At 44.5% G+C, this 72,089-nt stretch overlaps 2 protein-coding genes across 2 annotated transcripts; one reads left to right on the forward strand and one right to left on the reverse strand.

Annotated features, from left to right (window-relative positions):
* Positions 1 to 33,166: 33,166 nt before the first annotated feature.
* Positions 33,167 to 38,608, reverse strand: LOC123099017 (uncharacterized). Its single transcript, XM_044521126.1, has 5 exons — positions 38,249 to 38,608; positions 35,911 to 37,688; positions 34,820 to 34,969; positions 34,564 to 34,732; positions 33,167 to 34,461 (listed from the first exon to the last, which is right to left on the reverse strand). Exons 1-5 carry the CDS (start codon positions 38,508 to 38,510, stop codon positions 33,464 to 33,466), a joined length of 3,357 nt encoding a protein of 1,118 aa, XP_044377061.1. The 5' UTR covers positions 38,511 to 38,608; the 3' UTR covers positions 33,167 to 33,463.
* Positions 38,609 to 46,349: 7,741 nt separating this feature from the next.
* Positions 46,350 to 47,974, forward strand: LOC123100582 (heavy metal-associated isoprenylated plant protein 30). Its single transcript, XM_044522490.1, has 2 exons — positions 46,350 to 46,766; positions 47,360 to 47,974. Exons 1-2 carry the CDS (start codon positions 46,572 to 46,574, stop codon positions 47,750 to 47,752), a joined length of 588 nt encoding a protein of 195 aa, XP_044378425.1. The 5' UTR covers positions 46,350 to 46,571; the 3' UTR covers positions 47,753 to 47,974.
* The last annotated feature ends 24,115 nt before the right edge of the window (positions 47,975 to 72,089 follow it).

A 72,089-nucleotide genomic window follows, 5' to 3' on the forward strand; every position in this document is an offset into this window, starting at 1 on the left:
CTTGGGGATTATCAAGCTCTTTTCTGGCGCTGTTGCCGGGGAGCAATAGCGTGGGGTTGATATTCTCGTGTGTGCTTGTTTGCTTTCTTTACTAAGTAGATTTTGTTCTTCTTTTTTGTTTCTGTTTAGTTGTGGGTGAAACATACAAAAAAAATTAAAAGAATGAAAATACAAAAAAATTACTTGCCTCTTATGCCTAAAAAGTTTTTCAAAAAGAGAAGTGATTGGAAAGTTATGCATTGAAGAAGTGAGGGTCAACCTTGAGCACTTGTGTTCATGCTCACGGAAACAATGTAGAATTTTTGGTAGAAATACTTTAACCTTTGCATGCCCACCAATCATGTAGTTTGAGAGGTAATCTTGAGTAAACTGCTTTGGCAACCACTGCAAAGGAAAAAGATTCAGACATTGTCATCTAACACAACTCATTATGGGCAGTAAAAAGAAGGCTGCAGAGTTCTTACTTACCATCATGCAGTTCGCTGTTGTCTTGGATAAAGTGTAAACAAATAGTTTAATTGCCATCTTTGCACCCATTTTACTAACAATCTTTACCAGCTTCCTCACTTAATGTTGGTTCATCGATATCTCATTGCCCAATACTCAGAAAGGGTCGAAGCGCGGATCTTTACCGATGACATATGTACCTAAAAGCACCAAGTTAATATTAGAAGCTAAACAGCAATTGCACAATGATGTAGTACAACACTCTTTTATAATATCTTATAACATCCAATATACTCACATATTAGATGAATTAACATCTTATATTATGGGCCGGAAGGAGTTTACTGCATTCTTACAAACTATCGGCTGATTAACTACTGCTGTATCCATGGGTTACAGTTAGTTTGAGTTAGTTCAGGCTCAAATAGCGCTAAAGTATATCTAAACATGAGGGCTAGTTTGAGCTAGTTGCATCTATAACCCACCCAAAAAAACTATCCAACCTAAGAGGTGCTAATTGGAGCTAGTTCTCCAAGTGCATTTATTGTCAATCTAACCCTGCCATCCAAACAACTCTTTGGATGGAGTTAGTTCAGGGTTAGTCATGAGCTAGAAACTAACTCTAACCTCTAGCTAAGTTGAGTATCCAAACAGGGATGTGTTGTTGTTGTTGTTGCTGCTGCTCTTCTACGTATATCTAGACATCATCAAAACATTAATGTAACACTCTTCCTTGTTGCTATGTAGCCTAGGATTGCATATTTAGACATTAAGTATAGTGCATGTTGCTATGTAGCCTCAGATATATTACATATGGCCCTAGTTAACCTACCGATAAATGGGTTGCAGATATATTCAGTTAAAAGTCCGATTCACCGAGTAGTCCCTTATCAGCCCCCGACCTATATGGTACCAGCTACCGATATCCTGAACAGTGAGCATATATAAGCCATGGGATGAAACTAACCTCGATGGAAAACAGCAGTCATTTCGAAAATTGTCCTGTGTAGGTACATCGAGAAGCATGTTAAGCACAACAGGCTAAACATCAACCAAAATTATCCATGGCAGACAAAATAATCTCCAAAAGATAGCTTCAGTGTGCAGGTTTAAGCACGCTAGTAAAGCAAAACAAGTGGAAAGGTGTGTTAACTGCAACAGGCCTAACATTTAACAACAAGCAAACATAGTCATTCAAATTGGTATTGTGCCGGTCTAAGTACACTGGTTATTGTTAAATAAAAATGGAAAGGTGTGTTAACTACAAGATGCAGCAACCAAATGTAGTCATTCATAGTGGTATTGTTGAAACTGGTACTGATGAAATTGAATTGCACAGTTCATACTTGCACATATAGAACATCACGTTGTGAATAACTGGAATAAACAAGGCATACTACGAACAACCAAAGATAGCATTTGAAACTGGACATATGCTAACTACAAACAACCGAACAATCAAAAAACTTTAAAAGAGGCATATGCTAGCTATAACAGGCTTAACATCAAGCAAATATATGCATTCCTATCGGTATGTTTAAAACTGGATTGATGAAATGTACTGCACAGTAAATAATTGCACATATAGAGCATCACATTGTGAACAACTGAAATAAACAAGGCATACTGCAAACAACCAGATATAGCAATTAAAACTGGACATATTCTCACTACACTACAAAAGGGACTCAACAAAACAAATCATGGGTTTCCCCCCTGTGAAGAGGCACGACAAAACAAATCATGGGTTTCCTCACTTGTCACAGATGGGCTCGTTCCCGTGGGAAGAGCACGGGCCCTGGATGCGCTCCATGTTGTCACAGATGGGCTCCTTCCCCTTGGAAGAGCACGGCTGTAGGGTGCCCTTCCTGATGTCGCAGACATGCGCTTTCCCCTTGGAAGAGCAGATGCGCTTTTTCCCCTTGGAAGAGCCGGAGAGGGTGCCCTCCTCGTGGTCGCCATTGATGAGGTCTGACTTGGAAGCTGTGGATCCCAAGCCAGCGTCACAGAACGTGTCCTTCAGAAATGACAAAAGGGGCTCGATGGCGATGTAGGATGGCAAATTGTTGACAGCGAGCCAGAGGAGATTAGCGGCGGGGCCATGGATGAGATCGACGGCGGTTGAACCCGAAGGTTGGGGTTGGGCCACTTAACCTGTGACATAGCCCGCCTCAAGACGTCGCTGTCGATGACCTCGATGTCGTAGCCGCGGCTGAGACATGCCCGCATACTCTAGCCCGCTGCTTGAGTGCCTGCCGCTAGTAATGGTCGCCAGCTTCCTCGGCGACGTTGGGCAAAGAGACCGCGATACACCTCTTTTGGGCCAGTCGCTCCTCGAGCTCCACGAGAAGCATAGCCGGGCTTGGGCTGCGACGCTCTGGAGTGGGGGATGGGGATGGGGATCTGTGGGAAAGGGGCCGTTTGGCAGGCGTCATCTAAGAAACTCAGGGCGGCCTGGGTATGGAGATCGGTGGGTAAGCTGCACGGGCAAACCGGCAGATGTTGACAATGGAGGCCTTGCGGCGGCGGCAACGGTGGCGAGGACCTTGCTAGGGTATCGAGCGAGGGAGGGGGTGTGTGATTGCGCACGCCCGAGGAGGTTTTGGTGTGTGTGTGTGTGTGTGTGTGGAGGGGGCGGGGGGTGTTTGAGGAAATGACGCGGGTACTGAAAATTTTACTACGCGGGAGTGAAATGCCGGGGCTATTGAAAATTTTGATGATGGTGCATCGCACATGGTCCGGATATAACAACCGTGTGTTATGAAACAGAAAAACCCTCGAGCCGGGCAGATATTTTCGAGGGATGCAGGCGGGATTGGGAACAAGAAACATCACACACGGTCGAAACACAGTAACCGTGTGTTATCAAACAGAAAAAAGCTACAGGCGGGTAGATATTTTTGAGAGGGGAAGCGTCGTGGAGCCCAATGCCCACAGTTAGTTTGAGTGAACCGTGTCTGTTGCGTCATCCGAGTTGTCTAATGTTCATAAATTTGGCGAAAAATGACGCGAGAGAGGGTCAGAACATGAACACACTTGCATGTGGACCAAATTTATGTATGAAAAGGGTGGTTTGATTTTCAAATACCAAATGCAACTTCGATGTGGCACCTATCTCGCAAAGCGCACGGTATTGCTTGCCCCCACCACCCCCTCGCGTCGGCACGAAGGGAATCCTAAGCTATGAATGAATGCCTCCTCCCCCTCAACCGAGGTTCACCTAGCAAAGTGCGAAGTAGCTAGCAGCCCCCCTCCTCCCTCGCGCCGGCACGAAGGGAATCCTAAGCTATGAATGCATGCCCCCCCCCAACCGAGGTTCACCCTAGCAAAGTGCGAAGTAGCTAGCAGCCCCTCTCCCTCGTGTCGGCATGAAGGGAATCCTAAGCTATGAATGCATGCCCCCCCAACCGAGGTTCACCTAGCAAAGTGCGAAGTAGCTAGCAGCCCCCCCTCATGTCGCCACGAAGGGAATCCTAAGCTATGAATGCATGCCCCCCAACTGAGGTTCACCTAGCAAAGTGCGAAGTAGCAGCCCCCCCCCCCACACACACTTTCAGTCAGCGGGCCAGAGAGGCATATCTCACCAAGATGGATCGTAAAACGGACCAAGAATAATCCACCTTGGTCGTACAACCTCTCTCTTGTTGTTGGTCAAAGTGATGGCCGTCCATGCGACCCCGGAGATGGGCTAGCTCCCAATAATCACGCAAGTAGCTAGTCCCCGAAGACAACCACTGCATGCGTGTGGCACAAACATATGTATGGAGAGGTGTGTTTTTGAGTAACAATGGAACAACTTTGATGTGGCACTATGATTTCGAACTAGAAATCCCCACACTGAGTGAGGGTTAGGTTGACGATGCATATGTATGTTACACCACACTTCAAGCCAACGACGGGGATTCATGCATGCATGCATGCATAGTATATGCACTCAAACTTAATTAGGTCTGAATCTCACCATGACCTATACTACGATAACACGAACCAAATGAAGAATCCGCCATGGTAACCTATCTTGTTGTTGCTCAAGGTGATCATGGATGTCCAAGCGGGCCCACGAATATATAGGCTTGTCACCGATAACCACGCGAGGGAGTGTACCGTTCGAAGGCAACCACTACATGCATATGTATGGAGGTGATGCGTGCATGCATGTTTGAATACCATTTCACAACATTGATGTGGCACGTGCGTGAAAAATCGTACAGTAGCTCCCCACACAGAGCGAGATCGGTTCATGACGTGTCGTTGTACTAGCCACTTCGACTCGATGGGAGGGATTCATGCGTACACATGCATGTGTGTGCTCAAACTGTATCATACATGTCATCCCAGAGCATGACCTATATATATATATACCATATTACAAGCAAAAATAATAATCCTCTCCTAAGTCAAATTAACCTCTCTTGTTGTCAGGCAAAAAGTAGCGATGGACCAAGCGGGCCCACAGATGGAAAGCATCGATATCGCTGATAACCGCTTAAGTGGGTGCGAGAGGACAACCACCACCACTTTGCATGTGGGCCAAACATATATATGTTGAATACCCAAAATGCACAACTTTGATGTGCCACATGCCTCAAAAACCGTAAACCATGCACCCACACAGAGCAAGGTTCATGAAGTGTACTACATATGATGGTCCCCTTCCCCCCTCTTCACCGCATACTATATGCTCCTGCCATAATATGTACAACCCAAAAGAATCCTCATTGATGGTGAAATTAATTAACCTCTCCCGATGTAGGTCAAAGTGATGCATGCATGCACCGACGATGGCCTCGTGGGCCCACAGATGGAAGCGTCACACGTGAGTGTCCTAGCTAGGATAACCACCGCGTGCATGCATGTGGCCCAAAGAGGTGTTGTGTGATGCTTGAATAGCCAATTTCACAATTTTGATGTGGCACGTGCCTCGGAAACCGAAAAGTCCCGACACTGAGTGAGGTGTACTTGTTCACGGACGCGTATGTATAGTACATATGCTAGTCCCCTCCCACCTTTTCGACGCATACTATATACCACCATAACACAAACAAAAAAGATTCTACCTTGCTGTTCAAATTAACCTCACTGCCGGCTGTTCATGAAAGTGATGGACGATGACCTCGCAGGCCCACAGAAAGCGTCACACGCGAGTATCGAATGTCGTGTAGGACAACCATCGATTGCATGTGGCCAAAACATGCATGTATGAAAGGGTTGTGTAATGTTTTAAATAACGATTTCACGACTCTGATGTGCCACCGGCCTGCCTAATAAAAGGTCAACCCACATTGTGGCTCACAACTCGTAGTGTACTGCAAGCCACCCGCCACCCCCAGACACACACACACACACACACACACACACACACACACACACACACACCGTGAATCCACCGCAACTACGATGCATGTTAAATTAATTATCCCGCGGTGAACATATGTTACCAAAGGAGGGACGTTTTAATTTTGAAAAAATCACAGAGATCATTAAGACGTTTTAGTACATTAATTGATTGATTTTCTATGGGTATAATGTGCAAAAATCAAATTTGAGCTACATGCACACGTGACAGTGCACCTAAATGGATTGCAAAAACACATGTGTCTCACTGGGTGCATGTCTACTCCTCGTGCAACAAATTTCAAACATTGAGAATCTTGATTTTTAAATTCTAGTACATCCAAAACTTATTTGAAGTTCATGAAACTTATCGTGTTGTCATATGGACACCAATACAAAGTGGCATTGTACTTTTTTGTCAAATTTGAGACCAGATTTGATGTAATCTTTATCTAATTACAAATGGGAGATTATTAATAATTGAGAACCAATATCCCAAACGGATTATTTATTCAAACCGTGAGCGTTAGACCAACAATGGATACGTGCCATGCTTCGGTTAAGCAATAAAGTGGCAGCATTAATCATCCAAATAGAACAACAATATACGTGTCGCCGCGCGACCCGTGCGCCGTGCGAGCAGGCGTGAGTTGACGGGACGCATGCGAGCAGTCCGCCGCGCAGGCAGACTGGGAGGCGTGCGTGCAGGTGTGTGAATTGACGGAGGCGTGCTCGATGCGCAGTGTCATCGGGAGGCGTGCGAGTAGCTGTGTGAAACTTTGGTAGGCATGCCAGGATTCCGGTGCGTAGGCTCACCGGGAGGCGATCCATCGGTTTGACCGCCGCCCGCCTCTCTCCCACAACTCCCACTACTCCATATTAATGGTGCGCCCGAGCGGCCGCACCCCCATCCTCTCCACACACACAATCCCCTCTCTCCGCTTGCATCCTCGACGCCGCTCTCCATCCTCAAAGCCGTCAGTGTATGAGGATGCCGCCGAAGCACCCCATCGGAGGGAGTGGCGACGCCGAGGCTGCTAAAGCACCGGAGCACGGCGTGGAGATGGAGACAGAGGTTGCCGTCACCGCCGGCGAGTTATCGTTGCATCCTGACATCGTCGACGGCGTCGAGCTTCCACAGCTGGAGGCGGAGTTCCACACCGACTCTGGTGACGACCCCGGCGACGACTCCGACGACCACTCCGGCGACGACCCCGACGACGACGAACAGCTGGTTAGTCATCTATACCCATTTATGTGTCAAATAGATCATAGGGTTTCTCTGGTTACTCCTGCCTCCCCCTTTTTGGAATAGAAATCATATGGTTATTTTCTCCCAATCCATGAAATCTGAGTAAGTTTCGTTAGATCTGTGTAGTGTATTGATTGTTTGAATGGTACAAGTGATATGTGATTAGTTGTTTCATCTGTGCAAATGATTTCTGCTAGTAATCCGACTAGGGTTAGTGTTCGTGCTAATAATTCCTAGCCATGACTTGACAATTGATTTTGAATGACCTACATATGTTTGAGCCATTATTTTCTTCAAGATTGGTCTGTACATAGACGACTGTGCTTAAAAATTGAACCATAATCTCTGGATATGTATAAATAAATACCCATAAATTCCTAATCCTACTTCACGGCATGTAATCATTGATTTGATGCCAAATTTGTTTTACTATTTGTATAGGTGCTGTCTGACGATGTGGACATCGAGGATGAAGATGGCCAGAGGAGGTACAAGAGGCAAGTCCTAAGGGAGCTTTATGCGGCAATGCATAATAGGCGTATTAGGACCTGGAACGGCGGCTATCGATGCCCATTTTGCAACCACAAGCTTCATGACACATATCTAAGTGTTCTGACGCATGCAAGAGGACGGGCCATTGGCTCCTTCAAGCAGAAGTATTCTCACAGGGTGGCGCACGGCGTGTACGCCGAGTACCTAGAGCAGCTTCGGGATCGTGCCGACATGTGAGATGAGATGTGGGATGGATCGAACTATGTACGCTTGAGTATGCTTAATGACGGTTAAACTATGTACTTATGGTTGAGCTATGCTTGTGTACGTGTACGCTTATTATCTATGTCTGAGTATGTTTAATCTATGTTTACTTATTTCTAACCGTGGGATATGGATGCAACCAGTTCGGTTGATGGAATCTACCTCCATCTTGGTTTATTGGTCCCCTTTGTAATTTGTGTTAAATTTTGACCAAAGGTTTAACTGACAAAATGTTAGTGCAGGTCAGCAAAAATTATATCGTTGGATCGGTATTCGAGCATAGTGTTCAATGATATAATTTTTGGTGACATGCATAAACATTTCTTAGTTAAATATTTGGTCAAAATTTGGTAAATATTACAAAGGGGACCAATAAACCATGATGGAGGTAGTACGTCAATCACACACGGTTCCCAAAATTGGAACCGTGTGCAATGACTTCCATTTTGCCTGTTGCGTCAATCACACACGGTTGGCTCTAGCAAACCGTCGCCACCCAATTCAAAAAAGAAAAAAAAAGAAAACCCTCACCATCCCCACGTCACAAAAACCCTCACCCCGCCCGCCACCCTCTCTGGTCCCCATTCACACATGCACAAGCTCCTCCGCGTCTATGCATGGCACCGCCTACCGTGGCGGTAAACACTTAGCTCGATGCCTGCCGCCGCCAGGCTGCCGGCAAAGCCCACCGCATTTTGCCACTTCCGCTTGCCGCCGCCTATCACCATCGACTTTCTCGACGCTACTCGCGGTCGACCCAGCTCCGCTCGGTTGGGGAATCTGTCGTACTGACGGTTCTTTCTCATGGACAACAAGGTAACTAATTTAATGAGATATTATCTCATCTCTTATCCCAGTTCATCTGCCTCCTTTAATCACCCGGTCGAAATTGCCGTGAATTCATTCTTATTCAAGCTGATTTGAGGGTTTTCTTCCGTTCATAGAGTGCACAGTGCACGGACACATCAGGACCTTGCGGCCTCCGCCAGACATTCCATCTCACCATACCAGATGACTTGAGGATGTGCGTGGTATGTTCAATCTCACCCTCAATCGGCTGGCATGGCCTACTTTCCTGAACATATTCTAAATATTACTACATTTGGATAAAAGGCGCCACATGCACCATATATGTCAAAGGGGATTTTCCCCTCTTCTTTCTATATTAGGCAAATTAATGATGTATTGTTCTTTTGATTAATCTCATATTTCCATGACATCATGTTTACCCTATCTGTTGAATTATAAATTTGTGTCCTTCGATTTTGACTGTTGTACAGTTCTTTCAATTTGGGCCCATATTTGCATGTTACCATATTTTCTTTAACAATCCTACCATTTTCTGCAGCGCGTCCCTTGCTATGCAACAGAATCTGAAGTGCACAATCTTTCCCTTTACATAAATCAAGACTGCAGGGATGTCATACTGCATACAAACCATGGATTTACAATCGTTGCTACTGTAAGACTTGATGAACGTGGTGACTCCTATTTTGGCATTGGCTTTTGGAAAGAAATTTCGAAGTTTTATGAACTGAAAGCTGGCACTACAATTGCACTGCACATAAAAGGGCCTGGTCATGAGATATATGGTAACTTCCCCGAAGATATCATCCGTCCAGACTTTGTTCGAAGTAAGTTTTCTTTTCAACTATCTGCATGTTGACTTACCCAGTAATATCAAATGAATTGTGTAGTATTTAAGCAACCAACTGTTATTCCCTTTTCTTACTATATTCCTACCTAATAACTTCTAGTTACCAATACACTTTTCTATTGCCCTGTTTTTAACTAAATATTCCCTATACTCCCATTTCTTGCAGAAAGCGCCGCTGACAAGGAGACTCCGGAGGTGGAGAATGGGGCTGCCAACAAGCGGAGGCGGGGCGAGCTAGAACCGCAAGCGACTCCAGCAGGCCTAGACTTCATCAGCAACCTCCCCAATGATATGTTGACAATCATCATCTCCCTCCTCCCTATCAAATATGGGTGTGGACAACTGTCCTTTCCTGGCGGTGGCGCCCCCTATGGAACTCCAGCCCTCTCGACCTCATCGACACCCACGAGCTCTGCCATGGCTATTGCAAAAGCTTGGATGCGTTCTCCAAGATCCTCGGCAGTCACCTTGGCCCAACTAAAGGCCTTAGAATGGGCAAGTTCCGTTCCAACGGCAAGGACCGAGCCAAGCTTGACGACTGGTTCCGATCCCCCACCCTAGATCAGCTCGAGGAGCTCACTTTTGATGATGGGCATACGCGGTCGCTGCCAACGTCCGCACTCCACCTCGCGCCCATGCTGCGCGTCACCAAGTTCAGGAACTGCCATTCCCCCCTTAATGACGCGCCCGCTCTTATTCTACCACGACTGAAGCACCTCGAGCTCGTCGCCGTCTGCCTCTCAAACGGTGACATGGAGCACCTGCTCCGTGGCTGTACTGCACTCAAGTACCTTCGTCTTCAGGTGACCAATGGGTTGAGTACCTTCCACATCACCTCCATGACTCTCCGGACTATTTATGTGTGTTGCTGGTGCGACAGGAAGACATCAAAAGATGTGTACCACGGTATGGTCACTGAGGACACACCTGCACTTGAGAGATTACTTGTAGTTGATCAACAAGGTCCAACAAGAATCAATGTCATTTCTGCGCCGAAATTGACAGTGGTGGGCTACTCGTCTGACAAGTACTCCGAACTTGTTATTGGATCCACACCCGGTCAGGTACAATAGCCGCCTTCTACCTCTCCTTCTACAAATTAACATTATTTCTAATTTTTAATATTTTTGTTCGTCTGTCATTCAGAAAATGATTTCGACAAGCTTAACCCCGAAACTGCGCATAGTGAAGGTCTTGGCACTAGAATCTATCGGCCCCAACCTGGAGCAAGTTGTCAGTTTCCTGAGATGCTTTCCGTGCCTGGAGAAGCTATATATCGAGGTGATGTTCCTTTCGTGTTAAATGTTAACCATAAGGGAGTTCAATTTGTGACACCTTTTTCCAAGTTTACAATGACAATGTACTACGATTTCTGAAGGATTCTTTTGGGGGATTTCAGTACATACATGCCCCCCCATATTGGTTGCCTGATCCATATGGTTATGATCAATAAGCATTTCTCCTTTGGATTCATCTGTACTAGTTTTCTTAGGGAACTTTTCATCCACTCCAACCTCCTGTGAAGAAGGCTACATTTTTCTAGAATGTAATCAAATGCCCATGTTAATCATGTCAGATCGAAGATGGCATGTTAGTGCATTTTAGAAATCCTGCAAACCAAATAGGCATGTAGTAATGTTCAAAACTGCATGTAGGCACTAACACGTTTTCTTATTTTGCAGATAAGATTAGGCCCAGTGGTGGATAATGTGATACAATATAACAATCACGTCGAATGCCTAGATCTGCATCTCTCAAAAATTACTTTGAACTCCTACCGAGGGACCTTATCGGAGATTATATTCACTAGGTTCTTTGTTCTTAGAGAAAGGGTGCTGAAGGAAATCAGGTTTGCCCTACATTTATTTCACAAAAATGAATGGTTTGTTGATCAGCGCCGGCGCCTGCGGCAGAATGGAATAGGCTCCAAAAATGCTGAATTTCATTTTGGAACTTCAGACGACAGAATAATCGGAAGTCATCGTGTCAACCCCATACATGACTTCTCAGTGGCTGACCCCTTTGCAAAAATTGTGGGGTTTCGAAACCAGACTTAGAAGTGGTAATATTAGTTTGAACCTCTCTGATATCCATGTTCAGCGGATCAGCGCGAGCATTTGCAGCTGATGAGCTGAATTTCATTTCTAATATCTGTTTGAACCTTGTAATCTTCGAATTTCAGCCATATAACTCTGGAATTTGAAACTTGTAATATTTCGAGCTTTTGTGGTACAATCGTTGAAATGGCATTGTATGAGACTCGTATATTGGTAGCACTATTTTGACCTTAATGTGCAATGGTCTTAGATTTTATTAACCACTCTCAAATTTGTTTACCTTGTCGATCTCACAGCACACGATCTGTATAGCTAACTCGACTGCGGTCTTCGACATTATTGCACACAGTTTGTTTCTTCCACCGTGTGCCCTGTAGAGCGCAGAATTAATTATCGCACTCGAGTGTCCATCATCACCCTTCTGTCTAACTTTGACCTTATCACCCACGGGTAAACTTATGACCGAAATCATTTCACACACTTCGTTTTTACAAAGCTTTTTGCCAATAAACACCCATGATTTGTCCCTCTTCTAGCCGATGCGTGGCCAAACTAGCTGGGAGGGAAGCTTGTGCGGTAAACTGCGCGGTAGCGCGGGAACATTCTCATCGGTGATACATTTGGCGCCTCTTCGAGCCCACGCGTGCAGTGCGGTGTTGTCAAGCGTGCACTGGAATCCTCCGCTATGAACGTCGTGACAAGACGTGACGATTACAGGCCAGCCGACCCCCATTTATTACAGCGGCCAACCTTTCGATCGCGCCCCACCATTCCAAGAAGCACACCTACCACGAGAAATTCTTAGAGGGTATCCTGCGCGGCTCCAATGGCGCTCTGAGCGGCTACCGACAACGAGCAGCAGTTCACCATGCGTGCTGTGGTGGACACCCACAGAAGGTTCATGGACCTCTCAGTGGTCTACACCAACGACCCGGTCTGGGTGGAGCACTCCATCCACATCATGGAGTTGTTGCTTGCCGAGGAGAAGTACAAGGTGGTCGGGTTCGACCTCGAGTACACCCGCGCTCGTGCCGGGTCTCGTCCCAAGGTTGCCGTCGCCCAGATGTGTGTGCTCCACCACGTCCTCGTCTACTACTACTGCATGGCCACAAGGCCTTGCGAGCGTTTCGCTAGGTTTGTCAACAGCTCCCACTACATGTTCGCTGCGGTGGACATCACCAACGATGTAAAGGCGCTTGAGAATTCGGGCATCGCCTGCCAAAATCTTGCCAACATCCAGGGCCAATACAAGATCTGGGGCAGCAAGGAGCATGAGAAGGACTCGCTGGTTCACCTCGCCGAGGCCATCATTGACCCCTACTACAGAGACATGAAGGATTCGTGCAACAAGGACAAGCGTGCCTGGCACTCGGCCTGGATGGAGAAACTCGACAAAGCTCACGTCGTGTACGCAGCCAAGGAGGCGTACACGAGCTACGACATGTACAGGCGGATCGTTGACATGAGGAAGTGCCTCCTTCCCCAAAAAGGCCAGGGATTCAACCAGAAGTAGAGCAATGGCAAGCGTCGTCGCAACAATAAGTAGATGATTAGATCCTCATTTCTCCTACTTTAGTATGCATGTAATTGCTTACTTTGGTGTGTGGAAATGTTATGTGTGTAGTCACTTGTGTAATTGTATGCTTAATTTGGTTATGCAATGCTGTCTTTTTAAGTATATATGTTGATGCTCTGTAGACAGAGCGTAGATGTCGTGCGGACAAAGAAAATCACATCGCACACGGACTAAACATGGAACACGTCGGTGATGTTTTCATCAATCACTCACAATTGTATACCAGCAATCATTTGCTCACAACACACACGCCTTGTTAGCAGTAATCGGTTGTGCTGTTATCGGTCTTCGCACATGTTTCCGATTACAGACCTGTTTGCCATGTATCACACGCATCTTGTTAAGTTGAATCGTTTCTGTTCTCTTGTCTCAACGCAAACAGTTCATCCGAGTGAACCGCATGCCGTATATCGCACACACCTTGATATGGCTGACCGTTTCTTTTATGTTGCCTAATCACAAACAGTTCCCGCGTGAACCGTATGATGTATATCGCACACACCTTCAACTGGCTACCCGTTTGTTTTGTTCCTCCTCATCGCAAACAGTTAATTGAACTGAACCGTATGCCCTGCATCGCACACGCAACTAAAATCTGAACCGTGTTTGATGCATCCTCCATCGCAAATGTTTTGCACCTTTTTGACGGGTTTTTTACACCACCGTTTGTGATTATTGCATCGCACACAGTTTCGTCAAATGGTCTCTGGTCGTAGTGTCGCGTCAGCAGCATCCTATAGTAGTGGGGGCTTAATGTTTTGCCTCCCAACTTATTTATCATATAGATAATTGTCAACAATAATAATTCATGATCAAATATATTTGAATGGCCATATATGCTTAGATCTTTCCCCATCACATGATGCTTGCCAACTAAATAGTAGGTTGGAATGAGAAGGAATAGTACTGACTCTTGCATAAAAGTAAAAGATAGGCCCTTCGCAGAGGGAAGCAGGGATTTGCAGAGGTGCCAGAGCTTGAAGCTTTTAAAACAAAGATGAAAATAATTTTGAGAGGCATGCTTTCATTGTCAACATAACAACCAAGAGTTCCCAATATCTTCCATACTAGACACATTATAGGCGGTTCCCAAACAGAATGGTAAAGTTTTTACTCCCCCACCACCAACAAGCACATTCCACGGCTGGTCCAAAACAACGGGTACCGTACAACTATCAACAATCCTGGGGGAGTTTTTTTTTATTATTTGCGATTTCGTTTTTGATCTTTTGATCATAGGACTGGGCATCCCAATTATCAGCCACTCGCTCGTGAATGATAAGTGAATAAACACTCATCGTGAGAATAACCCACCTAGCATGGAAGATACTGACAGACCCTAGTCGCTATATGAGCGATTCAGGCATACAAAACAGATTATTATTTGAAGGTTTAGAGTTTGGCACATACAAATTTACTTGGAACGGCAGGTAAATACCGCATATAGGTAGATATGGTGGACACTCATGAAAGAAACTTAGTTTAAGGATTTTGGATGCACAAACAGTATTCCCGCTTAGTACAGAAATTTTGGCTAGCAAAGGATTCTAAATAGCAAGCACCACATGTTGGAGGATCCATAACAATATAACTTCTATACAAATATACCCAAGCATAACTCATTATGGTGTCTTCCTTGTCCAACTTCAACTAATTTACTCAGGTTTGAAAATAATTAATGGGGTCACAGTCATAGAAGATGTCCAAGATAGTATATTTATATGTGAAATCTCTCTTCCTTCAATATTCTTTCATGAATTGTTCAAGTGACCAATACTATGTTTGCTAACTCTCAATAAATTTACCACCTATACTTCTTATAAGTGAAGTCATTACTCCCCATCGGATAAGCATATGAAACATATATAATTTCAGATTTATGATATTCAATTCATTCAACCATTTATAGGATATAAGTGAAGCACACGAGTAAATGACAAACTACTCCAAAAAGATATAAGTGAAGATCAATGAGTAGTCAAATAATTATGTAGCTATGTGAAGACTCTCTCTCATAAGGAAAATTTAGATCTTAAGTACTTTATTCAAACATCAAGCAAACCAAAATAAAATGACATTCTAAGGATAGCACATATCATGTGAAGAAGAAAAAACTTAGGCTCCACCAAAACTGACCTATCATTGTTGAAGAAGAAAGATGGGATGCCAACCGGGGCATCCCCAAGCTTAGATGCTAGAGACTTCTTGAAATATTAAATAGGGATGCCTTGGGCAACCCCAAGCTTGAGCTTTTGTGTCTCCTTAATTCCTCTCATATCACAGTTTCCCCAAATCTTAAAAACTTCATCCACACAAAACTCAACAAGAAGTCGTGAGATAAGTTAGTATAAATCAATGCAAAACCTTATCATTCTCTACTGTAGCAAATCACTAAAATTATTATTTGATATTGCCTACTAAATGCCTCTGCATATTTAATACTCCTATCCTCAAATAGAATCATTAAACAGGCAAACATATGCAAACAATGCAAACATAACAGCAATCTGTCTAAACAGAACAATCTGTAAATAATGCAAGTGTAGTGACCCGACCTCAGACGGTCAAGTCTCTGTGCATAAGTGTCATCCCTGGATCGATAATGCTGACACACACAATACTCGAAGGATTTATAACAGAGTAGCAATCACACACTTATTACATCGGATGTCTCAAGAGAGAACTTATCACAATAAATATGGCTTAACGCCATCTAAATAAGATAACAGCGGAAGGCTTGGAAGATAAAGTGAGTCCATCAACTCCAACGGCATATCTGAGTGCACGACAACGACCTAGCGCACCTTACTCTTCGTCTGAAAAGTCTGCAACATGATATGTTGCAGCCTGAAAACGGGTCAGCACATGGAATATGCTGGCAAGATAACACAGTAGAGCAATGAACAAGTAAAAGCTATCACTACATGCATATATGGCTGGTGGAGGCTCTATGGTTATAATATTTTGCGAAAAGCCAATTTTTCCCTACAGCAAAGGAATATATTCTATTTAACTATCATGGTGGTTGAAACATTGAGAAGGTTCCTCCAACTCAATCCTAATTAAAAAGTAATTATCAACCCAACAAATTAATTTAGAGTGATGAGATCAAATCAATGATTCAAGTACCAGATACTCAAAGATGTCCATAACCGGGGACACGGCTAACCATGATTAGTTTATACACGCTGCAGAGGTTTGCGCAATTTTCCCCACAAGACTCGATCTCCTCCGTTGGATTTCTCGCACTACATGGTGTTTGAGAAACGAATGACCGAGACACAGTCTTTCAGAAGCATTAACTCTAACCCTGGGTTGACAGTACCAACCTACATCCCCTACATCTGCTAGCCTACCACTTGAAGAGGTCATGCAACATAATCAACTATGCTAGAGCCCATAATAGCTTGTGGCTGCACACGGAATTTTCTAGCATGAATAATCTTATGATCCCTTTGAGCCTGGGTGGCGAGCCGTAGGATGATCACACGGGTCCTCCGGGATATTCTAGGACAACACTGGATTCTCTAGGTGCCCGCAACCAATCCACCCAGATGTGTATTTAAGTAGCCACCTTAAGTAAACCATTAATTAACAATCTCACATCTGTCATGGATACACTCAAACCCAATCCACGTCTACGAGCATAGCATGGCAATATAAGCATAGCGTAGAAGTAACTCCCAAGGGTTTGGTAATAAAAGGGCAATAGGTTCTACCTCATCATCTAATTCCCAAAACCCACAAGTTAATCACATCCTAATCATGCAATGTTTGAGGATTGTATCTAATGCATAAAAACTGGGTATGAAAAGAGTATGATCAATGTGTTACTTGCCTTGCTGATGATCCGCAAACCCTAGAGACTCGTAGTAGCATGCTTCGCACTTCGGGAATTCTATCGCAGACAAACAATAGCATACATAAGCACTCAAGCAAAGATGCAAGGGGAAAAACTCAAAGAAAAGATCGAATCTGAAAATCCAACTGAAGAGATTCGATTTGCAAAAAGAATCAATCGAATCGGTGAAACGGAACGGAAACTATGGTCAAAAGAACTTCAAAAACAAATCTGCTTGAAACCAAATTTTAAATTGACGAAACCTTGCTCAAGCTGCTTAAACAGAAAGAGGGGCTCGAGACGAAGATTTTGGCGTTGGTTTCACTAGATTTGGACAAACGGTTGAAAAGTTACGAGGGTTTGAAGATCAGGGGCTAATCTGTGATAAAAATAATCGCGGATAGGTCCCTTGCCGAAAATAAAATAAAATGAAAAGACTAATGAACGAACGTTCGCTGTCTGAACTTAACCGGCGAACAACGTTCGTTAAAATGAATGATCGAACGAACGTCCGCTAAATAAAATAAACCGATGAGAAAACCGATCTAAGAAAATAAACCGGAAACTAAAAAACCGGGTGGTTAACCGGAAAAAAACTGACCGCTCAACGGTCAACGGCGGCGGCTCTGGCGGCAGCGGCGCGGGCGGCGGGCGGGAGCGGCGGCGGCGGCAGCGGGCGGCGCGGGCGGCGGGCGGCGCTAGGGTTTGGGGCGGCGGGGCGGCTGGGTGGGCTGGGCTGGCCTCGGCCTCGCCATATAAAGGCCTGGCGCGGCAGTGTCCGGGTCGGGCACGGCCCGTTAGTTCGGTGCGCGTTTTTTTTAACGGGCGGAGTAAAATAAGTAAAAGAAATACCAAACGAGGTCCAAAAATCCTGAAATAAATTTTCACGGTCCTCTAATAATATTTCGGACAAAGTGAACATTTATTTGGGCAAAAATGTAATTTAAAAAATGCATATTTTACAAGTCCAAATAAAATAGCAATAAAATCCAAATAAAATTATTTATTTGACTTTAAAATTTTCCTCCTATATTTCATTTATTTTGGAGAAGTCATATTATCTCCTCTCATATATTTTAATTAGAAATATTTCGAAGAGAAAAATAATTAAAATCAAAAATGATCCTTGTTTCGATATTTGAGAAAATTCAAATATGAAAATCGTGAAATCCCCAACTCTCTCCATGGGTCCTTGAGTTGCTTAGAATTTCTAGGATCGCAAAACAAAATGCAATAAAATATGATGTGCATGGATGACCTATGTATAACATTCCAAATCGAAAATTTGGGATATTACAAACCTACCCCCCTTAAGATGAATCTCGTCCTCGAGATTCGGGTTGGCTAGAAAATAGGTGTGGGTGGTCTTTCCGTAGATCTTCCTCTCATTCCTAGGTGGCTTCATCCTCGGTATGGTGGCTCCATCGAACCTTGCAAAACTTGATAACCTTGCTGCGTGTAACTCGGCTGGCAAACTCGAGAATCTTGACAGGCTTCTCCTCATAGGTCAAATCACTATCCAACTGAATTGCTTCCAGGGGCACTGTATCTCTCAGAGGAATATCGGCCATCTCAGCATTACACTTCTTTAACTGGGAAACGTGAAACACATCATGAACTCCTGACAGTCCTTCGGGTAACTCCAACTTGTAGGCCACTTCTCCCATATGTTCCAAGACTCGGTATGGTCCTACAAATCTTGGGGCTAACTTTCCCTTAACTCCAAAACGTTTAATTCCTCGCAGAGGTGACACACGAAGATATGCTATGTCTCTGACTTCATAGACTACCTCCTTGCGCTTTGAATTTGCATAACTCTTCTGCCTGGACTAAGCTACCTTCAGTCTATCCCGAATCAACTTAACCTTCTCTTCAGACTCTTTAATCAAATCCGGTCCAAACAACTGACGGTCTCCAACTTCATCCCACATCAACGGTGTTCTACATCTTCTTCCATACAAAGCTTCGAAAGGTGCCATCTTCAAACTGGCCTGGTAGCTATTGTTGTATGAGAACTCTGCATAGGGCAAGTTGTCATCCCAACTAGATCCATAATCTAGCGCACAAGTTCTCAACATGTCCTCCAGAATCTGATTGACTCTCTCGGTCTGTCCATCTGTCTGTGGATGAAAGGTTGTACTGAACTCTAGCCTGGTACCCAAAGTCTGGTGCAGCTGGTGCCAAAACTTTGAAGTAAACTGTGTTCCTCTATCTGATACGATGGTCCTCGGAACTCCGTTCAGACATACGATCCTGGTCATATATATCTTGGCCAACTTCGCACTTGTATAGGTGGTCTTCACTAGGATAAAGTGAGCCACTTTGGTCAAACGATCCACTACTACCCAGATAGAATCATATCCCGGTCGGGTCCTGGGTAATCCAGTGATAAAGTCCATGCCAAGCTTGTCCCACTTCCATTCGGGTATCGGCATAGGCTGCAGTAGTCCTGCTGGCTTCTGATGTTCTACCTTCACTCTCTGACATACATCACATACGACTACATACTCGGCAATATCCTTCTTCATACTAGTCCACCAGAAACGCTCCTTCAAATCCAAATACATCTTGGTGTTTCCGGGGTGTATCGAGTATGGCGAGTCATGAGCTTCCTGAAGTATCAAGTTCCTGATCTCTGCATTATTGGATACATATAGACGGTCCTCAAACCACAAGGTGTCGTGCTCATCTTCACGAAAACCTTTGGCCTTTCCTTTGCTCATTCTCTCCTTTATTTCGGCAATTTCCTTGTCATCCTTCTGAGCTTCTCGAATTTTTTCCAATAATGTTGACTGAACCTCCAATGCTGCAACAAAACCTCTGGGAACTATCTCCAAAAGAAGGTCCCTGAGATCTTCTACTAATTCCTTTGGCAATCCTCCGCTTACGAGGGTATTGGCATAACTCTTTCGGCTCAGAGCGTCTACTACGACATTGGCCTTGCCTGGATGATAGTGCAACTTCATATCATAATCCTATATAAGCTCCAACCATCTCCTCTACCTGAGATTTAGCTCCTTCTGCGTGAAAATGTACTTCAAACTCTTATGATCCGTGTACACATCACAACGGTTTCCAATAAGAAAATGTCTCCAGGTCTTGAGTGCATGCACTACGGCTGCTAACTCCAAATCATGCGTGGCATAATTCAACTCATGCGTTCAAAGTTGTCGTGAGGCATATGAAACAACTCTCCCGTCCTGCATAAGCACACCTCCAAGTCCTAAGCGAGAAGCATCGCAATACACTTGGAAATCCTTGCATATATCCGGCAGAATCAGCACTGGGGCCGTAACCAAACGGTTCTTCAACTCCTGGAAACTTGCCTCACATTCATCAGTCCATTTGAATTTGGTGTCCTTCTTCAACAACTCCGTCATAGGCTTCGCAATCTTGGAAAAATTCTCAATGAATCTCTGATAGTATCTCTCGAGTCCTAGAAAACTGCGGATCTCTCCTACTGAGGTGGGTGCCAACCACTCAGTGACTGACTGAACCTTGGTGGGTTCTACTGCTATACCTTCTCCTGATATAAAATGTCCAATGAATCCAACTTCCTTCAACCAAAACTCACATTTGCTGAACTTGGCATATAACTGATGTTCCCTAAGCTTCTCGAGAACTAAACGCAAATGCTCCTCGTGTTCCTCTTCATTCTTCGAGTATACCAAGATATCATCAATGAACACCACGACAAACTTATCCAAGAATTCCATGAACACCTTATTCATCATGCTCATAAAATAGGCAGGGGCGTTTGTCAATCCAAATGACATAACTGTATACTCATATAACCCGTACCTCGTGGTGAAAGCTGTCTTAGGTATATCCTGTTCTCGAATCTTCAGCTGGTGGTATCCTGATCGCAGGTCGATCTTTGAAAACACTTTTGCTCCTTGCAGCTGGTCAAACAAGTCATTGATCATTGGCAGTGGGTACTTGTTCTTGATCGTCACTTCATTCAAGGCACGATAATCAACGATCCATCCTTCTTCTCAACCAAGAGCACTGGGGCTCCCCATGGTGACGAACTTCGTCGAATGTAACCTTTCTCCAACAACTCCTTAATCTGCTTCTTGATCTCCTCCAGATCATTTGCGGGCATCCGGTATGGTCTCTTCGATATCGGTCCGGTGCCTGGCAATAACTCTATCAAAAACTCAATGTCTCGATCCGGCGGCATGCCTGGTAGCTCCTCTGGAAATACATCTGGGTAATCCTTCACTATAGGCACTTCCTCCTAAACAACTCCCGTGAGAGAATTTACTTGGGTCCTCCTTGGCGCATGTCTGGATACATACTTGATCCTTTTTCCCTCCGGGGTGGTGAGCAGAATTGACCTACTAGCACAGTCAATGTTTCCTCCATACGTCGATAGCCAATCCATTCCTAGTATCACATCCAATCCTTGCGACTCCAAAATTATTAGATCGGAGGGGAAAACATGGCTACCAATGGTTAAGGGTATCCGATCGCACCATCGGCTAGCCATATACTCTGCACCTGGTGAGCTTACTAACAAGGGTGTCCTAAGGGCTAAGGTGGGTAACTTAAACTTGTCCACAAATCCCCTTGAAATGTAGGAATGCGATGCACCAGTATCGAAAAGAACGAGAGCGGTAAATGACTTAACCAAAAAATTACCGATAACTGCATCTGGCTGCCCTTCAACCTCCTCTACGTTCACGTGGTTCACTTGTCCCCTGTTGAAAGGGTTGGGCTTCTTCCCAGAGCTTCCATTGCCATTACCATTCTTTGCTTCAGAACATTCAGTGGCGTAATGTCCAGTCTTCCCGCACTTGAAACAAGTAATGTTACTTAGATCCTTCTTGGCGGGTGTTGCGGGGTTAGAGCGGTTCTGATTGCTGCCTGCTCCATTCCCATTTCCATTCTTGGGGCCGCTGTGGTTATGCGAGCTTCCTCCATTGTGGGTATGGCCTCCATGGTTATGGGTAAATCCTCCCAGGTTCGGGGTATAACGAGGCTTCTGTTGGGCTCCTGAATTGTACTTCCCTTGTCCATACTTCCTCTTGCGGCTCTCAATTTGCTGCTACTTCCCTTCAATCATAAGAGCCATGTCTACCAACTCCTGATAGTTAGCGAATGTCACTACCATCAACTGCATGCTCATCTCATCATTCAGCCCTTCCACAAACTTCTCCTGCTTCGCGGCATCGGTGGCCACATCATCCGGGGCATAGCGGGCTAACTTACTGAACTCATCCACGTACCGCCCCACCGTACGGTTTCCTTGGCGCAAGTTGCGAGACTCACGCTTCTTCATGCTCATAGCCCCAGTTGAGACATGTGCAGTGCGAAATGCTTGCTGAAACTGATCCCAAGTGATATTGGCTATAGGGAAAGTGGTTGTGTAATTCTCCCACCATGCGGCTGCGGGTCCATCCAATTGATGTGCAGCAAAACGCACCTTCTCAGCATCTGTTCAGCCTGCAGTGGTCAACTCCTTTCCAATCCTGCGTAGCCAGTCATCAGCAACTATTGGCTCGGTGCTACTGGAAAACACCGGTGGCTGCAACCTCAGAAAACGGGCTAAGTTGTCAACTGGAGGTGGTGGCGGTGGGTTGTTGTTGTTGTTGCCTTGATTCTGGACTAGTTGTTGTATCAAGGCATTCTGCTGCTGGATCAACTGAGTGATCTCCGGTGGGAAGAAAAATCCAATGTCACATCTCGGAGGCATCTGATGGGTTTAGAGGGAAGAGATTAGAATAGAATGAGGTCTAGTGAGAAAGCACTACCCATATGCACATGAGACAAAATCATATCACACCAAATTAATCAAGCAAGGGCATGAAATCGGTCTAGAACTACCGTTACAAAAGTGCTCGGACTACTACTATATACATGGGGGAATACTACTAATCATATGGTGGTCATCTAGAAATTTTGATCGATGGAAGACTCCATGATATCCGCTCCAGCTTCGTCTTCATAATCATCATCACTACTATCAGGGTCGGAGTCGGTGTCGTCGATGATGATGTAGTCCTCGGGATGGACGTCATCTCCTCCTGGTGCGGGGTCTCCCATGAATACTCCTAGCTTCCTTGTCAGGTCGTCATTCTTCTCCACTAGTATTGCGATTTCCTCCTCGTATCTGTCGCGTGTAGACTTGAGTTCCTCTTCTAGCTCAGTGTTCCTGGTCATCGCCTTCTTCAAGTCTATCATGCTCGCGCACATCTGATTCTCCTGTCGATGAATGTGCTGGTTTAGCTCCTGGATAAAGGCTGCAATGGACCTATCCCTCCTGGTGCTGATCATCTCCCATTGCTCATCTCGGCGCCCACATATCTGGTAGATGGTGTCCTTAAGATCCTTGTGATAAACTTTGCCGATGCGTCCCATGGCGATGTGGGCTGCCATGCTCTTACCTAGACTCCAGGTTGGTGCATCGAAACTCTATGGGCTCAGTAACTGGCGTGAATGTCCTTCCTGGAACTTGAACTTGAATCATCCAATGCTCCTCTTCTGGTAAAGTGGCGGTGTAGGTCCCGGTGAAGCTTGGTATTCCTATGTTTAGGTACCTAGTCGACTTCCTTCAAGTGTCGTCCAAATGGTGTGTCTTCATCCGGTTGTGCAAACTTGTTCCTTGAGTCCGCCATCCTAAAGAGTAGAAAATGGAGAGGAGTCAGAAATGAGTAGAGAAGAGTGACCTATGGCTCATCTTAGTGGTCGTGTCCTACATTCAGCGTGTGCTCTGATACCATCTTGTAGCGATCCGACCTCAGACGGTCAAATCTCTGTGCATAAGTCTCATCCCTGGATCGGTAATGCTGGCACACACAGTACTCGAAGGATTTATAACAGAGTAGCAATCACACACTTATTACATCGGATGTCTCAAGAGAGAACTTATTACAACAAATATGGCTTAAGGCCATCTAAATAAGATAACAGCGGAAGGCTTGGAAGATAAAGTGAGTCCATCAACTCCAACGGCATATCTGAGTGCACGACAACGACCTAGCGCACCTTACTCTTCATCTGAAAAGTCTGCAACATGATATGTTGCAGCCCGAAAACGGGCCAGCACATGGAATATGCTGGCAAGATAACACAGTAGAGCAATGAACAAGTAAAAGTTATCACTACATGCATATATGGCTGGTGGAGGCTCTATGGTTATAATATTTTGCGAAAAGCCAATTTTTCCCTATAGCAAAGGAATATATTCTATTTAATTATCATGGTGGTTGAAACATTGAGAAGGTTCCTCCAACTCAATCCCAATTAAAAAGTAATTATCAACCCACCAAATTAATTTAGAGTGATGAGATCAAATCAATAATTCAAGTACCAGATACTCAAAGATGTCCATAATCGGGGACACGACTAACCATGATTAGTTTATACACTCTGCAGAGGTTTGCGCACTTTTCCCCACAAGACTCGATCTCCTCCGTTGGATTTCTCGCACTACATGGTGTTTGAGAAACGGATGACCGAGACACAGTCTTTCAGAAGCATTAACTCTAACCCTGGGTAGACAGTACCAACCTACATCCCCTACATCTGCTAGCCTACCACTGGAAGAGGTCATGCAACATACTCAACTATGCTAGAGCCCATAATAGCTTGTGGCTGCACACGGAAGTTTCTAGCATGAATGATCTTATGATCCCTTTGAGCCTGGGTGGTGAACCGTAGGATGATCACACGGGTCCTCCGGGATATCCTAGGACAACACTGGATTCTCCAGGTGCCCGCAACCAATCCACCCAGATGTGTATTTAAGTAGCCACCTTAAGTAAACCATTAATTAGCAATCTCACATCTGTCATGGATACACTCAAACCCAATCCACGTCTACGAGCATAGCATGGCAATATAAGCATAGCGTAGAAGTAACTCCCAAGGGTTTGGTAATAAAAGGGCAATAGGTTCTACCTCATCATCTAATTCCCAAAACCCACAAGTTAATCACATCCTAATCATGCAATATTTGAGGATTGCATCTAATGCATAAAAACTGAGTATGAAAAGAGTATGATCAATGTGTTACTTGCCTTGCTGATGATCCGCAAACCCTAGAGACTCGTAGTAGCACGCTTCGCACTCCGGGAATTCTATCGCAAACAAACAATAGCATACATAAGCAATCAAGCAAAGATGCAAGGGGAAAAACTCAAAGAAAAGATCGAATCTGAAAATCCAACTGAAGAGATTCGATTTGCAAAAAGAATCAATCGAATCGGAGCTACGGAACGGAAACAACGGTCAAAAGAACATCGAAAACAAATCTGCTTGAAACCAAATTTTAAATTGTCAAAACCTTGTTCAAGTTGCTTAAACAGAAAGAGGGGCTCGAGACAAAGATTTTGGCGTTCGTTTCACTAGATTTGGACAAACGGTTGAAAAGTTACGAGGGTTTGAAGATCAGGGGCTAATCTGCGATAAAAATAATCGTGGATAGGTCCCTGGCTGAAAATAAAATAAAATAAATAGACTAACGAACGAACGTTCGTTGCCTGAACCTAACCGGCGAACAACATTCGTTAAAACGAACGATCGGGCGAACGTCCGCTAAATAAAATAAACTGACGAGAAAATCGGCTAAGAAAATAAACCGGAAACTAAAAAACCGGGTGGTTAATCGAAAAAAACCGTTCGGTCAACGGTCAACGGCGGCGGCAGTTGACATCGGCGGCGGCGGCGGGTGGCAGCGGCGGCGGCGGCGGCGGGCGGCGCGTGCGGCGGGCGACGCTAGGGTTTGGGGCGGCGGGGCGGTTTGGTGGGCTGGGGCGGCCTGGGCCTCGCCTTATAAAGGCCTGGCGTGGCAGTGTCCGGGTCGGGCACGGCCCGTTAGGTCGGTGCGCGTTTTTTTTAAACGGACGGAGTAAAATAAATAAAAGAAATACCAAACAAGGTCCAAAAATCCTGAAATAAATTTTGACGGTCCTCTAATAATATTTCAGACAAAGTGAACATTTATTTGGGCAAAAATGCAATTTAAAAAAATTGATATTTTTCAAGTCCAAATAAAATAGCAATAAAATCCAAATAAAATTATTTATTTGACTTTAACATTTTTCCTCCTATATTTCATTTATTTTGGTGAAGTCATATTATCTCCTCTCATATATTTTAATTAGAAATATTTTGAAGAGAAAAAGAATTAAAACCAAAAATGATCCTTGTTTCGATATTTGAGAAAATCCAAATATGAAAATCGTGAAATCCCCAACTCTCTCCGTGGGTCCTTGAGTTGCTTAGAATTTTAAGGATCGCAAAACAAAATGCAATAAAATATGATGTGCATAGATGACCTATGTATAACATTCCAAATTGAAAATTTGGGATGTTACAGCAAGAGGAATCATACTTCCCTAACTCCCAAAATTCTGACGAATTACCACACTGTAGAAAATTTGTTGTACCTTATTGTGTAAAAATTTCAAGATTTTATCATGTTCTGACTATTCACCAATATTCAAAACATAAGAGCAAACTTTCTGTTTTCAAACAGCAACATAAAGACTTGTAAAATAAGCATGGTAAAGGCTACTTGACCTTTTCGTTGAACTAAAAGATATAAAACATGTCTCTGAATAACAGCAAGCAAACATAAACAAAAGAAAATGATGCTCCAAGCAAAACACATATCATGTGGTGAATAAAAATATAGCCTCAAGTAATTTTACCGATAGATGAAGACAAAAGAGAGGATGCCATCCGGGGCATCCCCAAGCTTAGATGTTTGGTTGTCCTTGAATATTACCTTGGGGTGCCTTGGGCATCCCCAAGCTTAGGCTCTTGCCACTCCTTATTCCGTAGTCCACCAAAACTTTACCCAAAACTTTAAAACTTCACAACACAAAACTCAACAGAAAATCTTATGAGATCCGTTAGTATAAGAAAGAAAATCACCACTTAGGTACTGTTGTGGACTCATTCTAAATTCATATTGGTGTTATATCTAATGTATTGCAACTTCTCCATGGTTCATACCCTCCGATACTACTCATAGATTCATCAAAATAAGCAAACGACACATAACAGAATCTGTTTAAAACAGAACAGTCTGTAGCAATCTAGAAACTTCGTATACTTCTATAAGTCCAAAAATTCTGAAAAATTAGGACAACGTAGGAAATTGGTATGTCAATCATGTGTAAAAAATTCAGATCAAAAGCATGTTCCAGTGAATTTTCAAAATTCCTGGACTGAGAGCAAAAGTTTTTGTTTTTGCACAGAATCAAGCTAACTATCATCCACACTATCCCAAAGGCTTTACTTGGCACTTTATTGAAACAAAAGCAATAAAACATGATTACTACAGTAGCATAATCATGTGGACACACAAAAACAGTAGGGGTAAATATTGGGTTGTCTCCCAACAAGCGCTTTTCTTTAATGCCTTTCTAGCTAGGGATGATGATTTCAATTATGCTCACATGAAAGATAAGAATTGAAACATAACGGGAGCATCCTGAAGCATATGACTAGCACATTTAAGTCTAACCCACTTCCTATGCATAGGGATTTTGTGAGCAAACAATTTATGGGAACAAGAATCAACTAGCATAGGAAGGCAAAATAAGCATGACTTCAAGATTTTCAACACATAGAGAGGAAACTTGATATTATTGTAATATGTAAAAGCATATGTTCCCCTCTCATAGTAATTTTCAGTAGCACCATGAATGAATTCAACAATATAACTATCACATAAAGCATTCTTTTTATGAGCCACAAGCATAGAAATTTTATTACTCTTCACATAAGCAAATTTGTTCTCATGAATAGTAGTGGGAGCAAACTCAACAAAATAACTATCATGTGAGGCATAATCCAATTGAAAATTAAAAGCATGATCACAAGTTTCATGGTTATCATTATTTTTTATAGCATACATGTCATCACAATAATCATCATAGATAGCAACTTTATTCTCATAATCAATTGGAACCTCTTTCGAAATAGTGGATTCATCACTAAATAAAGTCATGACCTCTCCAAATCCACTTTCATAATTATCACAATAAGATTCAACACCCTCCAAAATAGTGGGATCATTACTTCCTAAAGTTGACACTCTTCCAAACCCACTTTCATCAATATAATCATCATAAATAGGAGGCATGCTTTCATCATAATAAATATTCTCATCAAAACTTGGGGGACTAAAAATATCATATTCGTCAAACATAGCGTCCCCAAGCTTGTAGCTTTGCATATCATTAGCATCATGGATATTCAAAGAATTCATACTAACAACATTGCAATCATGCTCATCATACAAAGATTTTATGCCAAACATTTTATGGACTTCTTCTTCTAACACTTGAGCATAATTTTCATTTCCATCATTTTCATGAAAGATATTAAAAAGATGAAGCATATGAGGCAACCTCAATTCCATTTTTTTTGTAGTTTTCTTTTATAGACTAAACTAGTGATAAAACAAGAAACTAAAAGATTCGATTGCAAGATCTAAAGATATACCATCAAGCACTAACCTCCACGGCAACGGCGCCAGAAAAGAGTTTGATGTCTACTACGCAACCTTCTTCTTGTAGACTCGTGTTGGGCCTCCAAGCGCAGAGTTTTGTAGGACAGTAGCAAATTTCCCTCAAGTGGATGACCTAAAGTTTATCAATCCGTGGGAGGCGTATGATGAATATGGCCTCTCTCAAACAACCCTGCAACCAAATAAGAAAGAGTCTCTTGTGTCCCCAACACACCCAATACAATGGTAAATTGTATAGGTGCACTAGTTCGGCAAAGAGATGGTGATACAAGCGTAATATGGATAGTAGATATAGGTTTTTGTAATCTGAAAATATAAAAACAGCAAGGTAACAAGTAGTAAAAGTGAGCAAAAATGGTATTGCAATGCTTGGAAACAAGGCCTAGGGTTCATGTTTTCACTAGTGCAAGTTCTCTCAACAATGATAACATAATTAGATCATATGGAAATCCCTCAACGTGCGACAAAAGTCACTCCAAAGTTCCTATCGCGGAGAACATAAGATGAAATTGCTTGTAGGGTACGAAACCACCTCAAAGTTATTATTTCCGATCAATCCATTGGGCTAGTCCTATAAGTGTCACAAACAGTCTTAGAGTTCGTAGTAAAATAACACCATATGACACACATCAATCAACCCTACTGTCACCTAGATACTCCAATGTCACCACAAGTATCCGTGGGTCAATTATACGATATGCATCAAACAACTTCAGATTCATAATATTCAATCCAACACAAAGAACTTCAAGAGCATCCCGAAATTTCTACCGAAGAAAGGCATATGAAAACGTGCATCAACCCCTATGCATAGATTACCCCAATGTCACCACGGGAATCTACAAGTTGATAACCAAAACATACATCAATGGATCAACAGAACATCCCATTATCACCACGGATATCCCATCGCAAGACATACAACAAGTGCTCTCACATCCAAAGATTCAATCCGACATAACAAAACCTCAAAGGAAAAGACTCAATTTATCACAAGAAGGTAGAGGGGGAGAAACACCATAAGATCCAACTATAGTAGCAAAGCTCGCGGTACATCAAGGTCGTGCCAAAACAAGAACATGAGAGAGAGAGAGAGAGATCAAACACATAGCTACTGGTACATACCCTCAGCTCCTCGTCATGGAGATTACCGGGATGATGAAGATGGCCACCGGTGATGATTTCCCCCTCTGGCAGGGTGCCAGAACGGGATCCCGATTGGTTTTTCTTGGCTACAGAGGCTTGCGGCGGCGGAACTCCTGATCTAGGTTTATTTCTAGGGGTTTCTATATTTATAGGAATTTTTGGCGTCGAGAACAAGTCAGGCGGGTCCACGAGGAGCCCACAAGACCGGAGGGCGCCCCCAGGGGGGTAGGGAGCGCCCTCCACCCTTGTGGAGGCCTCGTGGCTCTTCTGGCCCAACTCTTTTGCTTTGGGGCTTCTTCTGGTCCATAAAAAATCACCGTAAATTTTCAGGTCAATTGGACTTCGTTTGATATTCCTTTTCTGTAAAACTCAAAAACAAGGAAAAAAATAGAAACTGGCACTGGGCTCTAGGTTAATAGGTTAATCCCAAAAATCATATAAAATAGCATATAAAACATCCAAGATGGATAATATAATAGCATGGAACAATCAAAAATTATAGATACGTTGGAGACGTATCAAGGACGTATCAGTTGTTCGGCGTACAGACATTCAGAATTGTCCTTTATGCGGGGACTTTCAAGGGATATGTTCTCTGGACAGTTTCCTCTGCGGCTTTGGCCGAGTTGGCAGCATGACTCTGCCATTGCATCGCCAAGTCGAGCATCTGCCTTTCCCACTTGATGGCCTATCGAAGCGGCCCATGAACAAAGATTATGCCATAATGCCTCGACATCTTCAGCATGGCATGGACATAGTTGGTGATGGACATAAATTGTTCCGACTAAGGTCCTCTAAGAAAGGGCGTTATAGGCCATCAAGAAGTTGAACACCTCAAAACGTAAGAGCTCATGAGGATGACGCTGAACAAGCCCCCCCCCCCCATCCTTCCTCGATCCATGAGGACGTGGTGGACTTGTATCATGCCAATAATGGGTGCCACCAGCCCGAGAGTATTGTACAGGAGTTTGTAATTATCAAACAAGTCGCCAGCATTATAGCAGATGGGGATGTTTGACCATCAAAGTCGGGATGGCTCGGCCTTGGCTATCAGAACCACCCTCGTGGATGCCTTCATGACCCTCCTAGACACATAGCATGCTAATCTGCCCCGCATCTGTACCAGGAAGTGGGAGTATGGTGTGGGGATTGCCTTCTCTTCAACATTCACTTGTTGTTTCTCCATCTCGATCAAGCGCAAAGGACACGACACTCAGCCTGCCCGTGGAATCTAGTGTCATGGAGTTCACACCAATTCCTACAACTTTGTTGATCCTTAGGTATCTAGCTCGAGCGGACCGTTGTCAGTCGAGAGGAGAACTATCCTATGACTGTTGTCCTCGTTGCAGCATGGGTTGGCCTAGATGCCAGCGTCGACAATGACAGAATCGATAGAGTTGTGGTGTTAATTATGATGAAGTCACTAGTGAAGGTATCGCTGCATATCCAATTTGGTAGCACGAGGACCCCCGGTTGGCATATGTTTTTGATGGTGTTTTGTGATGTACCTATCATCAATAGGGTGAATGTACATAGACTTATATGATATTGTGATGTCACCTTAGGTATCAGATGGACAGGGGGCACAAGTTTTATGCGGGTTCGGTCGTTGTGTGGTAAGTTATAGCCTTACTCCTGCTTATATGAGATTATATCATAAGCAAGTTACAATGGGTGTACTATGGCGTATCCGGTGAGTTGGAGGTCAAGTCACCTAAGATGGAGGTGGATGATCTCGACAGAATGCATATATTGGATCTACTAATGTGCTAAACTACATTTCAAGGGTTTCTAGAGCAATTGAAGGTCCCCTTCTTGTCGCGAGGAAAGCCCTTATATAGGGGTCTGGTCGGTGGCCCTCGTCTTTCATCTTGATCTTCTTGGCTCACAAGCCCTCAATTCCTCCATTTTTGGTAGTCACACGGTTTCTTCTTAAGGAAACCATGGTTGGCACGTATAAGGGATCCGGCTGCCCAGGCATGGGCCCTTCATGCCACACATACATGGAAAAATATGGACAAAATAGTAGCATGTGTGGCACGGAAATACAATGAAGCCACTTTCCCATACACTTGCTTTATCCGTATTTCCAAACTTGCAAAGAAAAACAAAAAATTGTAGTCACCTATCCCACACCCCCTCTAGTGGACCCCATCGGTCATTTCAACCCCCTCTCAAGGAAGTGTCAGTGTCACAGCTACAGCTCACATCAGTGAAGACGCGGTGGACTAAGTAAAGGAGATGAACCCCGTGAGTATTTGGCATGGGCCAAGTGCATATTTCGTTGGAATCCTCTGTGGCCCACGAATGAGGTGTGTGAGTGGACGTGGATGTTCTGATCCCAAGCTCACATGAGCTTGGGTGAACAGTAAAATAAAAAATAACTGATATCTTTTGTGCCAAACATTGACAAATGTTTTGATTGCTTGCAAAGTTTCATCACCGGATAACATTTGTGAGAAACATGGTAAAAAACAAAATCGATGCTCCAAAATGCTTTTGGAAAACGTGGCAAAAAATACAACATCGAAATGGCTGGCCATTTAGGAGCCACGAGTCACTGCCTCCTCCTCCTCCAAAAAAAAGCTAGGATTCCCGCCTCTCGCCGGCGCTGCCGGTCGCCTCGTCTTTGGTGGCCCTAGGGCCATGGGGGCGTGGTGGATCCTGGCAAGGCCGGTGGGAGGGCTCCTACTTTTGTCGTTCCTTTCCGTTTTGTTAGGGTTTGTGTCCTGCTTAGGAAGACGAGACGACGGCGGCTCCCTGAAGATGGAATAAAGGTCTCCCACCTAGCCCTCATTTCGGCTGTGCGTCTAGCATCATTGGTGGGCGTGTGAAGGTGCGTCTCCGGCGGATCTATCTTTGGTGGATTTGTTCGGATCTCATCGTTATTCGTCTACATTCGTGTGTCTTTGGATTGGATCCTTCCGATCTACGTTATTCTTCATCGACGACAGTTGCTATTCTGGTGCGTTGAACCTATGGGCCCTTAGCACGACGACTTCCCGACTGTCTACTACAACAAGTGTGCCCGACTCCGGCGATGGAGGGGCGATGACGGCGGCGCGCCTTGGGCTCGCTTCAGTCCTTGTAGTCGTCGCTAGGTGGTCTATGAATCTGGATGTAATTTTTATTATTTCTAGTGTTCGTTGTACTATTATGATTGAAGATGAATAGATTGAAAGTTTTCTCGCAAAAGGAAAAAAGAAATTGCTGGCCGTCCAAGCCGGAGTGTGTGGCTAGGCAGAGAGGAAGGGGGGAGAAGCAGGTGTTCATAGACCAAAAACAGTAAACTAAGATACTTGTGATCTAAACGCTCTTGTATTTCTTTACAAAAGGAATATTGATCTAAATGCTTTTATATTTTTTTACAGATGGATTACTTATACATGGATTGCATCATTGGTGATTAGTACACCACTGAAAGAGTTGCGGAATCACAGAAGCAGGTGAACTCATGAACAACCTCGTCTGAAAGAACCAACATAGTTGGCCCACCCATTTTACTCCTCAACAGCCAAACTGCTGGATTGAACACACCAAATTGGGCCAAAAAGACCTTCAGAGGCACATCTGGAGAATCGGAAAGAAAATCAAAAGGAACAAATGTAACCATAGCGCACACACAATCATTACATGTTACGATAATATAGGTGTTAAGTGAAGTGCATGACGATCCTTCCAAAGCATACAACCAGATAGGACGCACAGCGTGTATTTACAGAAAGCTCAGTATGAGCCATGAGTTGAGATTATTTTCTCCATGAAGCTTCAGTTTTAGCAACCACGTACTACGACGGTTGATCCTGCAACTTATGTCGCAATCTCCGGCTCGCATATTACTTAAGTTAACAACATATATATACAACACACGGGATTTTCAAATCAAACCACGGGGCGAGCAGGTGCCTCTCACTTCAAATGGTTTCCTGGGAGGAAGAAATCCTCCTTCAACACGTGCTCCCATTCCGGCGGTGAGCTGCTCAGCTGCTCGTCATGCATTTGCGCACTTGCAGGTTCCGGTGGTGCTGAGACAACACGGGGCTCTTCAAGCAATGCACTGACATATTGGCTTGCGGTTTGGCTATCCGCTTCATCAGATTGGGCCCTGGACCCAGCGTCGTCAGGCAAATCAGTCTTCTGGATCAGCTCATCATGCGCCCCTCGACCAAGTCGTTTTGTTTCAAAGTGACCCGCCCAATCATCAGAATGGAAGACCTCTTGTCCCTCGTTCACAGCACTGCTATTGTTATCTTCACGTCTTTTCAGGACTTGCAGCCTGGCCATAACCACGTCTTCAAGCTGACCGAATTCATTCTTGCTTGCAGCCTGACCCTCGTTTGATGAGCTTACATCATCACTACAGCACATCAAATCTTTGAGCTTGGCCATAAAAGCACCATGGACTTTGCTTTCACTAGATTCCAGCTGCTCTATGTTGGTGTCCCCATCCAATGATCTTGTATTGTTATTAAAGCTCATGAAATCGTTAGGTGCAGCAATGGTAGCACCATCAGCCTCGCCACCTTCACTGCTGCTTGCCTCTGAACGCTCTTTGATGATGTCCTCCACTAAAGAAGTTATCCTATCATCAACAGCATTATCAAAAACAGTGTCATCAACAACATCTGTCCTGTTATAATTACTTGTTCCCTTCTGCAGATCAGCATTAACCTCACGGGAGCAATTTATACTCTTTTCACGGAGCTTCAGAACTTTCAGTCGAGCAAAGACATCAGCATCAACCTTATCACCTCCCTGAGGTAGCAAGGCTGCATTGCCGATATTGCGCTCTTTCACATGGTTTTGTTGTTTGCTAGAATCAGCAATCCCTTCAAAACATAAAGAGTTCTTGTGTTTGGGCAGGTTAGAGGCTTTGGCTTCTCCTAATGAATCGGCAGGTGCTGCAGCTACAAGATTATTTAACACACAGGAGTAGGTGAATGTTACGAATTATCCAGATAAATTAAGGCACACTTACTTGCTACACACGTACAAACAGAAGCACTAACCTGTTTGCTGATTGCAATGTTTTGTCGCAAGTTTCATGCGGGCAAGTTGCAGTTCATACTTGAGTTTACACATGGAAGCTTCAGCTTCAATCCATAGATTCTTATATATCAGCATTTGCGCATCTTTAGTATCACCAATGGCATTCTCTTCTGGAAGCTTAGTAAGATCCTGCACGCAAGAAGATGGCAATAGTATAAGTGACGTGATTGAGAGGATAGCAGATACCTAACACATTCCTAAGTAATGAAGCACTACCTCCAAAATAAATGTTTTAAAATCTGCACCAATGTTCTCCCAATCAAGTCCATCAAACTTCTCAGGCTGATGATTCTTTCCATGGCACATTGTTGTATCTGATCTCGTCTGGCGGCAGTTTCCATTGACATCATCATTTTTTAATGCAGCCTTGCACACGGAAGTAAACAAACCAAAATGAGTCAACCAATAATTTCAGGGCCGTTTTCATATTTCTATAGAAACACAACTGAATTTACTACTCCCTCCATCACATAATATAAGATGTTTTTGCAAGCTAAACTAGCTTGCAAAAACGTCTTACATTGTGGGACGGAGGGAGTATTATTTTACTTAATGACTCAAAATTTTGAGTGGATCCAAAAGTGGACCCTTGCCAAAGGATTATCAAAAGATGGGTCAAAAATGATAGTTCCTGGCCAGGGCATTCGCTTTGTACAGCTAGCATACGGATCATGATGTTAATTAACTAGCGGCGTAAACCATGTTCAGCCCGACAACGGATATTGTACAGCAATATCAGCAGCTGTTAACACTGCTAAAAGAAAGCAAGAATGATATAACGTTTCAGCAAATAGTGGACAAGATCTCAGTTATCATGAACCAAAAGCCATATCAGTATCACTACCAAAAATAGAAGCTAAGTCATTCTTAGTACCAGAGGCAAACTAGAGTACGAAAATACCAGGGGTAGCAAAAACATGCAACTAGTCAAAGTGAACAATAAGCATTCATATCAGCCATACCGCTTATATACAAGTGACAAAACTTGAATATTTTCCAGGTTGTAAGGTACATCTTTTAATTCTTGAATCACAAGTTCAATGAATGTAGTACAAGTCATACAAAGTGGCTTTATAGTACTCCCTCCGTTCTCATATATAAGATGTTCTAACTTTTTTGTGAATCAGATGTATAGAGACACGTTTTAGTGTGTTTTGTTCACTCAGTTCAGTCAAAACGTAGTCCATGTTGAATTATCAAAACATCTTCTATTTGTGAACGGAGGGAGTAGCATTCATGAAAGCATAAACTTAATCAAGTTGGTGATACCTGACAATGGTGATTTTGTATCGAAAATACAACCATACCTTTCTTATCTTGGAACTCAAAGAACTGAGATTGTGTATTGTAGATTGAACAAGTGCATGTTCAGATTCCTCCAACACATAACCGCCATCGCAAGTAGATAGAAGCACTACTGAGAAATTATAAATTGACTTGATTAAGTCTTCTTGAGTCTTGGATCTGCAGGTAACTTTATCTGAAGATATCTTCACCGACTCCTCAACACCAGCACTGCAATGGGTTAAATGCTCCAGACCTATCTTCATAGGCATCTCCGAGTACAGACTTTCCAATGTTGCCACATCTTTATGGACACAAGTATTTCCTTGTAGACTCTCTTTTGTTAAACTCCTAGCCTTTGCAATTGGAGCTGCGTCCACATTGCTTGAAACTTTCTTACCAGAATCTTCATTCATAACCACAACATGACTGGCGAAATCTCTGCCTAACACTATGGGTTCAAATGTTCTTTTGCCAAGAAAAACACCTCCCTGTTGACCTGGTGTGACCCCATTTCCGGAATTGTCTCCTGTCTTACAGATCACATGTTTTTCTCTTCTGGTGCCTTGATCTACAGATACATAACTAGGGTGGCTAGACCTAGCCATACAATCGAAATCCCCAACATTGGATCGTTGTGCATCACTATGACCTTCAGATTTTTTACACCCTGAAGGCGGACTGAATGAAGAAAGATAATTTGCATAGTAAGGTAGACAGGAATCATTCTCGGGATTTGATGTATCATGACGCTTGGGAAATAACACAGAATTACTTGTACCAAACTCAGAAAGCTTCTTGCTTTGGTGCAAATCATGGAGGTCATCTGAGCCATTAGCAGAAAAAGGAGCTTCATCATTTTTCACACCAAATGATGACTGATGTACAGTTGGTGTCCCTTTCCAACAAGGAGAATCAACAACAGGATTATTTACTTCAAGTGGCTCGATGAAAAGGTCACGAGGCTGAGAAAATGCATGTTCTGAAGGAGACACATTGGAACATGATGCTTGTAAGCTCTTGAAACCAGACTTCACTTCTGATGAAGGCTGCACAGGTCTCCCAGATTCAGAAGTGTCACCAGAAAGATAGTTCTCTCCAACTCCATGTCTATTAAGTGGATAGGTTCCTGGCTGCACAGGCCTCCCAGTTTCTGAACTCTCACCCAAAGGATAGTTCTCTCCAACTCCACGTCTACTAAGTGGATAGCTTCCCATAATTCTCGTACCATTATCAGAGTTACTCCAGTCACCATAAGGTTTATAAGCAGTCTGATGTCCAAAGAGGTCTTTCTGTTCATTTTGCATGGTGTCAAAATAATCAAGATTTAATCTGCAAGGGTTCATATATGGTGAGGAAAATGCATTTTCCAATATATGGCCATCTGTTGTGGGTGACAATGATTTTGTTGTAGCGCATACTTCAGGTGAGGCAGAAACAGGTGGCATGGACAGGTTGTAATCCAATGGATACGTTGAGGATGATGGAAGATGTGCCGTGTAGTTATCATAAGCAGAATACGGGGAATGCTGATTCACGGGCTGAGGTGTGGAACAGGGTTTTTTATCTAAGCAAGCAAACATGTTAGGAGACACAGAAGGCTGATGGATAACTGATGACCCAAAATCACTTGGGAGGGCCTTTGACGTTCTTTGGTAAATTCCAGGATACTTCTCTTCCATCCACTCGGAGCTGCATGTTGTGAAGGAATGTGGCTGCACGTTGGTACCAAAATGATTCCCAGTGTATAAGCCATTGTGTGTATTCTCAGAAACCAGAAACCCATCAGAATTAGCAAAACCTGCATAATTTGGTAGGTGGCGTTAGGTAACAATATAAGTTCAATCAATGCTATACAACTAGGCATTACTGCAATGTGTTGTCCTCCACGAAATCACCCATGACAACACTAATAACATGAACAGTGAGAAGCATCTAGATAATATCATGGCTCATGACTAGCTGACCCATAGACGTAAGTGCACAATTAATTGTTGTCTCTCTCAAATTTCAAAAGAAACTCAATCTACTACTCCCTCCGATCCGAATTAATTGACGCAACCTCTATACAATGTCCATCTTACAGAGTACAGAGGATGATGCGTCAATTAATTCGGATTGGAGGGAGTAATATATTTCGCAAAATTACACACCCCCCCCCCCCCCCAACGCACACACACACCACCCCCACCCCCACCCCACCACCTCCTTCGACCCCTCACCATATCTGAGATCCCAAGATGCAGGGTATGTGTGTAACCAACTATCGCCACCACGGAAACAGCAATCAAAATTAACAAACCACGAGGCACAATTCCACGGGCCAGCCCGGTAACGGGAGAAGAGAGGGCGTCGGCTCACCTCGGTACCCGGCCGCTGCGCCGGCCTCCAGATCCATGTAGCTCGCGGGGGGCTCGACCCAGGAGTCGTACAGCGACGGCGCGGTGGGGAGGTCGGGGTAGGGGCTAGGGTTAGCGGGGGCGTTGGGGACCGGATCGGGGGCCGCGGCCCCGCGGGGACGGCCGACGGTGAAGGGCGCCGCGGACGGGGAGAGGTAGGAGAGGGGCGCGTGCGGCTGCGGGGGCGGGGGCGGAGAGGGCCGGCGATCGCCGGAGTACGCCATCGTGTCGACGCCGGGCTGCGGACGGATGCGGCTGCTGCTCGGTGCGAAGGTAGAGTGCTTGTCTCGCGTCGGCAAGGTGTGGAGTGTGGGTTTGGTGGATCGGGTCGGACTTTTTTTCCTTTTTTTGGTGAAGGGATTCGGGCCCTCGGGAGGGGAGCTGGGCCTGACGGCCAGTGAAGTTGGTGTGCCCCGAACGCTCACAAATGTCAAGACTTGAGATTCTAAAAATATAGAATTTGCCAAGACTTGTCCTAGCCAAAAAATGTCCAAATTTGTCGTTTGCCCAAAAAGATTGTTTATTAAAAATAATTATATTTTTTTATTTTATTGGAGTTTTGGTTTGGATTTGGATTTGATTTCTTTCCTACCAATGTAACTTTTTTCCACAATCATTGACACTTTTTAGGTGGCTAATGGGCAATGGAGGCAGGAGCACCACATGTCTTGGCAGCATGTTTGGACTTCAATTATTTCAATAACATAGTCGTGGTATGGTGGTAGATCCTCAACCTATGTTGAGCCAAGTTGGCATGTGTGTCCATTTGTGGGGTGTCCCACTATCTTATTCTTGGAACTGGAATTCAGATTCAAAATTTGTTTGAAAAACTGCTCAGAAAATGGATAATAATTGTTTGGTGCCTAGAGATCATGTCTCCTCCACCGTCCCATATTAATGTTACCATTCAACGTTATTTTTGGCAAATGCACCATCTCAAGGGGCACATCTTCCTCGTCAAATAAGAAAGGGTAATTCAAATAAATTATAAGTGGCCACTGCTACATGTCTCGCAATGTTCTAAAAACTCGTGAAGTATCATAATGTCCCATCATGGTGTATTTATCTTAAGTGAATGATGTGTTGAACTTGTTCCAACAAGAGAAGTTATGTGAATGTAGAAAAACATGAGAGATCCATCTTTTTGTGGGGTCACCAAGGTTCAAATTTGGGTACTCACATTTACAAAGTTGAGCGTGCTTTGCTAAGATAAAACTAGTGTCTCTGCAAGACATTGTTGAACTCTCGGCTTCTCTCCTCCTAGGCATGGTGGTCGGGGCTTTTTAAAGAGGGCGGGGGGAGGGGGGAGGGGATACTCCATCTTCTTCGTGCATCATGTAAAATCTCCCCTTGAAGCTCTTCAATAAATGCAAGTTACCGTTTATATTACTCGTGGATGCAGGTTACCATAAGTTGACAGAAATTCTAACAATTGAATTAACATAAGCGCATTCGGAAGAAGTCAAAATGACCAAAATAGAATATATCTTTGCTAGGTAATTGTTCTCCGTTAATACATGCCACTTTGGCCTAAAATCCAAGATTTGATCAAGGCATAGGTCACATTCTTTTTGCACTTCGATGTACTCATGATGAGCAACATATCCACATATAAGTGTGTTGAGTTGAACCTAAAAATGAAAGTAAACCTATGTTGTTCAAGAGCACAAAATGGGCAGCAATCAGAACATGGATAATCAGATACCAAAGTATTTGTTGGCTTAAATTTGTACCAGATGAAGCCTTGATGATTACATAATGGTTACCTCTAGTTACATGTACATCTCCGCAGAAATTTTGGATACACAACTCTGATAGTTAGTAAATCTACACATTAGCTTAAAAATAATACTCAATATAAAAAATATGATTGCAATTTCAATAGCTGAGCTAACGCACTCCTATGCCAAGGCAGCTTCAATGTGGTGGAACCTGGCCATGACTATCTAGGCTTCTGCTCTGGCTTGAGACCAAACTCCCATGCAACATCCCTTGTATAAGTTGCATAAAAATGAGAGAGATGTTGTTATTAGCAACCCAATCATAATGTTTTCCTCATCGGGGCATGGTGCCATCCCCTTGCATGTTGGATTCTTGCCTTTGTACTAAGTTGCATCCACATTACTAATGCCACTTTGGCCTCTAAGTGCAAAAGTTGATGGAGTCCTACGCAGCGTCCTTTTCCTACCTGAGTATATTCATGGTGAGTGACATTTTTACATCTCAATGTTGAGTTGAAACCTTAAAAAAGCTTAAGCCTATGTTTCCCAAGAGCAAAAATACACAGACTCGGAATACACAGAAAAAACCACAAGATGCTTTGTTGGTTCCACCTTCCATCGGCGCTCCCCGACTACATCCAGTTTCATGTGCAACTCACATCTCGATGTACAAATTTAAAAAAGACAAACCTAATAGAAATTGCATATAAAAACACAATCTTGGAAGATTCATTACTCAACATAAATAGAATACAAAAAGGAAACACACATTTGGAATAGGGGGCCCAAGGCCCTCCTAGCCTTAAGACAACAGTTGTGCATGACTTTCCATCGGGTGTTGCTTTGGCTTGGCAATGCATCTAAGTGTTTTTTCATATAAACTAATATACACAAAACAAGTGGGACATATCCAAACAATCTAAACTGTCAAACCACATCCATCTAGCGTCTAAACCGTCCTATGGTTGATCACCACTTTTTTTTCTAGCATGCAATTAATATCATACTTAATATTGATGTCATCGCTAACCAAGTAATTAACACACATTTCATATTCTGCATAAATATCAATGCGCAATTCTATCCTACCCAATATCAGCATGCATTGCATGTACACGATTACTAGGAGTACCAGTTCACCTTCTCTGAAAGATGTCGCACCATGAAGTGCTTCCTATCAATCTCCTTCCATTTTGTAGGACAAGGGCTTTCAATGATGATAGGTCTCATCTAGTGGATTGTACTCTTCCTAAATATAAGTCTTTTAAGAGATTTCACTATAAACTACGTACGGAGCAAAATGAGTGAACCTATTCTCTAAAAGGTGTCTATATACATCCGAATATAGTCTCTATAGTGGAATCTCTAAGAAGACTTATATTTAGGAACGGAGGAAGTAGTATATAGTATGGTACTGTAAAAAAGCGTGCATGACTTCAAATCAAAGGCCAAAGTATTGCGTGGTAGTCCAAACATCTTTGCTCAATACTTTCCCTTGTGTTACTGCACTTTCTTTTACCCCCCCCCCCCCACACACACACACCAAATTAACTCGCGATGGGTGACCTTTCCACGTCCGAGTAGCAAAATACTCAAAACTTTAGTATAGAGAACAAAATGGGTAATACCGGTAAGAATACATGAAGAATCACTTGTCAGCAGAAATGCATTTACTTAAATGTATAGCACATTTTCTAATTCTACATCTACAGAAAAATGTCTCCATAATAAAATCAACTAGACACCGGGTTCCAATGATAATACACCTTCGTAACCTTTTGACGTCTTAGCTAACGCCATTACAACAAGAAAAAATGAACATGTGCAACAGCAAAAAAAGACTTGCACTCCGCTTTATATATAAAGCAATCAACAAGTGCGACATGTGACGTGGCCATGTTTTAAAATTCTGGTACTCATATCTACACAGAGTCGAGTGAGTTATACTTAGAAAATATGATTGGCCACTAGAATGATAATTTCCTGCCTTAAGACATGATAGTCTTTCTTTTATGCCAGGAAAAAAAAACATACTCTCTTCCTTAGGTACGTCCTGTGAAATTTCCTTGGAACTCTTTGAAAATAATATTCCAGAAATGATTTTGTTTTTAACATACCGAAATAATTTAAACAAAACATAAATATTTCGGCGTTTCATGAAATTTCATCGATTTTTCCCCGATATGATGGTGTTTTTACCAGAAAAATGTGTATCCCTTCTCCAGGTACAGCCCGTGAAATTTCCTTGAAACTCTTCAAAAGGAAAATATTCCTTCCGATCTTAACTCAAAGTTCTGTACCAACACCATACTGTCAGAAAAGTAAAATGAAAAGTTGTCTCCGTTGGAGAGCCACTTGCGTTGGCTACTTGCTCCATGTCTTTTTTTTTAGGGGTACTACTTGCTCCATGTCGATGGAGATATTATCCACCCATCCAAGATCGATCGCTCCGGTCAATCCAACCGAGATACCCTACGAAACGGCATCTCCTCCCGGAACATCATGTCATGTCGTGGCCGCGCTCCCCGCCATCCCCTGAACAAAATCGTTCCTCGACGACGAGCGAGCAGCAATCGCCTTCTTCCTTAGTTGCCAAGGCATCGAACCCGGATATCTCATATAATCGAGATGCCGTACGTAAAGCCGGCAGTCGGCACACCGCTCCATACGTCCATGTCAGCCCACCCATATTCCCCGCCCCCCGACCACGCTCCTAGTGCGCCGGGAATCCCACGGCCGGCCGGCCAGCCGCCGTGGCGTGCGTGTAAATTCATTCGTTGCTATCCGAATCGCTCCGTCACCCGCGCGGCTGACGGCTGTTGTTACTGTCACCCATCCGCGCGCTCTCGCCGTCCGGCGAGCACGTCGCCGCTAGCTCCGGCAGCGCGTATCGTGGTGGATCGATCGGCGGGGGTGGGGAGTGGAGTAGCAGCTAGCTAGCCAGCTAGCTTCCGGTGATGTGCGGATAACGAAGGAATGTATTCCTATTCCATTCCCTAGCCAGGCAGCACCTAAAACCTAGCTGAAATGTTCTGCTCAGCAAAATAGCGATGTTTACCTGGCTTTTTGTCACATCCTGATCGATCTGCTGCCACATTATATGTTCGATTAGGCCGAGCCGATTGCATCTTTTCATCCACTATATCCGGTACCATCGATTCGCGCCGCAAGTGCGAATAATCTCGGGGTTCCCTCAAGATAATTAAGCAGGAGCAAGCGTGCAACGTTAGAACATTTCAGTGTGTTTGCACCATGATCTTCTGAATCGGCATATGTGAGGAAGAAAAAAAAAATGACAGTTTGGTATTTTCAGAGGCTTTTCCCGGACTGCATGTGCCCCTCAACATGAGCAGAGCAGAGCATTTCTTGCCTTTTCGTTATTCGCAGTCAGTCATTCTCAGCTTCCTTTCTCTCACGAGGCATTGTTACTTTGCATGCAGTTCTTGCAGTGTTCTGCCCTGACACACAAAATGTACTTGCGTTTCTCCGAAAGGTGTCGCTTTTGCCTCTAAATCTGACTGTATGTCTTCAGATCAAATTCCAGCACGCACTGCATTCAATCTAAGCCAATGGTTTGTTGTACCTTGCTTGCTTACCTTGAGATGCCTTGCTAGAAAATTACTTACTGCCAAAGAAAATGTAACGTGGAGATCGAAAACCCTAAAAACCCTGACACACAAAATGTACTTGTGTTTCTCCGAAAGGTGCCGCTTTTGCCTCTAAATCTGACTAATATGTCTTCAGATCAGATTCCAGCACGCACTGCATTCAGTCTAAGCCAATGGTTTGTTGTACCTTGCTTCCTTACCTTGAGATGCCTTGTTAGAAAATTACTTACTCCCAAAGAAAATGTAACATGGACACCGACGATATTTTCTGCAGGTACTTTCCATTATTTTTCTCAAGAACACACCTCTAATGCGTGGAAAGGATAAAGCAGAGGAATATTATTAGGAGAATGATAGGGAAAATCTTTTTACAAGAAAGTAGTAGTAGTAACTTTGTCTGTCCATATCTATCTTTGGTGCCGAAAAATGGCAAAATTATTCTTGATCACCTAGGTAGGGCGGATCGATCGACTTCCGAGAAAAAATAAACGATATCATTCTGGATTCTACTGCAAAAAAATCCGAACCTATCTCCGGTGCCAAAAAATGGGAATTTTGTTCTTGATCACCTAGGTAGGGCGCATCGATCGACTTCCGGGAAAAAACAAACCATATTGTTCTGGATTCTACCGCAAGTTTTTCAGAATCTGTCCGCTTTTTCGACAGCATCCTTGCCATATAATCTTCCCCATTACCTCTCACAAGTGGCAAGTGCATGCTGTAGTAGTAACTCAAGTTCCATCATTGCAGTAGTATTCTTTAGCTTTTCAAATGACTAGCACCAAACCAAAATTTGTTCGCCAGCTTCCCTTTACATAAAGCTTAGGCTTAAACTAGGTGCCTGCAGGCATAAGATTACTGGACCAGCTGCAATGGCAGTTTGTTGTCAAGACCTTTCACCAACTTTTCTTCATGAGAGGACAATTCGTACATCAAAACTAATGCAAGCCTCATCATTTCGAGTTCATCCGGTGGACCAATCCGACACAAACCGATAGCGCATTACCACCGATCGACCTGAAGGCACTACCTCAAGGGGAAATTTCAATTTTCAGTGAGTGATGCGCAATGATCACAGTGAGCTGCAGGGAATTATGAATTGATGGCTGATGCTTAAAGATGACAAAAACTAGATCTTCCACCAACATCTTTTTTTTCTTTCGAAAAGTGCGGCTCTGCTGCGATCGATCAAATAAACATCTATCTGAAGAAAGAAACATGAAATGGAGTCATGGGACAGGGCCCCAGATTAAATCAAACCAGGAAGGACATCTGGAAAACAGCTTTAGATTTAAGTCGCTTCATTAGTGGGCATAATGAGGACAAGGTCCTCGCCGAAAGAGGCCCCTATTTTAATCACATAATTAAATGTTAGGGCAGGCAACTTTCGCTTACTATTTTGACCACTGAGCACTTGATAATTTTATGAGGATTCAAATATATCTCCTCCATGTAAGAGGGGCAAAAGGTGGTGGACTGTGGCTTGATCACATAGCACATTTCCCCCGCATTATTTCTCGGCGCCGCATGTCAAACTTGTCGCTACACTCATCCCGATAATCCGATTACGTGTAGCGCATTTCCTGAGAATCAAATTCACACATCACCAAACCAATTCACTACAAGCTAACCCTAAGTAAGTAGGCAATTGATTCAGCGTTAGTCTACGAAACCGAGGTATTATATGAAATGTGATCCATCCTACGCTAGCCAATTTGGCCAGCAATGCCTTGTCAAATCGACCAATTAAACAAGAGGATTAAAGAATAGACAGATAGGTAGATACCATCACAAAGAGCATTATTGTAGTATCAACACTGTTCCAGGTTCCAAATTACACAGGAAAAAGCAAGAACATCGTCCTCTGAAAGCCACAGGACTAGGTTCATGGCAACAGTGGTGTGCATGAAAGCCTGGACAGAATCAGCACAAGGCATAATATCATGGAGCTTTGGAGAGCGAGCTTAGCTTAGGCTGTGTAGAAGGGGGGAAGAAAAGAGGTGAAGATTTTTTGGGAATATCTCAAGAGCTTTTCTCCCCCAAACCTGACATGTGTTCCTGCATCAAAACACTTTTCCTGCCTTGTGCAACACTGTTCTTCTTGGGAGGGTTAGTCGCTAAGCAAGCAAGCGCTAATTTGGGGGGAATCAACTGCTAAACATAGGAAAAGAACATGCACTTAGTTACATAATATTCTCTAATTTCTTGTCGCGTACATACGCTTTAAGCAGGCATTGTCAGCGCAAATTAGCTAGCAGCTGAGAGTTGAGCTTGAGGAACAAATTCTGACTCTTGTCATTCTTAATTCTGACCACTGTTTTGTTGTCCAAGAATTTGCATTGTAAGAAGAGGTTGAGTTGGGGTAACTGACCCACTCTGCATCTTGCAGAAATATTAGTAATGAGATTTACAGATATACAACTATTTCTGCCATTCATTCAAGCAAGCATGTCAGCTCTGAGCCTCTGTTGCAACGCAAAAAAGGCTCGACACAAGAATCATTCGCCAGCTCATCTATCCTCCTCCTCTGCCTGCATCTTGAAATTACTCATCATAATCCCTCTCTTTTTCTCTGATACCAAGATTCCTCCTCTCCAAGAAGTGAAGTGGTAGTAGACTAGTAGTAGTACTGATCCACGGCTGAGGTGGCAGAACAGGAGCATGGGTCAGTAGCCCCTTCCCCACGTACCCCCCATGTTTCAAGCAATAAAATGAGGAGGAAGGGGAGGCAAGGTTATTACCGCAGCCCACCGTCTCCTCCACCTCCACCTCCCCAGCCCAGATACCATTCCCTCCACCTCCTCTATAAACCATCGCATGCACCAGGCAAGGACACTCACAGAGGCAAACGCTCGAGCAGCGCAAAGCAAAGCATTTTCCCAAGCTTGCCGTACGTGCAGTGCACTCCTCTCCTTCTCGCTTCCGGTGATATAAGTTGTTGCCGGAGTCGGCGGCCATGTCTGTGTCGTCGGTGCTGTCGTCGTTCCTGTACGGCTGCTTCAACCCGGCGGGCGGGCGGTACCACCACCACCGCGCCGGAGCCTACTACCACAGCAGCCACCCCACGAGCGCCGACACCATGTACTACAACCAGAGCGGGTTCGCCGGCGGCCGCAGGATGGGCCGGAGCAGCCGGCCGCTGTCCCTGCAGGTATACATCCTCTGCTCTCAACCTGCATGCATGCTCTGTTCTTCTTTAGAAGTACTAGATGGCTTTGTGTGCCTGCCTAGCTCTGTGATGGATAGGCATTGCATCAAGGAAGAAAAGCGAGATTTTCTTGTTTGTTCAGATGAGTATATGCAAGTACAGGAACCTGGTTTCTTATGCCGTTATGCGACGGCGACTAGACCATGCATGTGTCCAGATTATTCCCTGCCCACTAACCACACCACCAGCACTGCCCGTCCTCCACTACACCACTACTATTATCATCTTCGCAGCTGTAGCCTGTAGTAGGCGTTAATCCACTTCACAAAAAATTTAGACGAATCTTCACAAATTTTTTCATTCGCATACCCTGCATGTGTAGTCACAGTCGCCTGTGTACCAATCAAGTTGCATGCGTCCTCAAAAGCAAGGAAGAAACGACCATAAAGAAACTTTTCACTGTCCGTGTTGCAAACTTGGGACCAGTAAAAAAATATGCATGCATGACCACCAAATACTCCAGTAGTATAAACCCTAATCATTCAAGCGTGCTGTCTCTCTGACTCAACGAGCTTCTCTGCGTTTGGGCATGGCAGACGGTGGAGCTGAAGGTGCGGATGTGCTGCTCGGGGTGCGCGCGGGTGGTGAAGCACGCGCTGACGAAGCTGCGCGGGGTGGACAGCGTGGAGGTGGAAGTGGAGATGGAGAAGGTGACGGTGACCGGGTACGTGGAGCGGCACCGGGTGCTCAAGGAGGTGCGGCGGGCCGGGAAGAAGGCCGAGTTCTGGCCCAACCCGGACCAGCCGCTGCACTTCACCACCGCCAAGGACTACTTCCACGACCAGGAGTCGTTCCGCCCCAGCTACAACTACTACCGCCACGGCTACAACGGCGACAAGCACGGCCACCTCCCCGAGCCCCACCGCGGCTCCGACCCCGTCAGCAACATGTTCAACGACGACGACGTCAACGCATGCTCCATCATGTAGTAAAGTACTGTGATCATTGTGTCGTCGTCGTCCTCCTCCTCTCGAGGTCGTGTAGTGCTCCGCGCCGGCCGGCGAGCACGCCTGCCGGGGCCGGGGACGCCAGTGGTAGCCGCAAGATAGACAAGTGGGCTGCATGCTCTGCTCCTGTAAAGCTAGCGTTGTGGTATGGACTATGGAAATGGAATGATCAGTGGTGCCCTCTACGGGCTACACAACGTACTACGTGCCATCGAATATCAATCGATGATGCCTCTGCATGTTCTTCTCTGCCCCGATCGAGATTCCAAAACCCACGCGTGCGTGCGTGCGAGCCGATTCAAGCCAATGGGGGACGGTGTGTGAGACGAGCTACAGGGGAAAGCGTGCGTGCGTGCGGGCGTGCAACTTTTTCGTTGCTGTTTGGCGCGGGGGGTAGCGTAGTAGCCTAGTAGGGTTTGGTCGTTGGTGATCGTGATCCGTGGCTAGGGCAGTTAAATACTAGTTGTGCGCCGCGCGCTTGATTGGAAATTGGATGATGGCGCGCTTGATTGTAAAAGCCTGGGAAGTGGGGAGGATAGGCGTTCTTGATGTCTGGGAATTCGCACCAGCGGACAACAAAGTGCAGCCGCCAGCAATAGTGTCCCGGCTAAAAGAGTGGACTTGTCTTTCTTTCTTTTTCCTTTGTGAGGGATTTTTTTCGATAAAGGACGCTTTTTATTGACTCATAATGTAGCATCGAGGGATATAATCATAATGAGTACACACACGGCCTCTGCATATCTAGGATGCATACAACCAACACACACACAAATCATGCCAGCAAAAGCAAAGTCATAGCAGACCGAAGCTATGTGTAGGCGGATGAAAGAATTTTACCAAAGTGATGATATGCAATAGTGACCATCCGCAACAACATTTCTCCACAACGTCAGGACTCCGAGAAAGGATCTCCAAAAGCGACGCCTTCATGAAGGGAATGAATGAAGTTGTCTTTGCCGGGACAGATTCTGAAAGCGATTTTTTAGCCGTCCGGTTGCTAGTGGTCACATTGGTAGTTGTGCTTCGGACATATATATAACAACGTCTTGAAGCATTGCATAGCAGGAGGTGGTAAATGCAAACAAGTGCAAAGTTGTAAGGGTGTGTTTGATACGTGCATAGCTGTTCTCACCCTAGAATAGTTGTTCCCCTTTGAGATATGCTTAGTCTGGACATGTTTAGTACCTGCAATTGCGGTTGTTTGGTACCAATGTATTACCTCCGTCCTGGTTTATTGGTCCCCATTGTATATTATGTCAAATTTTGACTATAGATTGAACTAACAAAACGTTCGTGCATGTTACCAAAAATTATATCATTGAAAACTATGTTCAAATACGAATCCAATGATACAATTTTTGTTGACATGCATTAACATTTTGTTAGCTAAATATTTGGTCAAAATTTGGCACGAACTACAAAGGTGACCTATAAACCAGGACAGAGGTAGTATGTAACATGCCTCATCTCAGCATACATCAGTACATACATTAGTATTTGATAGATTGCGTCAGACCAGACATGTTGTGCTGAGAGTGTGTTTGGTAGCCTGTATCTGAGGTAGGCCGCATGAACGGATTTTTTTTGGCGCCAAGACTATTGAAGCGACATTTCGATACTTCACTAAACAATTCGAGCAATAAAATATTACCGTGCCAATATCATCTGAACAGTGATAATATGAAGAAAAAAATAACACATAATAACCATAATTTGTAGCGGTGCATCACCAGATTCACATGTATTACATAAGACATAATAACCATAATTTGTAGCAGTGCATCACTAGATTCATATTACATTAGACATAATAACCATAATTTGTAGCAATGCATCACTAGATTTCAAATTACATTAGACATAATAACCATAATTTGTAGTAGCGCATCCATAGATTCATATTACAGTCTCATTCAAAATACACTTTATAATAGGCATTACAAAAGGGATAGTCTCAACAAGCACCAACAAACATCAACTCAAAGGAGATCGGGATTGGCTTCCAAGATACGCTTGAACGATGCTTGATGGACTTCATCATTCATCTTCACAAAGTTGAGGCATTTTGCCTTATGTTCTGTGCGATAATCACAGCCAAGCGCTTATTTTGATCAAACACAATAAGGTCCATGACAGCCTTGTACAAGTGAGGGTGTGTTTCAGCATGACAAGTGTTGTTGATAGCATTGATAGCACTTGCAATCTCAGGCATAGCATCAGGCATGTTGCTACTCTGGATTGAGTCCTCCTCAGTCAAACCAGATGCCCTCCTTCTCTTCTTATTTAAAGTAGGTGAAGGCATGTTGCTACACTGGATTGAGTCCTCCTCAGTCAAACCAGATGCCCTCTTTCTCTTCTTATAAGAAGTAGAAGAAGGGTCCTGAGTGGCACTACCAGTAGAGTACAAAGTTAGACGCAGGAAGATGTTGCAATACCCCATCAGTTGTTCCTTGCCCCTCCATGACATTGGGTTTTTCCTTGTCTTCCACAACAAAAGGCGTTCCCAGTGGCACATCGTTGGCCATTGCATAATTCCCGGTGGCTTTCTTATTAGCAAAACAAAGTTCTATATAGTTGTAGTTCTCAAGTGGGGAATTGAGCAATTCAGCATATGTTGGATGATCCTGCAACACCATTTGAAAAGAAGTAATAAACAGAGACATCATTTCAGCAATGAAGCATCATCATATCACCAAAAGTAACTCATTCCAACATCAGTCGAACAAAAGTAATTGACTACAACAACATTTCGCTTATGAAACATCATCATTTTCAGCAACTAACTCATTTCAACGCCGTTTCAACAATAAGATAACTCATTTCAGCAAGCAAAAAAGGGTTGCTACATGTACATGCACACCTAAGTGTTGCCCAAATAGTGTTGTTCTTCTAGCAATGCCATCTTCTTGTCACCATCACAAAGTGCCCCATTTAAACCCTAAATAAACAACCCCGCAAACTAATATATTGGGACAAAGCAAACTTTTTTGGCAAGCCCAAAACCGATCCGAGGCATGCACACTAGTGGCCCGGGCAAAGAATTGGTGGGAAGATCCAAGGTGCACCAATCCTATTCCGTGCTTAACGCGTCAAATAGAGACCAATTTCGCACCCACCTAGACCGTTCGCATGCTATTGGACCAGCCTAGTACAGGTGTGTGTCTTTTCCCTATCGGTTTTACAATCATCCCTAAACCATTTTGTTTTCCTTTTTAGTATGTTTTGTTGGTTTTTTATTTCTAATTTTATTCTCCATTTTCACACTTCAAAATTCTTGACATTTTTCGAATGCATGAAAAATAATACTGTTTTGGAAATATTATTCAAATTCGTGGAAATTTCTTATAATTTGACATCATTTTTAAAATCCATGAACTTTTAAAAAATTTAAGAAATAATTTTTCAATTGAGCAGTTTTACAAACTTGGACAACATTTTTATAATCCCTGAACATTTTTTAAAATTCCCGAACGTCTTTTGAATTCATAAAGTATTTTTAAAGAAATTCACGAACATCTTTAAAATTATCTAATACTCCCTCCGTCCCAAAATAAGTGACTCAACTTTGTAATAACTTTGTACTAAAGTTAGTGCAATGTTGAGTCACTTATTTTGGGATGGAAGGAGTATTTTTCATTTCTGCAAACATTTTTACACATCCGCAAAACATTTTTTAGAATTCATGAGCATTTTTTTGAATCCGTGGACATTTTTTTATTTAATAAATTTTCTAGTTGGACAAAACATTTTTAAAATACATGAACATATAAAACAAGTTTGAGCATTTGTTTGAATTCGCGAATTATTTTTAAATTTCAGAAGTTCATTTAGTTCATAATGTTTTTTAAAAGATTCGAACATTTTCAGAAATTCATATTATTTTGAAAATTTACAAACATTTTTTGAATAAGGATTAAATTGCCCTATGAGTTTAGAAATTTACGAATGTAAATAAATCCACAAAAATGTTATTCCAATTCTTGAGCATTTTATAAATTTGGTTTAAAAATAAAAATACAACTAAAAGAAAAATGAAAGAAAAACATGCGTTTTGTGCCCCCGCTTTGGGCTGGACCATAACGTGAGGGGGGTGCACGTTGTGTGCCCCTGGCCACCCGTGCTATAGGACGTCCCATGCGCGACAGGTATATCTCGCATTAAGTGATACCAAAGGTTCTCCCGCTGAAGGGGTCTACAGTAATTGGACTGGTCCATTCATTTATTCAATAAAAGGGAAAGAGAGGAGAAGAAAAGGGAGCATGTAAGTTATTTGAACCCTGGTGTCCCGGTTGAGAGCAAGCGCGGCTAGCCACTAAGGTTGCCTCGGGTTCGTGATAGAGTAGTAGGGCGGGAGTATTTAAGTCGAAGCAAGTAGGGTTTTATTGTTTCTTCTCCGTTCTTTTCCTTTTTTTCATTTTCTTCTGTCATTTTTTTCTTTTCTTCCTTTCTCATTGTTACCCGTTGGTTTTCTTAATTTATTTATTTATATTTAATTTCCATTTGTTTCTTTTCTTTTTTTTTCTCTGGATGTTTTCATTCTATTTTCACTCGTTTCTTTGGTTTTATTTTCCTTTGTTTTTCTCATTTTTTTCTTTATTTCTTTTGCTTTTCATTTTACATTTTTTTGTATATGTGAACAGCAATTTTCAAATACACGGTTAAAATTTTCCAATACAAATTCAGCAGTTTTTAAAGACATGGTTAATATTTTTACTCTATACCTTTTTCAAATTCTTGTTTCAAAATTTACAAATAACAGATTATCATTTTTTGAATACTCATTCAACATTTTTTCTATACAAACTTTTAAACTTTTTTAAATGCTTGATTAAAATTTCTCAAATACAAGAGAACATTTTCTAATACACGTCCAACACTTTTTTATGCACATTTAACATTTTTCAAATACTTGATAAAATATTTTTTTAAACACATTTAACATCTTTCAAATTCTTGATTAACATTTTCAAATACAAGATTTAAATTTTCTAACTTGGTCAACATTTTTATGCACATTTAACATTTTTCAGATGCTTGATTAACACTTTCTAAATCTAATATTAACATTTTCTGGACACACGGTCAACATTTTTTGTAAACACATTTAAAATTTTTGAAATGCTTGATTAACATTTTTAAAATACTTGTTCAACATTTTTTCAAATGCTTGATTAACATTTTTATATATGTGATTGGAAATATTTCATCATTTTTTTAAGACATGTCCAACATTTTTTATACACCTTTAACATTTTCCAAACGCTTGATTAGCATTTTTCATACACTTGTTCACATTTTTCCCAATGCTTGATTAACTCTTTTTAAATACACGATTAAATTTTTTGAAACACCTTTTATTTATTTTTATACATTTTCATATACATGATGGCCATTTCCTCTATACATATTTAACATTTTTCAAATGCTTGGCCAAAAAATTTCAAAAAAATTATGTTGAGTGATTTTTGTAATATATTTATTTAGAATATTTGGAATAAACGGAAGTAAAAAAGAAAGCAAAAAGAAATAAACAAAATAGAAACAAATAATGTGTAGGAAAAAAAACTGAAAACGAGGCCGTTGTTTCGAGCGCGCCTGGGTCGGCCCAGTCGCACTACCCTTCAGCGAGGGTTCCCTCTGTCTTGCTGAATGCGAAATATAGGGGCACCCCTTCGCATGGAGGTGGGTCTCTTTTTCATCATATGGTGGAAAATTGTTGGGGCCTAACTTTTGGGTATGGATTAGATGACACCATCTTTGGTGCCCAACTTTGTACAATGGATTTTGGCTCTTTGGGCCTGAATTGGATTTGCTCTAAATGCATCACGAAGTACATAGACACGATTCTCTAAAAAAAGTACATAGACATGATGACATGATGAGTCTGTATTGTTGTGTGAGGACTCATATATAGCTTTTTTGGGTACCCAATAGGAGTCTCCTTGAGTGAAAGCCACGAAGGTCACCACTTGTGTATGCAGATCAATTGTTGCTTGTGGCAAGGAATCTTCAAGGTGTGTTGGAACTCTTATGTGGATCTTGGTCTCCGACATCGGGATGGCAAGCTGATCTTGCTCTTGGTGACATGACTAAGGGTTAGGAAGGGAATCTTAATGGAAAAGGGTAAAAAAAGGTCGCAGAGGGTCTCCCCGTTTTTCTCCATTTCAGGGTTATTTCTCCTATTTCCCCACATTTTTAACATTTGTGCGGGTCTCTGGAATATTTCGTATTTTTCAGACTATTTGGAGCAATTCCACGGATAGAAAAAGATTTCCTACGAATTTCCAGAAATCCTGGGGCCTCTATCAAAAATTTGGGAAGTTGGGGAATGGGGGGCATGCAAATTTCCATGTACCCACTACCCAGGGACCTTCCTGCTAATTTCATGGGGAGACTTGTATGAGATTCCACATTAGGTGAGATCATGAGATCAATCACAAAAATTCATATTTAGACATTTCAAAAAAAAATCTGAAATTATTTGACAATATCCATGTTGGGTATGGTTACAACTCTGAAAAAATCAGCTCAAAACTCGATGTACATTTGGAGATTAAGAAAAACCAATTCCAATGTGAATACTGGCAGCTTTGGGTGAATAGTACTTAACACTATTCACATTCAATTTTGTCTTTTTTGCTTCTATTAATATATGTTGAATTAGGAGTTGAAACTTTTTGAGGTTGAACATCAACCACTGATGTGTGTCTACAATTTTTTTGAAAATGTTTCAACATGTGGATTTTTTTAAAATCAATCTCAATCTTATTGATCTTATCTAATATGAGATCTCACACATGTCTCCCCTTAGTTCCATAGACCCTTGAGCCTTCAAGATTCGGACAACGAAGCTAATCAGGCCACAGGTCCTGCTTTGAAGAATTATCGTGGTGTTCCCAGCCTCCCGGGTCCTATCTATGTGATTGATCGAGCGGCGATGCTATTTTTATTCCTTCGTTTTTTGGCCTTTGAGGTTTTCCCTTTGAGACATTTTTGGCCTTCCAGTGGCAATATCATGACCACTTCATCACGTAAGTAGGGAAAATCCATATTATCTTTATCGGCATTTTGGCTTTGTACAAGAGCTCTTCCTCAAAACCTAGCCGCCACCAGCACCTCCGCCTCCACCATAGTTCGGCCCCCCTCCTCCGGCCAGCCTCACCGGTGTCGGGAGGGGTGAGTAACCCGATCTATGAGTGGAGTTCTTAATAAAGTAGTGTTTTCATTAGCTTGAGATAGGGTTTTGCAGTTGTCTTCTTCATCATTGAAGATGGCATCGTCTATAATAAATAATCCTCGGCCCTTCAAATGAGATCTCCTTGCGACGTCAATGTTGGTGCTGTAAGATTAAATTCGTCTAGGGTATGGTCCTTCATATCTTGCTTCGCCACATCGATTTTGGATTTTTTTTCATGGTCGCCGCGAGAAGGTTTATCCTCGCAATATCTGTCCCGGCTGCTATGTCCTTGTACTCTCGGTTCCTAGTCCCAGCGACGTCGACTAGGCTGTTTGGTTGTTTTTCCTTGAAATACCAGTGTTACTACTCTTGCCGATGTTGGTTGATTACTTCAATGGCTACGTGCGTGCATCGTGGCTTTGGCATTGCAGCTCAAATTTATATTATGGGAGAACTCTTGTGGTATTTACATGTCTGTGGTTTGTTATCTTTATTATTTTTGTATGGCTGCCTTCAAAAGTATAAGATCGTATCACGGAAGAAGAAAGAGTTTGAAGATCTCGAAGAATTGCTCTTTTCTTTTAGACTTTATTGTGTAATCGTTGTAGTCAGCTTATGTATCTCTACCATGTACTACTTCCTTCGGTCCTTTTTATTCTGCATGTAAGTTTTGTCTGAAGTCAGAGTATTTCTACTTTGACCAAACTTATATAAAAAAGTATCAATATTTACAATGTCAAGACAACATTGTTAGGTTCATTATGAAATGTAGTTTCATTGTATATATTTCGGGGCATGCTACGCGTCCACCGGCCAATCTTTTTAAATATCGGCCCAGTTGCGAGCCGTCAGATATGGCGGATCCTGCGGCCAATTGACATCTCCATTATTGCAACTAAGGTCTTGTTGCAGAATTTATTTTGCAATAAAGGTCTTGTTACAAATTTTTTTGCAACAGAGAACTTCTTGTGGATTTTTTTGCAACATAGGTCTTGTTGCCGAAATATTTTTACAACAAGGCGATGTTGTAGAATTTGTTTTTCTAGGCAAGGAGACAGCCCACGGGGAGGTGGCGTCTCCCAGCTGCAGGTGATGCGGAGGCTCAAGAAGTGTGAGGCGGCAAACTGGTCCACGGCGGCAGCACGCACGCTGGCGACGCGGGAGTGGCGAGGTGTGGAGAAGCTCCGGGGACGAGCAGATCCGTTCGGTGGCACCCATGCACAGCTCGACGGTGGCGGTGGACTGCCGCGACAGGCGAGCCCGATTCCTTCCATGGAGCTTGGGGGCGGCACCAGTGACCTCACAGGGGTGACGCGGCGAGTGGAGCAAGAGGATGAGAGGGAGTGGAGACAGTGTACCTCGGTTGCGCGGGCGATAACCCTTGAGGGATGCAGATCCTACAACATACAAGTTGTTGCGGTGGGCAGACCGCAACAGGGGCACAGTTGCAAAAACATAAGAGATAGTGAAAGGATCGATATAGTTGACTAGAGGGGGGGGGGTTGAATTGGTAACTAACAATTTTTAGCCTTTTCTTTATCAATTTAAAGTTTGCATCAAAGTAGGTTGTCTAGATATGCAACTAGGTGAGCAACCTATATGATGCAACAACAACAAGCACACAAGCAAGCAAGAGATGCAACACAATATAGGCTTGCACAAGTAAAGGTACGAAATAACCAAGAGTGGAGCCGGTGAAGACGAGGATGTGTTACCGAAGTTCCTTCCCTTTGAGGGGAAGTACGTCTCCATTGGAGCGGTGTGGAGGCACAATGCTCCCCAAGAAGCCACTAGTGTTGGGGAACGTAGTAATTTCAAAAATTTCCTATGCACACGCAAGATCATGGTGATGCATAGCAACGAGAGGGGAGAGTGTTGTCCACGTACCCTCGTAGACCAAAAGCGGAAGCGTTAACACAACGCGGTTGATGTAGTCGTACGTCATCACGATCCGACCGATCAAGTACCGCACGCACGGCACCTCCGAGTTCAGCACACGTTCAGCTCGATGACGTCCCTCGAACTCCGATCCAGCCGAGTGTTGAGGGAGAGTTTCGTTAGCACGACGGCGTGGTGACGATGATGCTGTTCTACCGACGCAGGGCTTCGCCTAAGCACCGCTACGATATTATCGAGGTGTAATATGGTGGAGGGGGGCACCGCACACGGCTAAGAGATCAATAGATCAATTGTTGTGTCTATGGGGTGCCCCTGCCCCCGTATATAAAGGAGCAAGGGGGAAGGCGGCCGGCCTAGGAGGAGGGCGCGCCAAGGGGGGAGTCCTACTCCCACCGGGAGTAGGACTCCTCCTTTCCTTGTTGGAGTAGGAGAAGGGAAGGGAGAAGGAGAAGGAAGGAAGGGGGCGCCCCCCTCCCTAGTCCAATTCGGACTAGTCCATGGGGAGGGGTGCGGCCACCCTTTGGGGCCTTTCTCTTCTTTCCCGTATGGCCCATTAAGGCCCAATACGAATTCTCGTAACTCTCCGGTACTCCGAAAAATACCCAAATCACTTAGAACCTTTCCGATGTCCAAATATAGTCGTCCAATATATCGATCTTTACGTCTCGACCATTTCGAGACTCCTCGTCATGTCCCGGATCTCATCCGGGACTCCGAACTCCTTCGGTACATCAAAACTCATAAACTCATAATAAAACTGTCATCATAACGTTAAGCGTGCGGACCCTACGGGTTCGAAAACTATGTAGACATGACCGAGACACGTCTTCGGTCAATAACCAATAGCGGGACCTGGATGCCCATATTGGCTCCCACATATTCTACGAAGATCTTTATCGGTCAAACCGCATAACAACATACGTTGTTCCCTTTGTCATCGGTATGTTACTTGCCCGAGATTCGATCGTCGGTATCTTAATACCTAGTTCAATCTCGTTACCGCCAAGTCTCTTTACTCGTTCTGTAATACATCATCTCGCAACAAACTCATTAGTTGCAATGCTTGCAAGGCTTAAGTGATGTGCATTACCGAGAGGGCCCAGAGATACCTCTCCGACAATCGGAGTGACAAATCCTAATCTCGAAATACGCCAACCCAACAAGTACCTTTGGAGACACCTGTAGAGCACCTTTCACTACTGGAATCAGCTAATTTGCCATCTGCCAGCTCTTTGTCGTCTGCTAGCTGACGACAAAGAAGCTCTTTGCCATCAGCTACCCAAAAGCAGACGACAAAGAAATGGCAGACGGCAAAGAAGCTCTTTGCCATCTGCGAGCTCTTTGCCGTCCGCTGACAGACGGCAAAGAGAGAGGTGGCCCCCACCCCCCGCCCGTTTGGAAAAAACTAAACGCCTCACCTCTTTGCCGTCTGCCAGCAGACGGCAAAGAGTGGCGGACGGCAAAGAGGAGACTACCTAACGGCCCGTACCCCCCCCGCCCGTTACTCTCTGTCCTCTCCCTCTCTCTCCTCGCCGACGCGCCCCGCCACCACATCCCACCCCACCGCCGCCGCCGCCCCCACCACTCGCCGCCGCCCGGTCGCCCCACCACCCCGCCGCCCCACCGGCCCCCCGCCCCGTCGCCACTGCCACCCGGTGCCGTCGCCCCACCACCCGTCGCCCCTGCAGCCCCGTCGCCCCGGCCCCCCTGCGCCCCACCACCCCGGGGCCCCGCCGCCCCGTCGCCCCCCCGCCCCGGCCCCCCGCGCCCACCGCCCCGGGCCCGGCGCCGCCGCCCCAGGCCGCCCCGCACCCCTCCTCCACCGGCCACCTCCTCCACCGCCCCGCCCCCTCCTCCACCGGCCACCTCCTCCACCGGCCCTGCCCCAGGTGAGCTCTACCTCCTCTTTTTTTCCTTTTTTTCTTCTGTTTTTTAGTTTTAGGTTTATGTTTAGTTTAGATTTAGTTTTAGTTTTAGTTTTAGGTTTAGTTTTAGTTTAGTTTTAGGTTTAGATTTAGTTTTTTCCTTTTTTTCTGTTTTATTAGTTTTAGGTTTATGTTTAGTTTAGATTTAGTTTTAGTTTTAGTTTTAGATTTAGGTTTAGTTTTAGGTTTAGTTTAGTTTGAGGAAAGAAGAAGAAGAAGAGAAAAAGAGGAGAGGAGGAGAAGAAGAAGAGGAAAAAGGAAAGGAAGAAGAAGAAGAGGAGGAGGAGAAGAAAAAAGAAGAAGAGGAAGAAGAAGAAGAAAAAAGAGGAGAGGAGGAGAAGAAGAAGAGGAAAAAGGAAAGGAGGAAGAAGAAGAAGAAGAAGAAGAAGAAGGAAAAAAAGGAAGAAAAGGAAGAAGAGGAAGAAGAAGAAAAGGAAAAAAGAGGAAAAACCCCCGACCCGACACGGCACCCCGACCCCGACCCGGCACCCCGACACGACACCCCGACCCCTAGACCCCGACCCCGACACCCCGACCCCGAGCCTGACCCGACACCCCGACCCCGACACCGACACGGCACCCCGACCCCGACCCGACACCCCGACCCCGAGACCCCGACCCCGACACCGACACAACACCCCGACACCGACACCCTGACACCACACCCACCCTTACCCCGACACCGACACGGCACCCCGACCCCGACCCGGCACCCCGATCCGAGACCCCGACCCCGAGACCCCGACCCCGAGCCTGACCCGACACCCCGACCCCGACACCGACACGGCACCCCGACCCCGACCCGGCACCCCGACCCGACACCCCGACCCCGAGACCCCGACCCCGAGACCCCGACCCCGACCCTGACCCCGACCCCGACACCCCGACCCCGAGCCTGACCCGACACCCCGACCCCGACACCGACACGGCACCCCGACCCCGACCCGGCACCCCGACCCGACACCCCGACCCGAGACCCCGACCCCGACCCCGACACGGCACCCCGACACCGACACGACACCCCGACCCCCGACACCTCCCGAAAAGGTGTTCTTTGGCCTTCCAGAAGCCGACGGGGTCATATATTTGTGAATTATTAGTTAGGTCATATATTTTTCGATTTTGTTATGAAAAACATCATATATAATTGTGTTGATCGGGTAGTTTTAAATGTGCAGTTGTTTCATCGCTGCGAGGTTTGGTGTTCGACGACCTCGCCGTGCGTTTGACGAGCTCTGCCCCTTCGTTCGTGGGTGAGCACAAATGACATGTCCTCCTCCCCCATTAATTATTTGATCTATTCCGATGAAACTTGATAGCTAGCTATATATGTGTCTTGAATCATCAGTATGCGTAACCAATATGTGTCTCCCGTTCGAAAGCGTCATAGTTATAAATATGCATGCATTTGCATATTTATAACCTTGATTCTTTCGAATTGTCCAACGCTATCCATGGACAGCCCGAGTATGTTTAGATTGGGTTCGTTTTCCCATATGCTTTGCTCCGGATCCGACGCATAAATTTCGTCAGTGCCTCCCCTGTTGTTCTCCGGGTACACATCCTCTCTGTTTATTGCAGAGACGTGTATCAGGAGAACAGCGGGGAGGTGCTGCCGAAATTTTGCGTAGGATCCGGAGCATAGCATGGGAAAATGAACCCAATCTAAACATACTCGGGTGGGATTAGGACCTATCATTACCTATTAGAGTGTAGGTTGCATGGACGTAATAAAATTGACAAAGTAGATCAACTGATGAATATATACATGGTGAATTATATATATATATATTTGTTGTGTGTCTAGTAGCTCTGAAAGTCAAGATGAGTGATCGTGCGTGGATGTACACCGGTCACACTGGTCAGAACAAATGGAGCACTGAATGGTTCACAAAAACCAAGGGGTTTGTGCGAGCCGCATTTGCAAATGGCCAGAGGAAAACCTGGTGCCCCTGTTTACGGTGCGGCAATTGGGAAAAGAGGACAGAGGCTGAAATGGGCAAACACCTGCAGAAGAGTGGTTTTACGCCCGATTATACGGTGTGGACATTTCATGGTGAGTCTGCCCAACGTGACCGAGCTGAGGTGGATCGTCGTCGCACCGACGAGCATGGTACCGGGATGGAAAACATGGTGCAAGACTTCGATGATGCTCGGGATTCGGACGAGGAGATGGAGGAATCTGCAAAGGCCTTCAATGAAATGTTGGAGTCTTCAAAACGTCCGCTCCATGAGCACACTGAGCTTTGTCAGTTGGATGCCATCTCACAAGTAATGGCTCTGAAGGCTCAGTTCAACTTGGGCAGAGAATGCTACGATGCAATGATGACAGTATTTGGACGCTTTCTACCCAAAGGCCATGTAATGCCTGCAAACCTGTACCAGTCGGACAAAATCCTCCGTGCACTGAAGATGCCCTATGATAAGATACATGCCTGTGAGAAAGGATGTGTCTTGTTTAGGCTTGACTATGCGGACTTGAACTATTGTCCCATTTGCAAGTCTTCCAGGTATGTTGTGGTAGACAACGGTATGGGTGAGAAGACACAGACCAAAATCCCCGTTAGTGTTCTTCGGTATATGCCAATCGTACCAAGACTTCAACGTCTTTTCATGGTCGAAGAGACGGCCAGACAGATGACATGGCACAAAACGGGCAAAAGAACCGAACTAGATGCAGATGGGAATCTGATGATTGTACACACATCGGATGGTGTTGCGTGGAAAAAGTTTGATGAATTACATGGTGACAAAGCGGCAGATCCGAGGCATCCTCGAGTCGGCATCAGCATGGATGGGTTCAGTGTGTTTGGTATGACGGCAGCCCAATACAGTTGTTGGCCCGTATTTGTCTTTCCACTCAATCTCCCCCCCGGACAGATTATGCAAAGAAAGAACATTTTCCTGACGTTGATAATTCCAGGGCCCAACTATCCGGGGAAAATATGAATGTGTACATGCAACCGCTTAAGGACGAATTGCAAGAAGCCTGGGATAATGGGTTCAAGACATACGACGCCTATAGCAAACGGAACTTCATAATGCGTGTCTGGTACATGTACTCGACGCATGACTTGCCGGCGTATGCGCTATTCGTTGGCTGGTGTGTGCATGGAAGGTTCCCGTGCCCCACATGCAAGGGAGCTCTTGAGTTTCGTTGGCTTCAGGCCGGTCGTAAGTTTTCTTGCTTCGACATGCATAGACAGTTCCTGAATCCTCGCCATAAGTTCAGGAAAGACAAGAAGAACTTCATCAGAGGTAGAGTTGTCAAAAACTCTGCACCACCTGCATTGACAGGCCAACAGACCCTGGATCAGTTAAACGCTCTCGAGCCAGATCCAGAGCGTCCAGGGTACTTCAAGGCGTATAATTCTAAGCACGCTTGGACTCACAAAACATGCTTATGGGATCTGCCTTACTTCAAAGACCTCCTTTGCCCACACAACATCGACGTGATGCACGCTGAGAAGAATATCGCCGAGGCACTTTTTGGTACATTGTTCGGCATAGATGGGAAGTCAAAGGATAATACTAAGGCTAGAGTCGATCTGGAGGCGCTATGTGATAGGCCGTTACAAAACATGAAAGAACCGAAAGGAAAGCAGAACTGGACGAAGCCAAAGGCATGGTTCAATCTTGGAAGGCCAGCTATGAGGGAGATTATCTTGTGGGTGAAAATGCAGTTGATGTTCCCCGATGGGTATGCAGCGAATCTACAGAGGGGAGCCAGTCTTGATAAATTGAAGATATTTGGTCTCAAGAGTCATGATTGGCACATATGGATTGAGCGGGTAATGCCGGTGATGTTGCGTGGCTTCATCCCTGAGGATGAATGGCTAGTACTGGCAGAACTCAGCTATTTCTTCCGTGTTCTTTGTGCGAAAGAACTATCGCCTGGCGTGCTAGAAGAAATGGAAGAGTTGGCGCCGGAGTTGATCTGCAAGTTAGAGAAGATCTTTCCACCGGGCTTCTTTAATCCAATGCAACATTTGATTTTGCATCTCCCGACCGAGGCAAGATTGGGGGGGGGGGGCGTGCAAAATCGTTGGTGCTACCCAACTGAGAGGATGCAGAAGACGCTTCGACAAAAATGTAAAAATAAACGTAGAATTGAAGCATCGATGGCTGAGGCATTTAGGGATGGCACCCGCAGCGTCTGGATACGGGTGGAGCTACCCCATACCCTTACCCGTCCGCCGTGAGTTTACCCATCACCCATACCCATACCCGTCAAGGATACAATTTTTTCCCATACCCGTCACCCGACAGGGTTTATGGGTACCCGCGGGTGAAAATACCCGCGTTTAGAACACATCAATTGAGTAGAAAATAGTTGTAAAAAGCAACATATAATCATAAATTATTAATAGCAACACATCTTAAACAACAATGTACAACAACATATTGTAACAACAACATATTGTACCAACAACATATTCTCATAAATAAAAATACTTGCCTATAAAGTGACATATAAAAATGTTAAACAACAACACATAATCATAAATAACAACACATATGCATACACTTTAAGTTCATGAAATCATGATAAATTATAGAGATAATTTGAATACATATTAGAGTTTTTACCTAGCATGATTAGGAGGGGAAATGAATACATTGGGATATTAATGGAAACCCACCTCTCAACATTTTAGATGGCTACATGGGTACGCGGGCATGGGTTATACGATCCCATACCCGTACCCTCTCTACCCGATGGGTATGATATTTTCCCATTTAAGTACCCATGGGTAATTTTCTGTCCCATACCCTTATCCTAATAGGGTTTTTACCCATAGGGTACGCGGGTAATGGGTACCCATTGCCATCCCTAGAGGCATTCATCACTGAGGAGGCGGCAAACTTCGTGACAGCACACTACGAAGCCAAAAATCGTCATTTGCATAATCCGAAGCCTCGGTACAATGCTGACGACCCTAAAAAGGGTGGATCCAACCTCAGCCTATTCAAAGGGAATCTCGCACCAGCCAGTGTTTCAAATCCAGTATCTTTGGATAACGAACAATGGCGGACCATTTCGTTGTATATCTTCAACAACCTGATAGAAGTGCAGCCGTACATCGAGTAAGTTCTCGGTACATAGTTTCGCAACTTCTGTTTCCTTTGAACTGCTCTTATTCCTGGATATTTCATACAGTTGATACGTCGCCTTATTCTCGTATGGAGCGGTGATCCAAAAGTATTCTATCGAAGAGTATGAGCTTCTCGCAAAGCAAGGAGGCGGCTATCCCGGTTTCATCTCTTGGTTCAAACAAACGGTAATTTCTATTAGACTTGTAGGCTAATTTGTAGGCGGCTATCCCGGTTTCATTCGCTAATTTGTGCGTAATGCAACAATCCTTTCATATTAAACTTGTAGGCTAATTCAGAGTCTATGGACGCCGAATTGAGACAAGTCGCTAATGGTTTTGACTATAAGGTCCGTTCATTTGACAAATACGACATCAACGGGTATCGCTTTCGTACCTATGGCAAAGAGCTATCTATGGCTGACCGAAAGTCTACAAATTGTTGTGTATCTGCTATCGGTGAAGGAGGTACCGAGTATTATGGGAGAGTTGAAGCAATTTATGAACTTCTATTCTATGGTGAAAACCCACCGAATGTCGTAGTCTTCAAATGTTATTGGTTTCAGCCGAAGGAGACTAGAAGGACTCACGAACATATAGGGCTAGTTGAAATCAACCAAAGCACCCATTTAGATGTTCCTGATGTCTATATTACGGCTCAACAGGCGACCCAAGTATTCTATCTACCGTGGGCCTACCAAACTAATCCAAATCTGAAAGGTTGGGATGTCGTTTATGAAGTGCTGCCACGTGCTAGACTATCTCCCCCAAAGGAAGAGGATTATGAACCTCACATTAACCCAGACACATATGAAGGAGAATTCTTCCAAGAGACACGTCTTTCCAAAAAGCGTTTCAAGAACCGCTATACTTCACCCCAAAACATTGAAGTAGACAACGACAGTGAATCCGACATCACCCCAGAGGAGGAACAAGAAGAGCCGGAACAAGAAGAGGTTACTGCTGCGGATGACCTGTCATTGCTTGACCGATTACGTCAAGGTGGCCTTCCACATGTTGATGCCACTGAACCCTATGAGCCCGTCATTGATTATAGTGATGATGATGATTATGCATTTATTGATGATACTGATCGAGATTATTAGTAGTGTCAGGTATTAAAATTTTTTTATGTTGTACTTGATGATGATACACTTAAGTGATACACATATTATTATTCATGTCGGTCTTTTTTTATGTTGTACTAATTTCGTTTACTGTTTGTCATGACAGGTGTTGAAAGATGGTGGGCGCTGGTCGGGAGCGCGCCAAGGCCCCTTCTTCGTCGGCGCGTGGTCTGAGGTCTTCCATTCCAGACGCACCTCTCCGCCGAGCGTTGCTGGACAGTATGGCCACACCGCCGGGCCCTTCTTCGTCGATCGCGGTGCCCAGCAGGGGACGAGGTAGGAAGAGAGGAGGTGGGGCACGTGGTCGCGGGAGAGGAGGTAGGGTGACTGCTACGGCGCCTTCCTCGCCGCCACCCCCAGCTGTTTCACCGGAGCACGTGACTGCTAGGGTGGACTCGTCCGAGGAGGAGGCTACACGGACTCCGGTCCACGAGCCTCCGGTCCACGGGTCTTGGGCCCACGAGCCTCGGGTCGACTGGCCTTCGGCCCACGAGAGTTCGGCCCACGAGACCCCGGAGGAGCACACGTCCGGATGGGGTACCTGGCCGGATCAGCCCGAGGAGCTGAGTGGCCATGCTGATGATGGCGGGGAGCCGACTGATCTTGAGGAGGAGGGGGGCACCGTCTACCAGCGTGGTGCTACACGGCTCCCGTCCGTGCCGGCGACCCGCGAGCAGAGGTTGTTGATTTTCCCTGATGGGGAGAGGTACGTAAGTGCATTTAATATTTTTGTACCTTCTGCATTCACGTTTCTTCAAATAACTAATGCGTTGGCCTTGTCATGCTGCAGGGGTTGGGACCACCATCATAGTGTCCGCCGGCCCAACTCCGTCCTTGGAGTTCTTTGCCGGCAAAACTTCCCGGGGTTTGTCACGTTGCCTGGTGAGGGTCGGCTTCCAAAGCTTGGATTGAGCTGGGAGCACTACGTGGCTGCCCCGGCCCCGCTGGATGAGATTATCGACGGTGTCGTGTGCGACACGAGGGCAGACATGGTGATCAGAAAGTTCTGGGTAATTTCTCCTTTACACATTTAAAAATCTTCAACTAGCTAGTTATTAATTGTACTAATCAATATTGTCTCATTTGATTGCAGACATTCTATAGGTGTGAGGAGGGATACGAGGAGGACGCGGCACATGTTATCGAGAACGTCTGCAAGCGCCTACTCCAGAACTTACGGCACAAGGCTCGGGTGCAGGCTGTTCGAGACTACTACGCCTTGCATGGTATCAAGAAGACCAAGCCGGCGTGCCGCGATAAGTTCCTGAGTAAGGAGCAGTACATGAAGGTAATTCTTAAGGCCTTCTACTTAAGTTCCTTCATTTAGTAATTCTTAGCCGTAGCGCTCAAGTTTCTATTTGCTAACTTAGGCGCCTCCGAGATGGTGTGCGGATCGGATGGATTTTTGGGAGGTGTTGGTCGATGAGTGGTGCTCAAAAGAATGGCTAGCCCTCCACAACGAGGCCAAGGACAAACGTGCCCAAATGGAAGGTGTGCCACACCATCAAGGCAGCTCCAACTTATATCAGTTCGGGCGCAACTGGGTATGTGGTTTGCTTCATGATTCATGCAATTCATTCATCATGCTAGCTTGAGCCCTTTAATTACTAATTTACATTGTTTCTCTCTTTCAGGCACGCCACTGCCTCTTTCAAGAAAGTCAAGGCTTTCTCTCAGTCTGACCTCGATGATGCAAACAACTTCACCAACATCTCCTCCCACAACAAGCTCGTGAGATATAGAGATGAGGGGAAGGCGAGGAAAGGGGAGGACTTTAACCCGAGCCAGGGTCCCATTGATCCAGAGCTGGTGATGATATCTGGTGGCGGGAGGTCCCATGGCTCCATAGCCATTGGAGATGGACTTATCCGTTGTCCTAGCACTCTCCCGGAGATCAAGGCGCGCCAGTCGAGCTCCGCTCCTGAGATAAGGCCTCGTGAACGGCCAGTGCAACTCGCCATCAAGGTTAGTGATACGTACTCAGTTATCTTTCTCCATTACATTGTGTGCGCTTCCATCAATGATTATAAATGGTCGTGTGAGTGGTGTTGCAGGCTGCTATACAGAGTGAGAGAGATAGAACGGAGAAACTTCTGGCGGAGGCGGCGGAGAGGCAGCGGGAGTTGGAGGAGAGGACGACAAAGATGATGGAGGAGGAGAGGGCACGAAATGACATGCAGGCAAGGGCCATGTACGAGCTCCTTGTGGAAAGTTTCTTCTGCAGATTATCCAAAACATTCATGTAGTGTTTGTCTCATTACTAACTAGTATGACTGAGTCGTCAAAACCAAATGTGCAGTCTGTGTGCGAGAAGACAGGTCAGGCCGCTCCGCCGATGCCAGTGATTGCTCCTGGGACCACGGTGAGTTTTATTTGAATGGACATTACTTGCTAGTCTTAACATTTGAGTGTCATCATGCTAACAAGACATTGGAAATGATCTTTGGTGCAGCGTAACTCCAGACAAGCATTGCACGATCCTTCTCCAGCTACCGACACGAGCCAGCCCGCTCCTACACCTCCTGGATCTTGGTAAGTTTATCTAGTGTTTTGCTTAACACATGCATAAAGACCTAGACTTAGTTTTATTTCCTCCAATGCTTACCATAATGACCTAGACTTAGCTTCTTCTCCTCCAAAATGACTTAATAAGCTTACTGACCTCCAAAACCATCCATTTTACCTAAGTTAGCTCTAAAACGATCTGTACTTAGCTTACTTATGTCAAAAATTGCATAATTAGCTTAGTTAGCTCATAGACGATCCATTTTACCTAAGTTAGCTCTAAAATGACCCATTTTACCTAGGTTAGCTTATAAATGATCCAGTTCATCCAAGTTAGCTAAAAAATGACCCATTTTACCTAGATTAGCTCCTAAATGATCCATTTTACCTACGTTAGCTTTAAAATGACCCATTTCACCTAGGTTAACTCCAAAATGACCCATCTTACCTAGGTTATCTCATAAACGATCCATTTCAACTAATTTAGCTCATAAACGATCCATTTCACCAAGTTAGCTAAAAAACGATCCATTTCACCTAAATTAGCTCTTAAATGATCCATTTCACCTAAGTTAGCTCAAAAAGATCCATTTCAACTAAATTAGCTCATAAATGATCCATTTCACCTAAGTTAGCTCAAAAATGATCCATTTCAACTAAGTTAGCTCATAAATGATCCATTTCACCTAAGTTAGCTAAAAAACGATCCATTTCACCTAAGTTAGCTAAAAAACGATCCATTTCACCTTAGTTACCTCAAAAACGATCCATTTGACCTTAGTTAGCTCATAAATGACCCATTTCAACTAAGTTAGCTCATAAATGATCCATTTCACCTTAGCTAGCTCATAAACGACCCATTTCAACTTAGTTAGCTCATATATGATCCATTTCACGTAAGTTAGCTCATAAATGACATACTCTTCTTGTTCTAGTCTTCTTCTTGTTCTACTCTTCTTGTTCTAGTCTTCTTCTTGTTCTACTCTTCTTGTTCTAGTCACCTATTTCTAACTTTCTTATTTTGCCATTTTGCAGATTTCATTCACTTCATGGAAGCTACTCTTCTTGTTCTAGTCTTCTTGTTTATGTATGGATGGAACTTTGTTTATGTATGAAGGCTCTTTGTGATATGAATGGAACTTTGTTTATGTATCAAGGAACTTTGTTTATGTATGAAGGAACTTTGTTTATGGATGGAACTTTGTTTATGTATGAAGGAACTTTGTTTATGGATGGAATTTTGTGATATGAATGCCTGTGAAATATATCTATATATGTCATATATATTTGCTGTGAAAATTGTTGGATTTAATAAAAAACAGAAAAAAGAGCCAATATGCAGGCTCTTTGCCGTCTGCCACCGACGGCAACGGGCTCTTTGCCGTCTGCCGCGGACGGCAAAGAAGCCACGTGGCATCCAGCTGTGCTTCCTGGGAGCTGACCCATTTGGTCAGTTTGCCTACAGTGGCAGACGGCAAAGAGTAAACGAGTTTGCCGTCAGCGGCGGATGGCAAAGGCCTGCCATGTAGTGACGTGTAGATGACATCATAAGGCGGATGGCAAAGACATTAGAAAGTTTGCCGTCCGCTGGCAGACGGCAAAGGCACTAGAAAGTTTGCCGTCCGCGGCGGACGGCAAAGGCCTGCCGTTAGCCACTTAACAGACTGAGAGCACAATTATTGCCGTCCGCTCTCTTTGCCGTCCGCGGCAGACGGCAAAGGGCCTTTGCCGTCAGCCGCCAGGAAGCAGACGGCAAAGTAGCTGTTTACCGTAGCCTACTTTGCCGGAGCCTTTTGCCGTCCGCGGCTAACGGCAAAGGCCTTTGCCGTCCGCCGTTCATGCCTTTGCCGTCCGCCGTGGCAGACGGCAAAATAGCTGATTCCTGTAGTGTTTATAATCACCCAGTTACGTTGTGACGTTTGGTAGCACACAAAGTGTTCCTCCGGTAAACGGGAGTTGCATAATCTCATAGTCATAGGAACATGTATAAGTCATGAAGAAAGCAATAGCAACATACTAAACGATCGAGTGCTAAGCTAACGGAATGGGTCAAGTCAATCACATCATTCTCCTAATGATATGATCCCGTTAATCAAATGACAACTCATGTCTATGGCTAGGAAACATAACCATCTTTGATCAACGAGCTAGTCAAGTAGAGGCATACTAGTGACACTCTATTTGTCTATGTATTCACACATGTATCATGTTTCCGGTTAATACAATTCTAGCATGAATAATAAACATTTATCATGATATAAGGAAATAAATAATAACTTTATTATTGCCTCTAGGGCATATTTCCTTCAACTAGGGCCACCGTATTCTCCTCACGCCCTCACACAATGCGAGATGCCGTGATTCCACTATTGGTGCCCTTGGAGGCGGTGACCGAACCTTTACAAACAAGGTCGGGGCAATCTCCACAACTTAATTGGAGGCTCCCAACGACACCACGAAGCTTCACCACAATGGACTATGGCTCCGCTGTGACCTCAACCGTCTAGGGTGCTCAAACACCCAAGAGTAACAAGATCCGCTAGGAATTAGTGGGGGGGAATCAAATTACTCTTGGTGGAAGTGTAGATCGGGGCCTTCTCAACCAATCCCGAGCAAATCAACAAGTTTGATTGGCTAGGGAGAGAGATCGGGCGAAAATGGAGCTTGGAGCAACAATGGAGCTTTTGGGGGAAGAGGTAAGTCAACTTTGGAGAAGAAGACCCCCTTTTATAGAGTGGGAACAATCCAACCGTTACCCCCCAAAACAGCCCCGCAGAGGGCGGTACTACCGCAGGGGCAGCGGTACTACCGCTGGGACCAGCGGTACTACCGCTCCCCCTCGCGGTACTGCCCTGCAGTCTGGGAGGGCTAGGGAATGAGCAGGAGTCAGACCCAGTTCGGTACTGCCGCGGTGGTAGGGCGGTACTACCGCTCTCGAGCGGCACTACCGCTTCTATTGCCGCTGCTTAGTGCCGCACAATCCGATACGAGAGGCGACCCCCTCGAGTCGACGCAGTAGGAGCCCGGTACCGCAGTGGTACTACGGCCGAGGACCCACAGGCGGTACTGCCGCCTGTGGCTCTTGAGCGGTACTACCGCTGGGCACCGCGGTACTACCGCTGGGACCAAATCATACTCAAAAAGGAAAGGGAATGAAACCTCCATCGAAGCGGGAAGGCTCAGAGGGTGTGAAAAGGATGTGTACGTGTTGATGCCACCCTAGCCTTACCAAAGCGGACCCCCTCTTGATAGTACGATGACTCCTACGAAACAAGTCCACCAAAACAGAAACGAAAGAGCTACACCGTGTTGATTAAAACTCCGAGGGGAAAGAATCGTCTCGTGCCAAAGGATGAATCTCTGAAATGCTCAAAGCACACGATTAGTCCGCAAACATGTTGTCATCAATCACCAAAACTACATCGAGAGAGATATGCCTTAACAATCTCCCCCTTTTTGGTGGATTGATGACAACCAGGGAATTGCACAAAGATAGGACATGAAAATAAAGAAACTTAGAACTACAAAATATAGACGGGCTCCCCTGAATGTGTGCACCTAATTAGTAGTGCCTTTGGAATGCAAGGCACACACATTAGGATCAACACTCCCCCTATATTTTATAGTCCAACAACCTAAGCAGATGGGTACGTGAGAGCAGGGTATATAATAGGATAAGCATGCAACTCACAAATTACCAAAGTACTTGATAGACATAGATAATAAGGATAAGGTAGCATATGTCTCACACCATATGACTGGAACTAGGTCTCACAGGCACAAAACCAAACACAGCAAACGACGAGAGAAAGCAACGACACAACAAACCACAAAGACACACTCGGAACTCGGCAACGACATAAAACCCTAAACTCTCTCCCCCTTTGGCATCGAGACACCAAAAAGGCAAAGAGCGTTGCTACGGTTCCAGGTGATAGCAAACTGAGGATCTCGAACATCATATCCCAGCGGGATCGTCTGCACCACCGTCATCGATCGGAAACTGCTCGGTGTCTAAATCGGTCCACGGGCAGTGCTGCTGAACCCACTCCTCCTCATCGGTGATCCTCCCCTTAGATCCGCTGTTAACAATTGCACCCAACTGACGCATGAGCTCCTTGTGACGGCTGCGAGCCTTCTTCTCAGAGACATGAGACATGTACTGGCCATGAGACTCCATGCAGAAAAGTTTCTTCATCTTGCACTTAATCTTCTTCGCCCAAGAGGGCTCCACTCTGGAGGGCTCATAGTCCTCATCATCATCGGCCTCAGCCTCGCCCTCGGTCTCCATGTCAGCAGCAGTAGATGGACCCCCAGATTTAGGAGCCGGGGTGCCCCAATTGTCCTTCTTCCTCAGACGCTTGATCTCATGAGAAACCAATTCTCCAGTTTCCAGCATAACCCTAGGATAGACATGTGCCCAGGCCTTCTCAATGAGCAACATGAAGAACGGACCATAGATCGGGCACTTGCACTCAGAAACGGCAGATAGAAGTTCAGACCACATAACATGAGAAATGTCTAGGGACTCGCCAGTGTTTGCTTCCTTCTCATGCTGGCAGAAGAGAAGCATGTCCACGAGATAGGAGTGGA

The sequence above is a fragment of the Triticum aestivum genome, chromosome 4D (assembly GCF_018294505.1).
Source record: "Triticum aestivum cultivar Chinese Spring chromosome 4D, IWGSC CS RefSeq v2.1, whole genome shotgun sequence".
NCBI classification, from domain to species: domain Eukaryota; kingdom Viridiplantae; phylum Streptophyta; class Magnoliopsida; order Poales; family Poaceae; genus Triticum; species Triticum aestivum.

Coding starts and splice junctions, on each gene's coding strand:
- LOC123099017 (XM_044521126.1), bottom strand. CDS start 38,510: ATGGCGTACTCCGGCGATCGCCGGCCCTCTCCGCCCCCGCCCCCGCAG. Junction 34,733..34,819: donor TTAAAACATTTATTTTGGAG/GTAGTGCTTCAT, acceptor TCTTGCGTGCAG/GATCTTACTAAGCTTCCAGA. Junction 34,462..34,563: donor ACATTGCAATCAGCAAACAG/GTTAGTGCTTCT, acceptor ATAATCTTGTAG/CTGCAGCACCTGCCGATTCA.
- LOC123100582 (XM_044522490.1), top strand. CDS start 46,572: ATGTCTGTGTCGTCGGTGCTGTCGTCGTTCCTGTACGGCTGCTTCAAC. Junction 46,767..47,359: donor GCCGGCCGCTGTCCCTGCAG/GTATACATCCTC, acceptor TGGGCATGGCAG/ACGGTGGAGCTGAAGGTGCG.